Source organism: Cryptomeria japonica, chromosome 5 (genome assembly GCF_030272615.1).
Source record: "Cryptomeria japonica chromosome 5, Sugi_1.0, whole genome shotgun sequence".
Taxonomy (NCBI): Eukaryota; Viridiplantae; Streptophyta; class Pinopsida; order Cupressales; family Cupressaceae; genus Cryptomeria; species Cryptomeria japonica.
This window is the reverse complement of record NC_081409.1, coordinates 300,077,814-300,149,902: the sequence shown is the minus strand read 5'-3', so window position 1 is coordinate 300,149,902 and position 72,089 is coordinate 300,077,814. Positions and strand designations below refer to the sequence as shown.

Sequence of the window (72,089 nt, the reverse complement as noted above, 5' to 3'; positions counted from 1 at the left end):
AGAGAGAGAGAGGAGAGAGAGAGAGAGAGAGAGAGAGGGTAAGAGACTTGGCAGAGAGAGAAGTGTGAGGGGGAGAGAGATGAGATAGAACTCAAGAAGGATAATTAAGGCTCAGAATAGACAGAGACGGTGACGGGGGAAGGAAGACGAGAGAGGGGAAAAGAAGAGAGACATGCATGTATACAAACATATATACATATATCTATATAAATATATGTATATATATAACTATAGATATGCATATATACATACATAAACACATATTATATATCTATTTTGTGAAAATCAAAATAATGGTTTTTCATAACCCATACGGGTTTTTTGAAACTCAAAATGATATTTTTCATAACCAATACGGGTTATGAAAAACCATATTTTTGGTTTTTCATAACTCGTATGGGTTTTGGGAAATTCAAAATGATGGTTTTAGTTCTACATAACCCGTACGGGTTATGTAGAACTATGAATGGTACTTTTTGTTTTTCAAAACCCAAGCGGGTTATATTGCACATCAAAACCCGTGCAGTTTTTGGCTTGGTAAGAGGGTTGGAAAATGACCCTAAGACTTGGAAGCCCATTTTCCCTCAATTTTTGTCCCTTTACACGTTTTTTCATCTTCCAACATGATTTCTCGACTTCATCATCATCAGGTTTACAAATGATCAAGTGGGTATCTCTAAAATTACCACCATAATCTCACACGTCTTCTCATCTTTCTGACCATATAAAATTTTTTATTTTTAGACAACATTAGCATAGTAAACTTTAATTTTCTTTACCAGTGCCTTGACAGTCCTCAGAGACATACATCTACCATTTTTTTAATAACTTTTGATATACTTGACCAAATTCAAAATAAATTACATATTATTGTTCTACACTAGATTCTATACAATTTAAAAAAATAAAATTCATTTTCGATTATTTTGATACAAGTTATGCTCAGCACACGAACAGGTACCAAATTTTCAGGATGCGGTCACTTCAAAAAATCATTAAAAAAAAATACTCATTGAAAAATTACAAAAAAATACACAACTTCTAGATCTCAATCTTACCTATCATCCTACCAAAGGTTTTTTTCAAAATACTAAATCTAATTATATATTTTGTGCAGCGCACGAAAACAGCTATGTTATGTTTTTAAAAAAAAATCAGGAACAATTTTTTGTGCGAGAAAGGTTTGACCCTCTTAATCTTATCCAATTTTAAAAATTTTTAGTAGTTTAGAAACTAGATTCAGAGTACTACAATTCTTATTCTTTTTTCAACTCTTAGTTTTGAGTGCGTGACCTTCGAATATCTCTTTGAAGTTCAGGTTTACCTATTTTCAGAGAAAAAAAAAAAAAAAGTGGCCACTTATACCCCCCTTTTTGTTCACCATCTTGGTGCACTTACCCAAATTAACTATAACAACCACTAGTACCCTTCCCCTAATAATCAATTATATTATAATATGATTCCATATTTTTTATCTTAACAATCTATAATCACATATTAATGATTTTATTGTATTCCTCAAATTACACTATACACACTAAAATATATTAACTCTAAAATAAATAAGATAACTATATACAATATCTCATCTCTTATTAACAAAACATAGTCCATAGTGGACAAGTTCATATTCATGATATTAGGTAGTTGAGTGCATTCCAATTCTTGCGATAGAAGTTGTTGATTTAATACCCTCATACTTGTTGATTTAATATCCAATTTTTGTACAACATTGCACCAATAGTTGTGACTTTAAAGTTGTTATTGCTATGACGAGTACCAATAATTGAATGAAATATACCATTTGTTGGTTGTTTTGGACACCTTGACAAAAAGCATGTTGTTGTGGCATCATATTTGATGATGTGGCCCTGAAGCCTTAGTTATACGCAGGGGACTTGCCAAGTAAGCTGTTGTAAACAAATTGGGTGTGATTTGAAATTTCCACGTAAGATTTTGAGAAGCGGGAAGTTAGGGTGCACAACTACTTGATCCTCTCCTTGCATCCATATCCAAAACTTGGAATAATTATGACATAATAGATCATGACGAATTAGACTTAATTCTCTAGAGGTTAGATGCTTTCCACAAACAAAAGATAAATGAGCCCTTCACAACCCTAACCACACATTTACCACAATTTCTACTTTTTACAAAAAAATGTCACATCTCATTAACATTATGTGAATCCTTTCCATTTCATTCACTTATCTTCACAAATAGCAACAGAAGTTAAAAGTACACATACTCATCGTCATGGAAAACGTGATTTTCACTGGCCAACGTGGAAAACGTGATTTTCACTGGCCAACGTGACAAATCTCAAAATATCTCTTTGAAGGAAACGCGAATCCTTTGAAGAGTAGATGGGCCTAATCAATTATAGCAGTAAGATTGGCCTCTGTTTAATGGGCTCTGCCTTCCAGTTTACGCAAGGAGGATATGGATGCAATGCTTTCCACTGCTTTGTTTCTGCTAACACTTGTCAACTTATTTGCAGGTAAGTGATACATCTACCCTTTTCAAATCCTTCTCATTATTCTCTGCTATTATAAGATTACTGATTTTTCGATTTGCAGGTAAAGGAAGCGCAGAGAAGGCAGAAGCCTTATTTGTTTTTGGAGATTCGTATGCAGACACTGGAAACCATGATCCTTACGATCAAGCAGTAAATCAAGCGTGGAGAAGACCAAATGGTCTAATTTGGCCTGGTTACCCAGCAGGCAGAATTTCTTCAGGGAAAATCCAGACTGACTTTTGGGGTACAATTTGCTTGCAAAACCAATTCTTGTAATATCGGATTTTAAAGCTAACCTGTGTCTTATTAGGACATTTATTGTTGTGTTACAGCGGATATATTGGGTATTTCCAGTCCCATCGCTTATGAGCTGCTCAGAAGTCATGACTGTAATGTAAATGCAAGCAAGATTAAACAAGGAGTGAATTTTGCAGTGGGCGGCAGCGGGATATTTCGGGCTTTTGGCTTCAAAACAGTTCCAGAACAAGTCCAACAGTTCAAAAAACTGATTGCCGCAGGTTCAGGGTTCGATTCCCCAAAGCTGTCGAGGTCTGTAGTGCTTGTCTCTGTAGCTGGAAATGACTACGCCGCGCTCAGTAGCAGCCAAAGTGGATCTATTGAGGTAAATCCAAATCTTTCTCAGCTGTTAGCATGAAAAATTCGCTTATATTTACAAATGATTATGTTCAGGGTTTGGTAGATCTGGTGAAACCTGTAGTGAGCGGCATACTGGAGGTTGTGAAAGATCTGTATGAGACTGGGCTCAGGAATTTTGTGGTCAGTAATATTGCCGCCCTTGGCTGCGGAGCTGAAATCGGCAAGACGTCCTGCGATCCCAAATATGATGGCGTTATAAATCTCCATACCAAATTACTAATTGACGGCGTGCATCATCTCAGGTCGAATCTGAAGGGGTCGTCCATTATAATTACAGACCTGGACTCGGCATTTAACTATATTTTTCGCAATTCTGAACAACATGGTACTGCTACATACATTTTTCTTTGATGCCCAAATTCATAGTTTTAGGGTTTACAATTGCCCATAAAATACACATCAATTAACACAAATACAGTGATTCAATAATCATGTACAGGGTTGTGATGAGCAATACCGAATTTGGGCAATTTTTAGTCTAAAATCTCATGACATTTATTTTATGTATTGGATTTGCAGGGTTTGTGGATATGTTCTTCCCATGCTGTGCTGCGCCAGATGATGCAAAATCTTGTGCAGAAGTAGATGAAAAAGGAAGGGCTTTATATGAGGTTTGTGATAACGTGGATGCAAAATTCTTTTGGGATTTTGGGCATCCAACAGAGAGAGGATGGTTGGAGTTAATGGCACTTTACAGTTATGGTGCAGATGTTGCAGAAGAGGATAGGAAATTGAGTTTTGTTCAAGGGGCGGAGAATATCATTGAGTGGATACAATCCCTTGGCTTCCTTGCTCACAATATTTCACCACAATCTGCATTCGCTATCCTCTGATTTGACTGACAGGATCATTTGTCTCACAACTTGTCACTTACAAAATACGTGGTTATAGTTTCAATATATTAAATGCCTTCTGTGTAACTGATAGGATTGGGTTCTTCAACGCTATCATATTTAATGGCTTGATTATTCCAATTGAGTAGTTTTACACGTTTATGATTCATTAAATCAAATCCTTGACACACCTAATTTTCATGAACTGAACTTTTAAGTGTAAGAAGGGACAAAACAAAAGTGGAGGAAAACATCCTAACTGATTTACAAATCTACTGAAAAATAAGTAATCCATAATAACTATTTCAAATTAATTAAAGTTGAGATTGAAATATGTAATTTCAAATGAAAGCAAGTTCATTTATCGATTTAGAGGGTTCATTTATTTTAATGTGATTTATTATTATTTTCTGAAATAATTTATATCTTGTGATTATATCATATAAAAGTCTACATTTAATATTGAAATGATGTTTATACACAATTTAATATTATTTGATATCGATATTTATGATGTCTTGGATGAAGTTATGTCAACCATTTAATCCACTTGGTATGGTTGTATCTATGTGGTTTTAACCATCATTATAATTGATCACTTACATTTAGCTTGGGTGTACTTGTATCTAAGACAAATGAGTATCAAAAAGCAACTTGTGGGGATTTGTTGTGAGTAGATTGAAATATGGAACTTTTGTGGGGGTTTCTCAATGTGTAAAAGATTGGAGATGTAGAAGACAATGACAAAGAACACCTACGATGATGCTAGTATTTTTTGATGCAAATACAAGCCTAATGAATCTACTTGATAATATATTTGAGGGAGCCTTTGCTGTGATTATTCATGATCACTAATCTCTTGGGGCTTGTCTTTAAAAACAAAATCCTAGGTGCTCAAGTTGTGATTTTTTAACAAATAAGATGATACGCAACAATCAATTTTGGGAATTTTTAGTATTGGTAGTAGTAAACTTTAAAAGGTGGGGTAAGAATTTGGATTTGATTTTCTTTAGGTGAAAAAATTATGCTTGATTTTCTTTTTCACTTTAACACTCCCTCTAGTAGGGGAAAACCCTAAAAAATGCATACTAATAGGATTTTATGCCTAGGATATTGACATTAAGAGTGGTGGATGCATGCATGCTATCTTATATGTCTAGAACATGTAAACTTTAGCAGTAGGACAATGAATTAGTAATAGGACAAGAAAGTATTATTTGTCAGCTACCATGTATTACCTATTTTTTTGTCAATGCTTAATAATAACATATTTAAAAATTAATAACAATTTTAGAATGGTGGTCGTCAATGTTCAAATTTTTGGGTAACGTTTTCACATTCTAATTTTTTTTCTTTTCCAAGGTTTTTAACTAAACCTTTTTCTTAATAACAATAACATTGATAGGAAAAGGCTTAGTATTTAATATTAATAATATTATATTTAAAAAAAAATTAGATGTAATATAAAATATATATTATATTATATATATTTTTTTGATCGGTAATTGGCCGAAGCCTGAATAGCTTTTGACTGGAGCTATGAACTAGTGGGGACACATTAGGGCCCCCCCCCATTACATATTTTTGAATTATTATTATTATTATTATTATTATTATGTTTGATTAGATTGACCCCAAGACCTTCCCCATCCTATGGAAGACCAAGAGTCACAGCTTAGAATTCCACTTCAGATGTCCCTATTGGGAATTGAACCTGGGTCTCCACAGTGAGAACCCAGTGTTTTAACCAGTTAAGCTCAACCACTTGGAATTTTTTATTATATTTTTTATTAATTTATTTATATTTAAAATTATTTTTTAATCAATTTTATATCATAATAAAATTTGTATGATTTGAAATTATATTATATTTTATTTATATTAAAAAATACTTTTTCAATTTCAAGATAAGTATAATTAATGTTGAGTTTAATAGTAAATAAATTAAGCATGTTTAAATTATTTTCTTAATGAATTTTTAATTATTTTAAGTTGGAAATGAATGTTCTTATCATCTTTTTGGAAAGAAGTAATGTAGCTTTATAACATGAAACCTATGTTATTTAGAGAGCAATTAAATGATTTTCTTTGTCAACTTGAATCTAATGGGTGTCACTTAGAATGAGATCTATCACTCATTATCTATATATTTCTCTCTCTTATTCACTACATATGTCCCTTCATCTTTCGTGTTCTCTCTATACATCACTTTTTGTATCTTTATATTTTTATCTCTCCATCTATATCTTTCTACCTCCATTTCTCACTATCCCTCTACATATTGATCTCTCTCACTCCCTCTATCTTTACCAAGTTAAGTCCATTGCTCATTTCTATCCCTATCTCTCCATCTATCTATCCCTCTCTCTCCCTTTCTCCCTATCACTCCACCTTTCTATATCTCTATACTCTCTCTCCTCTCTCTATTATTATCCCCCCCCTCCCTCTCCATATCTTTCCCTCTCACTCATATACATACACTCACTATTTCTCCCTCCATATCTCTATCTATATCTCTATCTCTATGTCTCTCTCCATCTCTCTATACTTCCTTATTCCTTTTCTTTGTCACCCTCTTTCTCTCTTGCTCTTTCCCCCTTTATCTCTATCTCCCCCTCTCTCTCTATATCTTGTTATCTCTACTTCTCTCTCTATTATTCACTCCATCACTCTCTCTATCTCCCTCTCGCTCCTCTATATATCTCTTTCTATCTATATCTCTCTACCTTTGTCTCATTATCTCTCTTTGTATCCCTCTATATCTCTCTATATCTCCCTTTTCCCCCTCTTCTCTTTTTCACTTTAACACTCCCTCCATATCTTCGAATCTATCTCTATATCTCTTTATCTCCCATTCACTCTTCTTTGTCTCTTTCTATCCATATCTTTCTCTATACCTACCTCCCTATCTATCTCTCTCCCTATCTCTTTATCTCCTTCCATATCAATCTCTTATCTCTGTATATCGCCCTCTATCTATATCTTTCCTTGTCTTCCTCTCCTCTCTATTAATTAAGTTATATCTCCCTCTCTACATATTAAGCTATCTCTCCATCTATCTACATATTTCTCTCTCTTCTCTCTCTCTCTCTCTCTAAAAAAACAACATGATCCTAATGATCTTCTTGATTGAGAGGTTTTATTTTAGCCATGTTTGGATCAATGTAAGTGGATGCATAACTAATTTGAAGCAATCACTTCTCCAATTAGACCTTTGTTGCACAAAAAATATCATTTGATAAATGGCCCACCAATTGACCTCATGTACTAAACAAATATATGCATAAAATAGACCAATTTTTTTTAATTATCCTTCCACACCTCCTTGGCATACCCATTGAACACCAGGATGGGATTATTAGTTATTTATAAATGTCAAACTCTTAGACATGATTTATACATATAAAAATGATTACACATAATATACAAATATTATTTGTATCTTATTTATTAATTCCAGTTTGACCTACTCAAGACTAAAATATCAACGGCATATCTTGAGGACAAAAAACAAATGCTTGATGCCAAAGGAGTTCTTCACCATTGAAAGCAACCCATACTACTTTTGCAGCATCACATTTCCGAGGGTTGCACTATTGCATTAAACAAATTATAGATTTCATTCGCATGAAAAATAAAATTCGGCCTCTTCTATTCTATTGCAGAGAATCTTTAAAGAAGTGTTCTGAAATCACATAGGCACATGATATATATATTAAACGATACACAAATTTCCTATGAAAAGCTTATTTAGATGAAAACATTGTGGAGATATTGTAAGCCACAAATCCAAGGGAATCTATCCACTCAATAACATTTGGCGCCCCCTCAATAAAACTGATACTGATATTCTCTTCTTTTGCCCATTACTTTATAACGACATTAGCGCATTCCATCCTCGCTGTGTTGGATGGACTGAATCCCAGAAAAACTTTTCTTTAACGTTAGAACACACTTCAAATAAAGGCTTTCCTATTTCGTCTACCTCTCCACACATTTCAACACCACCTTTTATAGCACAGCAAGGGACGAACAAATCCATAAAACCTGTCACACAATTTCAAGAACACAAGTATTATTCAGAAGGCAGAGGTTTTGAAGATTTACATGACACATTTAAAAGGCATAGATTTTGAACTACCGAATTGTTCAGGACTGGAGAATATATGATTAACCGCAGACACCAAATCTGAAATTATGATGGACAATTCCTTGAGATCCGATATGAGGGTTTCTACGCCCTCTCTTAATTATTTTGTATGAAGGGCTACAAAGTCATCGTAGTTTGAATCACAGGATGCTTTGCCGATCTGAGGCCCGCACCCAAACGGACCAATATTACTCACCGCAAAATTCCTAAGTCCGCTTTCATACAGCTCTTTCACAGCGTCGATTGTCCCACTTACCACAGGTTTCACCAGATCGATCACTCCCTGTATTAAGCTCACAAAGTTGCAAAATATAAATGTTCTGAAGTTTTTGCAGGCGAAGAGAGGCCTTAGATTTTGAATTACCTGAATGGAGCCGTTTCTACTAGAAAGGAATGTACCGTAGTCGTTGCCAGCCACAGAGATAAGAACTACAGACCGCGAGAGCTTGCGAGAATCGAACCCGTGACTTCCTGCTATCAGTTTCTTAAACTGCTTCACCTGTTGTGCTACTGTTATGAAACCGTAGGCTTGAAATATTCCACTGCCTCCAACTGCAAAATTCACTCCTTTTCTAATCTTCTTTGCAGTTGCTTTACAGTCGTGACTTCTCAGCAGCTCATAAGCTATGGGAACGGGAAGCCCTAAAATATCTCCTGCACACACCACAACCACACATAGATAAGCCCTTAACACCTGATATTTGACCGTTTGTGAGTGGAAGATTGGTTTATCCCAAAAGTCTCTCTAGATTTTGCCAGAAGAAAATCTGCCTGCGGGATAGCCAAGCCAGGTCAAACCGTATGGTCTTCTCCATGGCTGGTTTATACTTTGATTGTATGGATCTTTATTTCCTGTGTCGGCGTAAGAGTCTCCGAATACAAAGAGCGCCCTAGCCTTTTCTGCAATGCTTCTCCCTGAAAATCAATCATTTAAATGAAAACCGTACGACTACATAATGAGGGAAGTTTGAACTGATAATTTGTAAAAGTGACCTGCAAATAAAGAGAGAATGATTATCAGAAAGGGAAGGCGAGAAAACATGGCGTCCATATCTGTACAGCCTGCACTAAGGTCGTCCTCCTTTGGGAAGGGTAGAGTGTAGAGTGTAGAGCATCTTTTTAAGTTGTCGTTTGGGAATGAAATGAAGGGCTAGTCAGCGAAAAATCCAAAATTTGGTGGTCGACACTGTCTGTCAAATCGTGACAGCTATCTATTTAGAGTTGATTTCAAAATGAGGAAATATATTATTTTTAAAAATATATTATAGATTATACATATATTATATTATAATTTTATATTTATTTTAGAATTTTTTTTGTTTTTAATATGATAATTATTTTTAATTTCTAATTGTAGTTTAAGATGATATAATTATCAAATTTTAAGATTTGGATAAAATCAGTTGTCATATTTATAAGAGTTTCAAGGATTATGTCAATAGAAAATAAGAAAATGGAGTCAAGGTCTAGTCATGAATGCTAATTAGATAGATTCACAATTCCACTCATATTTTTGTATTTGAAAGCAACGTAGGTATATGCAATCATCAAATTCAAGTTCTAGATTAAATTGATGCTCCTATCTATAAAAGGTTCAAGAGATATATTAATAGGAAATATAAGAATAATATATATGCAGAATAAATGAAATACTACACTACAATCTCAATTCTCTAAGCCAAGTGGTATTTTTAAGATCCAAATTGAACATATTAACACATGAAAGCTACTATACATTAAATTTACAATCTGAAAGTAATGAGCAAATTACTTGAAGCTATTGCAATCTCTATTTTATAGTGCCATTTTGGTTCTTTGACTTATAAAATGACATAAAGAACAACAAAAATTGTAAATATAAGTATTGTCAATGTAATAAAATTTACTAAAATGGCTTCAAAATTATACTAGTACAACCTCAAACAAGGTAAGATTCTCCAAAACCCCAAGCTCTACTATTGCTATTGCAAAAAAAAAATATCAAAAACCCAAACAACACATGCCAAGGAAGTATACTACCCCTCATATAATTCAGTGTACTAGACTATGAAAAAAAGAAGAATCCAACAAATCACTCAAACAATATTCAAAGCAAATGAAAAATCAATATCAGACTTGAATAATCAACTGAAGATTCTATTTATTTGTGATATAGAGGAAATATGTTATTTCTATATTAAACTTAGTTGTCATGGGCACATCAAAAGAAATTGAGTTAACTATATAGAAAATTATGATAAAAAATTATGTTACTACTTTAGCTCTATACTAATTTGCCTCTTATGGTCAAAATTTATGTCACTAGTTTGGTTACTACTCGACATTTAAAAACTAATCTTTTCCAAATTCACAAAGACCTAGAAATGCGAAAATATTACATTATTGGTATTAATGGTACTTGGTTATCAGTTAGTTGTGTAATTCCTAAATGGTATCGTTTCCTCTGCTTTGAATATATCATAAAGTTTTCACTCTTACTCTTCATATGGTAATAGAGTGCAATGTACATTCCTGTGCCTGTGCGCATCTTTAGATTTTTATCAAAAAGGAATTTACATTCAAATGAAGCCATTGTTTCTTGTTCGAGAATGTAGTGTTTTTAAAGCAGGTGAATGTAGTGTTTTTAAAGGAGGCATCTGAAGATGTTGGCAAAGGTTCATCTTTGCCTGAGGTTTTAGCAGTTTCCTACCAGAACCTGCTTTCATAGAACAACTCCGTGCAGTGTTGGCACCAACTCACTTGTCCCACAGACTCAAAGCGTAGAGGAGAGATCAAAGCTCCACAATATGAAGCCGTCGAGTTCAACAGACAAATCAAAATTCATTATATTTTCACTTCATTTGTTTCCTTTTCGCAAGGAGATTTTCAGCAAATTCTGTCAGATTTTCCATTTGAAAGAATTCGTAGGGATGATTCCTTAGCTTTCTACTCAAACATCATCTCTAAAAATTATCAAACAATTTGAGATACTACGGATGGAGATCAAAGACCGTTTGAGATGCCACTAGTAATCTCATCTCTTCTCCTTAAAACACAATTTTTCTCATTGTCTTTACAGCTAAAGACAGAGTACAAGTAACAGAGCACACCGAGCGCAAGGCAAAATCAAGAGAAACCCTCCAATTAAAGTATACAAATATGAAGCATCAAACAACTGGTATGTATTGTATATGTATTCGATATGTGAATAAGGCTAGAAGTGAAAAAATGATGGCACCTGTATAGTTAACAGAAGCAGTTGGAAGCATTAATAACTGACATACTAAAGATAACTTTCTCTTAGAACCTTTGTTAAGGATGGATAGGACACGCGAACTGTTTGACAGAATGCCTCAAAGAAATCTCGTCTCATGGAATGCCATGGTTGCATATTTGCACAAAATAGATATACGAAGTGGTCACGTGCACAAACAGTAAAAGAACATAAACAAAGCAAGATCCTTATATTAGAACATCATTAGTGGATATTAAATGCATTGAACAAGTGGCTTATATTTGTATTCGTTATATTCATATATTTTACAGCTTTCTTTGTTGGGTTGCATTTGGAACCTGTGATAAATAACAATATATGAGAAAGTAATTTTGGCAAATAGTAGGGAAAAAAATTGTTGAAAGCAACAAAATAGTTGAACAGGAAGTGGGTGTTAGATATGTACCTTTTGTTGCAGAGTTGGGACATGTAAAAGGGCTCTTCAATTTCATAGACGTTAGTTGTGTTGTTGAACCTGAAAAGTACAAATATTATTTTGGGTTGATACATTGAATAGAAGATATACAATATGTGAAAACATAATGAAGATGTGATTTGCATACTTGATTGTGTTTGTTCTGTAGGTATGTTTCTTTTATTCTGCGTGATAGCTCAAGCAAGCGGGCTTCCTTGGTCTTTCATAGAATTGTTGATGTTGCACCTTTCAATCGTGAGTACCTTTGGTAGGTGAAGCTTGGTTGTATACGTAGGCATTCAATTGCTTTTACTCTTGAAAGTGTTGTGAATATTAGGCATTGTTTCTCTGTTTTGCCGATGTCTACTATGACAAAGTGTAATGTTAGCCCCTGTGATTTGTGAATAGTAATGCCCCATGCCATTGCTAGTGGAATTTGTGTGTGGTTTCCTCTAGTAATTGGTCAAATAGGCACATGTTTTGCATTTTGTGGATCCCATGAAGGCCCAGTATAGTGTTTGAAAAGAACGACCACATATTTCAGCAAATCAGGTGGTTTGGAAGCTGCATCATAGACAATTTCTTTGATTTGACCCAAAACACCATTTACAAGGCCAACTTTTATCCATAAATTTGCAATAAGCATAATTTCCTGGTCTATAGAAAGAAGAATTTCAAATGCTAGTTGTTTTTATTGGTGTGCCTACCTATCTCTTTGATGGGTAATGATTGTTGTTGCACATGCAATGGGTGAGTGCAATTGTGTTAACATTTTTATGTTGTGTGTACTTGAAGCTGCATTTGTTGCAAACAAATGCTTGTGTTGGCTGAAGTGGTTATTTTGATCAAGTGTCAAAGCATGGGTGGACCGCAATTGGAGGGATTCTCGGTCTATTTGCAATGGTGTTGTGTTGCGGATATTAAGCAACATTTCACAGAAACTTATCTGTGAAGAAATTGTGCCTTTTTGACGAAATGGAATATCCAAGGTCACAATAGTATTGACTATGTGCCATAGAGCCAGTGTCGTTGAGTGAGATGCGTATAATGGCCTATCCATAACTGGGGGAAGCTGTGCAAGATCACCAACCAAAATGACTGAGATTGCTGCAAATGATTCATGTTGTCTACTGGGAAAAGCTTCTTGCAATATTTTATCAATCTTAATGAGTAATTGAGGGCCAACAAAGCTCATTTCATCTATTAAAATGTAACGTAAATGTTTGCATTGGTCTTGAAACATTAATAGCGAGTGGATTGTTAAGGGTTTGTATTCTTGAATGGGTATGTGGAGGGCAGCATGGATTGTGGTTGCTTGGATATTATATGCGGAAACATTGGTGCTAGTACAAGCAAAGGGTATCGTGCATGTTCTAAATTTGAATTTAGCTGTCTCCATATGCAGTCAATAAGAAATGATTTTCTAGTGCCTGCTATGCCTTGAATGATTAACCGTAATGGTGAAGAATGCAAGTTTTGTTCAGCATGAGTTTTAATGATATCAAGTGCAATAATTTGGTTTCTTGCAAGCTCATAGTTAGTAGGTGCATTTAAATGCGGGTTGGCAAGGATGTGGGGTGCTTGAATTTTCTCTGTTAAAATAAATTGAGATGCTTTTGAATGCAATGGTTCATCAGGTATAGAAGCAGTCCAATCAAAGTGTAGATCAAAATCACGTTTGCCAAGCATTTGAAGAGCAACAACATCAAAGTTGTTTGATGCTCCTATTTGTCATAAGAACTCCCATTCATATAGATCTTCATGAGTAGATTGTTGAGTGTCTTCTAGTTGTAGCTCTTCTTCATTTTCTGTTGTAATGTGTTTTTCAAAACCATTTACATGCCAGCGGATGTAATCTGTACTTTGAAGATGTTTCCAATTTATTATAGTTTCTTTAGTTGAGTTCCCTATATGTAGAGGAATGATTCAAAATGGTTTGTAAAGAAGCAATTCACTCCAACGGAAACTTTCAAAACTATTGTCCTCCTCTAAAGGTAAAGATTTGTGTTGTGGGTAGACATTTACAATTGCTGGTAGCTTTCTTTTCATCCATTTACATGATTTACGCTGGTCAGAGTATGTATATAGCTGGGCTGAACGAAGTAGAGTTAGGTTTGCTAATTCTGATGGTCATTTCATGTAGTTTGAGATGTAAGATATTGAGGTTTGAGATCCTTCATCACAATTAGCTATGTGTTGGAAGATTCTTTTACCAACATTGAGCGTTACAAATTGGCCTGTGAAAGATATCAATGGGGGTTTAAGCAGCATGTGACAATTTTCTTGTGCGCTAATGTCCCTATGAGTAACAATTCCCATCAGCAGTCTTTGGTATGCCAAGAGAATTGTATTATCTGAATTTGTTGATTCAACTATGCGTTTCAAGATATCAGTATAACTTTTTGACTTCTGTTCAGTTTTGGATGTGCACTTTGAGATATATTGTAGAACTTCTTTTTTGGAGCAGACAAGTTGACAATCAACACTAGCCCTCCATATGGTGAGCATTGTTGGGTTGTGTACATTTAGATGATTGTCATTCCTTGCTGGTTTGTATGATGGGTTATTGTTGTGGTCTAATATCAATGAGGATTCATGTTGTTCAGGCCAAGGAGCTTTGTACCGACATTAAAGGGTTGAATTTTTATTTCCTCAAGCAGGTATACTTTGAACACTTTGTATGTTGTTGAACAACATTGAGAAACTCAGTATAATCAGTGCAAGGATCAGACCTGGATATGATCTTTGTATTTGCAAGACATGGATCTGAAATTGTGGGCATATATTGCCTGTTCAAGTGAGCTTCTTCAGGGCATGGATTCCATGTTGTGATGTACTGGTCAAAGAAGTGTTTCACTGATTGGATACTTGCATGATTTGACCAATCAATTTTATCAACATTTGGTGCTTCTAGTAACCAAAGAAAGCCATGTATATGTGCAGATCCTCGGTGTTGCCATTCATATCTGTACCAGTGGTCAATGATTTTCAGTTCTTTGACAATTACTTCATCACGAAAGATTTGAAATCTTAAGTGCAAGTATAAAGCTGTAATGTGTGGATTATTGACTAAATTTTCAATAAATTGTCTTCCGTTGTTGGGTTCAGGAGTTGACTTTGTTTTTGGCAATTACTTATGCAAGTTTGGCCATTTTGTATCAGCTGAGCTTAAGGTAAAGAACAGTGTAGGTGCACCTAACTATTCTATCATGGATGTAAGGTCATGCCCGGATTTGCCCCAAAATGCTCGTGTACCACACAACGAGGTTGCATATCGCATGATATGATTTGGCAATTCACTTGAGGGTATATTTTATAAGTATATTTTTAGGCCATGAAGGTTGTGTGGAAGACTATCTTCTAGATTAGTCTTAATGAACACTATTGTGATCGATGTCTCATCATAAGATTGTAGATATAATATCTAAAGAGAACATGTTTCCCAAATCTTTGATCATAATATTTGATCAGGTGCAAAGCATATTCATGTAAATGTACATGCCTTGTTCTTTGCTGTAGTGGTAAAGCCATTCTAGAAGGGAAAAGTGTTGGGAATGCCATGGAAAGGAGGCCCTCAGTATTGTACTCATTGATAGGCGATGTACTGATTTGTGGCCAAGGAATAACATTGTTGTTGCTCTTATCTAGATGGAGGATGTTTTTATGGCATCAAGTTTTGGTATTGATGATGGTAGTTGTGGGATAAATGAGGAAGTATTCTCCCCTATTTGTTCTTCAATGTTAATATTCGGCAGAGTGGAAGTATCTTGAACAACATCTTCTTGCAGTGGATGCACTGAATGCAGTAGCTTTGTAATGTCAGTGGACTGGTCTGGCAATAGATGCATTGCATCTAGATCAATGACTACATCCTTGTAGTATTGATCATGTTTCATTTTGTAAGTCAATGCATTCATGACGTGAAATCTATTCACGTAATAGTCATGAGTTAATCCTTGCAAATTGGTTCTATAGACAATAAGAATTTCTAATTGCTTAATATGATGAGGTAATGTTATTGCAATTTTAGAAATATCTTGTGGGAAGTTTATTGTATGGCCAGAATATTTGTATTGGCCTCCCCTTGCATGTGTTACTTGTAAAACAGGGGCAATTCTTGATATGAGCACTTCTTCTACTTGAGAGAGAGACTTTAAAACAAAAGGTTGCTCACCGGGATCCATATTGTTTGATAATGAGAAACGGTGGAGGCCTTTTTCACCATAACATCTCATGCACATAAGTATGTGATTGACTTTTTTAATAGTCATGCCCACATACATTTCTTTACAAACAGATCATGGCTCTGTGACCTCCAACATATCAATCCTTTTGCGGAAATTAGACAATGTATTTTGAAATGAAGGAGTCTTCAAAGCAAGTTCAGGAGCAGTAGAATATGTTTCAGTGACATTAATTTGCTCAAGATCATTGTTTTATGTTTATAATAACTTTCCTTAGTTATTGGCAGGTCTGTGTAGTCCATGACGTCTCAATTGTCATTTCCTGGAGATATTGGCTCTGTTCTTTGCATAGTAAGTTCTATTGGTCTGGCTTCTCTTCAATTTAATAGCATCAATTTGTTGAGGGCAAGGTTGGATAGATATCTAATGTTTCAAAGAGAGTAGAGGTATGTCAGAATTTTCATAATTGAAGATAGTTAACTTTGAAGTATGTATTAAGAATGTATGAGAATTAAAAATTGCTTCATCTATGGTTATGTGATTTTAGAGGATTTGTTCTATATGTAAAGTGGTTTCGTGATGTTTATTTGTATGTGTAGTGATCTGTTTTGTTATTTTGTTGCTCTCGTTGACTCAACTTATGTGTACACATATTTATATGCATGTAAATGGCTTTACTTGAAATGGATGGGTTTTGCAAAGTCATAAATTGACTTTGTAGTGTTCTCTTGCGTACACTTGTTGTTGTTAGTAACTTGGTTTTTCGAAAGCATCATTGTAATATAAATATGCATAGATATACTAATTTCTGATACATACGAATGTATGTATACATATACACATGTATATATACATATGAATTAAATATTCGAAGTGTTGTATACAAACATATGCACATATATAACTACACATGTATATATCAAAAAAACTAAGACTATATATATATATATGTGTGTGTGTGTGTGTGTGTGTGTGTGTATGTATAATTCTTTGTTGTTGTTACTTGCTTGTTGTTTTTAAAAGCATGATTGTAATATAGGTATGCATAGATATAGTAATTTCTGATACATACAGATGTATGTATACATATACACATGTATATATACGTGTCATTTAAAAATTCAAAGTTCTCTATATGAACATATGCACATATATAACTACACATGTATATATCAAAAATACTCTAACTATGAATACTTATATATAGATATGTACATATATAAGTATACTTCTATATCTATAGAATTCTATAACTATGAATAATTTTGGTGTTGTATAGTTATACAAATAGATATTATATTAAAAAAAAAGATATATGTGCATATATGTATAAATTTTCTGCAAATAAGATAGAGTTCAGTACATTTAAAAGTAATGAGTATGAGTGAAAATAACTAATGTCAAGAGGAAAAACTTTCAAAGAGATAAGAGATAGATGTAAGAAATGTACATATAGATATTTATAGAAGTAGCAATGTGTTTGTAAAAGGTAATTGTTTGTATATGTAAAACTATTAAACATGTAAATTATTTAATGTAATAATTGTATTGTAAACTGTAAGTTTAATAATCGGGAAAGATGTGTTATAACTCTAAGCTTGTGTACTTAGGCGGCCAATTTCTGCAAGTAGTGCATGACACTCAACTTTGAAGTCAATAGGAGAGATTTTATTGACTGTGACTTTCATCTTTGATTCTGAATTATATGTGTCAGTGGAAACCAACAGTGTGAATGAATAATGATGTGACCGTAGTTTCTTAATCACTGAGCAAGGTGTTTCTGTTGTTGTTGCATCATTTTGTAGTGCACAAAGCTCTTTTGTAGATTTGTGTAGCAAGTGAATGCCACCCTCATCAAATGTTGTGGCCCATAGAGTACCTATAGCATCTTGTAACTTTACTGGCAAGAGGTAACTATAATTACAGTCTTACATAATCATTTCACATCTAGGGAAGAGCCAAGAATCATCAACTTGCTATGTACATTTTTTTTGCAAGGCCTTCCATTGACTATTAGTGGACAAGTTGCGTAATAGAAATTTTGGTTAGTTACGTTCACAAAACACAGAACAACTAGCAAAGTAGTCTGAATTGTTTTTGGTTTGATACTCATCTTCTCATGGATTGAAGAAATAGTCATTCTAGTATATTTCCCATCTATGTGGATAGTTTCTGCAACAAAGGGTACAACAAGCAAAGGCTCCTTTCCTCTTAATGTTAGAGGTTCTGCTTCTGGAAAAGTTGGGTTGATATGTAATGTGGTCGCAGTTGTTATGTTTATAAGCTTCCCATTGAAATAGCCAACACGAGCATTACGCAAAGAAAGGATAACCACACTATCATTGGTTAACATATTTTTCAATTCTAGGCCTTTTTGGTCTGCCATTGGACCCCATAGGTTGATGTCAATTGTTGAACCAAATAGATCATTAATTTTAACAACACGTTTCTATGTTTGACTGCCATCTTTCCTACGTATTGGAATGATATCTCCAACGTATAAAACAAGGCCAATTATGTCAACCAACGTGTTATTTGTTAGATGGAACAATTCACTAATGGGCGTGAAAAGAGGATGTTGCTGATCTGCTTGTTCTTCGTTGCTACAGCATTTCAATATGGATGCATCAGACAAGATGATTTCTAAATGACTGTTTGGTTTGTTGTACCTCACATTTTCCTCCTTAATGGATCCCTTTGAAATAATATAATGTGAACCTACGTCCACACGGTTAGAGTGTAACTGAGCTATTTCATCAAAACATGTGACTCTAATTTCAGAGCCCTCACAGTCAACAATGTCAAAGCTAAACACATGGCCATTTTTGGTGGTTGTGTTATATGCCTTAATAGGGCATTTATGAGTAACTCTCCCTTTGATTGTCCATTTATTCTGGTATGGATTCAAAGTTTTGACAGGGCTTATATTTTCAGAAGTTGTTGTTTGTGGGGATGGCAATTCAGTGGCAAACTGAAGAGATCGTTTATATGTCGATGGTCTATCCTTAGACATTATTTCTGGTTGTTGTTCTTTGAATAGGTATACTGGTTTACCAAAGAATGAGCAATCACTTTGTTTCACTTCCAGACTAAGTATTACAATAGTCCTGTGCAAACAAAAGACTTATTTTTAAATTACTGTTAATTATACTTAAACAAAATTAAAAAGAGATGAAACATATTGTATTTAATAACCATAGTTTGTTTCCTACTATGTGTTCCATATGTATCGACATGTATAACTCAATAACTGGATTATTGTGCCTATTTTTAGAATATTTGAATCTATCAGAGTAGCATATTTAGAAGGCAAGATTGCCAACTGCATGTATGTGCCATCAGATAACACTAATTTATGTCTGTCAGTATCATCTGTGTTGTTCTGCATTTTCTGAAATGACAAAACTTGTAGCAATGCTGAAGGAAGGTCATCCCCAGCATTGATAGATTGAATTGCAAAAAGGGTAGGGGCATATTCTTGGGTTTTTGCATACAAAAAATAATATGAATATAGAGGATTTAATTTAAACGTTAAGCAGGTCATATATTTGCTTTCTTGTTAATGTAAATCTTGTGTTAGTAAAGTATGTAATCAAGCTCTGTTATCTATAGAATATTCATCTACATTTGCACTATGATATGAAAAAAGGATGCATGTGGTAATGAAAAGGATGGTATGGAAAAGAGAGATGTATTGTCAAAAAAAAGAGCATAAAAGCTTTCTATTTTGAAAAGCTTTGATAATTTAGCTTACCAAATTATCAATTGTGGAGTACTCTATCGGTTCAGAGGTGGCTGCTGAAGATGCCATTGTGCATATATACCTTTTGACAATTAAATGTAAATTATAAGCATGATGAATTGTAGTTCTTATATCAGAATACAATCACAACACAATTTGAGTTGATCAAAGGTATATATGCACAAGCACAACAAAATTAATTGAGCATAGAGTAACGATGTTAAAGTTTAAATTTTGTTTCAAATGGTACTGAATTGATCATAATGTGATTGAAACATGTATTCAAAATGATAAATTGGTCATATGCTAATAAGCTTAAAAAACATAAAGTATCACTTTATGATTTACATATTTGAGAGCATGTTAACAAAATATGAGTTCATCTCATCAAAGATCATTCAAAATATGAGATGCATCTATTTGTTTCAAATGATAATCAAAATATGAATGTAACTTTTCAAAGATTCAATAATTACAAAAACACAGGATCAACCCAAGCAACCCATCCAAGCTCGTTATCAGTCCATTTAAATACTCTATCTCCCAATGTGAAAATAATCATTGGATCAGTTAATTGTTCAGTACTTGGTACTGGTAAAGGCGCTAATTCAATACTATTTATAGTTGTTAAAACACTACAAGATGTAGAGAGGTTCAGTGTTGTTTGGTTTGGTGATTTATGTTCGTAGTGCTAAATTATCTTTCTGAGGTTGGTCGTTAACTTGTTGATTTCTTGCAACATGCTTTCAATGACATTGTTGATGTCCTTTATTTCTTTCAATCTTCTATCCATTGTTAAAATTTGATTGTGTTAGTGTGGTTGTTTTCTGTTGGAATGACAGAATGGAAATGCATTACTAAAAAAAGTGAACATAGAAGAATAATACAACATATCTTTAAGTAGATCATTTTTTTTTGTAAATCGTAACTAATTTAGTATTGACTGATTATAAAAACTTGTAATAATTAGATGAATACTTTAAGCTTTCTAAATTGACCAATGAGCCAACTTTGAGTTGTGATTACTTTTTTTTTTGATATATAAATTTAAGAACGAATTTACATGTAGGCAATGCTTTCACTCTGCAAGACAAGTGCTTAGTTTGATTTATTTTAGAGTATGTGTATATATATATATCCATGTGTATATATATAGGTATACATGCCTATATAGATGTACATACACATATACATATACATCTGATATATATACATCTATATCTATATATATACATGGATATATATTTAAGTATGGGCGTGAATGCTTTCACTCTGGAAGGTAACTATTCAAGTTTACAGTTTGAAGCATTTGTGAAATGAATACAACAACAAAATCAAATAGACTTGTGCATTTGGCTGGGGAGGAAAACATTAAAGACAACAACACTTCAAAAATGAGAATTTATAATTAGTAAAGGAAAGAACGTATCTATCTTATATAATAAGCTGCTCAGAAAATTAGAATTATACACATCGATTGCAATATAATAATGTTGTAAATGTGGAACATTTGCTAGTGGTTATTTATCTCGGAGATTAAAGGCCTTCATGTGCACAAAGTCAGTTATCTGATTTGTGAGAGTCTGAGCAAACATTTTGTGAAGCAACATTGTGTTTAATGTTTTCCTGTGCGAGATGCAGAATGTTGCTATCAATCCTTGTCATTGTCAAGATTGTGAAAATATACTGAGAAGTGTCCTTTTCATGTATAGATCCTCAAGATATATATGTGAATGTTGAGCAAGACTCACCATGATAATTTAATAGGGAGAAATCACAGGGATAATCATGGTAGGATAAAAAAAAATGCAAGGAGTCATGGCCTAATAATGGGATTTTCATATAATGTATCCTTAGACTTGATAAACGTGTAGGTACTTATATGTGATGAGGTTTACATGATAATAGAAAGTGAACAATGATAGTCTCGAAGGAAGACACTTTTTGAAAAAATGTAGATGTTAGATAATATGGAGCAAAAATAAAGAAGATAGTGAATTATTGGAGAAATCACAAGGATTTTCATAATAAGATTATATAAGTTACCTTAAGGGGTTTCGTACACAAAATGAAAAAGAACTTTACAAAACAGGGGAACATTTAGAATCTTATAACAAGCAATTAATGACATCCTTTAAATATCAGGCAATAAACTATACTATTCATCAATAGTATCAACTAATGTTAAACATGTTAAAGTGAAATTTATCGAGTTGTGTTTTTTTGAGTTTATAGATTAATATTGAATTGGGTTTTAAGCAATTCTTTATGAAACACTTTTAGTTTGTGTGCATTCTGTTGTAGGTTAAAAGGGCTTTAGTTGGGTGTTGCAGTTTGGAGATATCCATTGATTTAAGCTTTAACCAATATCAATAGTTCAAGGTTCTATTTTGACTACGATATTTGTTAATTTTCTTTAATGTTTTCGTCCCTCATGGTGTGCACGAATGTCGACGTTCTTTATGGCCGCTTCAAACCGTAAAATGTAATTTGTTTTGTTGCTCTTGAAAATATTTTGCTCTGCAAATTTTCACATAACGTTGGATGTAGTTGTCGAGTTAGGTTTTATTCTTCCTATGAGTGTTTTGTTGGGATTGTTTGTGAGCTTCTAGCTGTGAATGGTTTTACTCTGCAAGGTAAGTGTTTATTTTAAAGTTTTTTTAATTTGCAATGCATTGTTTTATAGTGTGTATTTTTTTCTGCGTGTTGTACTTGCAGGGTTGTTATTTTATTTATGTTGTTTAATTTTTTGTGAATGTGACTACTTTTAGTTAGCAAGACAAATGTTTATTTTAAAGTTTGTTTCATTTGTAATGCAATTTTTTAAAGTGTGCTTATGTTTTTCTGCGCTGTGCTTGCAGGGTGCTTACTTTGTTATGGGCAGTTGAAACTATAAAATGTCATTTGTTATGTTGTTGTTGTAAGTATTTTTCTTTGTAAATTTTCTTGTAACATTGGATTTAGTTGTTGAGTTAGGTTTTCTTCTGCCTATGAGTGTTTTCTTGATGGGGTTCCTGAGCTTGTCACTGCAAGGTAACTGTTTTGTTGTTGTCGTAAGTATTTTGCTCTGCAAGGTAACTATTTACTAACATTTGCATTGCATTGCTGTTAATTTACAACGGTATTTATGTGATTACTATTGTGTGCACATGAAGGCTTTTATTCTGTAAGATATATATATATATATATATATCATGTGTATATATATGCACATGTATATATATGTACATGTATATATATGTACATGTGTATATACATACATACATACATATACATACATATATATACATATATATACATACATATATATTTATATAGATGTGTTGGCACTCTAAAAATTTCTTTATCCTTGCAGGCTTGTTACTTTGTTTATGTTATTTAACTATTTGTGGACGTGACTACTTTCAGACCACAACGCAAACTTGTAGTAGTAAATCCTACACACTTTAAATTGGAGTTATTAAAACAGAGATTTGATGAAACCCTATATATATATATATATATACGCACATGTGTATATATACATATATGCATATATATATGCGTACATATGTGTATTTATATACATGTATACATGCCTATACATATATACATACATGTATATATATATGTACATATACATATATCAGCACTACAAAGCATTCTAAGAAAAAAAATTATATATATACTATACTTTATTTATGTTATTTAACTATTTGTGGACGTGACTACTTTCAGACTATAATGCAGACTTGTATCAATAAATCCTACACACTTTAGAATGGAGTTATTAGAACAGAGATTTGATAAAACCATATATATATATATATATATATATACATACGCACATGTGTATATATACATACATGCATATATATATATATGCGTACATGTGTGTATTTATATACATGTATACATGCCTATACATATATATGTGTGTGTGTGTGTGTGTGTGTGTGTGTGTGTGTGTGTGTGTGTGTACATATACATATATCAACACTACAAAGCATTCTAAGGAAAACAATTATATATATATGTACATCATGTGTATATATATATATGTGTGTGTGTGTGTGTATATATATATATATATATATATTGGCACTCTAAAAATTTGTTTATCCTTACAGGGGGCTTACATTGTTTATGTTGTTTAACTATTTGTGGACATGACTACTTTCAGACTGCAACCCACACTTCTATATATAAATATTACAGACTTTAGAATGGACTTATTAAAACACTTATATACATATAGGTGTATGCATAAAGAACATCGACATTCATGCACACTCTCGGGGATGAAAACATTAAAGACAACATCAGTTCGAAAACAAAGTGCACGCATGGACGAGACTGGAAGCAGACAGCTGAGGAAAACATAGGGACATGTCACCATGTGGGCTAAAATGCTAGGCAGTGGACACATCACCACGGGGGAGAAAACGTCGGCTGCAAGACATTCCGACGATCGGTGGAATGTCTTGCGCTTTGCAGGCGGGTTTCTCCCACTAAAAACCTGTCGGCTTGATAAATGCTACAGACTTCAAAATGGAGTTATTAAAACACACGTTTGATAAAAGCATATATATGTGTACATGTGTGTATATATATAGATGTATACATGCCTATACAATATATATATATATATATATATATATATATATATATATATATATATATATATGTACATATACATATATCAACACTATATATATATTTAGGCCGAGGGGAAATTATACCCAAAGTTCTCTACGATAAATGATAGACAGTGAGAAATTAAAAGCCAAACAAAGATCATTTACCTTGCAGAGTGAAAGTATTGACGTTCTAAATGTTTAAAAACTAAAAAAATATATAAAAATAAACATTTACCTTATAGACTAAAAGCATTGACAAACAAACTTTCAAAAGCAAGTCATTGCAGAGATTGTTACAACGTAATCACATAAAGAACATTCTAATATTTCCATTGAACCACAATTGTGATTAACAATTCAAAACATCTAAAACAAAACAACATTGTGCAAAGGAAAACTAAATGTTACTTATTAAATATGGTTCCAAACAAGCGAGAATTAGACCTTTCCAATAATACTTTCACAATAAAATTAAGTTTCCAAAGTCATACTCTATCAACAGACAATCTATAATCATAAAAGTAAATATTTTCAATTGTACCTAGATATGATTGGTTATAGAATTTGTTTGATTGTTTGGAGAGAGATGAGAATAGAATGTGGAACCAAAGAAAGAAGACGTGAAAATAAAAATGGGACACAACACAATTGTTTAGATAAATAAAAACTGTAGGCAATAAGAGGAGTAGAAGAACATGAAATATCACCATGTTGAGTGCTCAAGAGATAGGTTTCTAAGGTAAACAGTATTTACAGTTATGGGTAACCAGTGATGGGATCATTTGACATGGCAAGCTATCAATATCAAAGGAAGAATGTGTTGGGAAATGTGGAATGTATTTGAATAAACTTATCTGCTCCATTTTGTTCATATCAGTTCCATTTTGTTCATTCTTGTTGCTCTGCCATGAATATCAGAGTTCGGGGATGCAATGGCTCATTGGCTTTAGGTCTTTTTGCACTATAAATGTACATTGGTTTGGCTTCTTATATGCGATCTGCAAAACTCCTAGGTATTGACCTTTCTGAACATGAATCCAGAAGCTGGAATTGATTGGCTTAATGAAAATAAGGTAAGTTAGATTTTTCCTTCTCATTTTCATGCCCATTTAATCAAGTTCATTTTTCTTCTTTTGGCAAGAATCTTTTATATATAGTGAAGCTTCTATATTAATCACCATTACCATTGTAGTACACTAGAAAAATGTGAAAACACGGTAGGGTTCGACTAAGGGAACTAAAATTCATTATGATTCGCTAAATCACACTAATGTTATTATTATTATTATTTTGAAATTAATTAGATTTGAAATTCAAGACAAACAGTAGCTATTCAATGAGTTGTGTATGCCCTTGGGCATTGGTTTGCATGGGATAAGAAATTTGTTTATTACCAAATTTTATTTTCCTTCTTTTAAGCTGTTTACAATTTGCTTAAAACAACTGTGTGTAGCATGGAAATAGAAGTAACAGGGCAGATTTGTGTTGGTTGTTAAGGTAGAGAAAAATGTTTCTCTTCCAATGGGATAAAATTTAGCTGGCCAAATTTCTATCTCACAAAGACTCCATGAAGTTTTGATTTCACCTAGAAATTGCCTCACAAGTACATTCTGTACTATGAATCTCCAACTAAGATCCCTTTACCTTGAAGGCACAGAAAATATTAGGGAATCCTTTATGTTTCATTAGATGCTAAGCCCTACATACATTAGGGCCTACATTGCTATGAACTTGCCTATTGCTCTTTGAGGAGTAAGGCTCTTAGTATCTTCCTTCTCTTTAAGATATTTCTCATATTAAGATTATGGAAGATTTATTCTATGCAGTTTACCGTATACAACACTTCTCCATCCCACAACAGAGAAGTGTTAGAAAGGAAAATTAGATCTCCTCAAGGATATTATACATATGTATCATATTAAGATTATGGAAGATTTTTTCTGTGCACTTTACCATATACAACACTTATCCATCCCACAATATGGAAGTGTTAGAAAGGAAAATTATATCTCCTCAACAATATTATACATACGTACATCTATATATATACATGAATATATATATGCGTACATGTGTCTATTTATATAAATGTATACATGCCTATACATACATATATATACATATATGTACATATAGTACTTGTCAAAGTGAACAGGTGTCATGTGTATATATATATATATATATATATATATATATCTGTGTGTGTGTGTGTGTGTGTGTGTGTGTGTGTGTGTGTGTTTCTATACATGAATACATGCCCATGCATACATGTACGTAGTCAAGTCCACAAACAGTTAAATAACATAAACAAAGTAACAACCCTGCAAGTACACCACGTGAAAAAAATAAGCCCACTATAAAATAATGCACTACAAATTTTAAAAACTTCAAAATCAATAGTTAACCTTCTGGTGAAAATTTTCGCAGCAAAATATTCTTGAGAACAGCAAAATAAATTACATTTTAGGGTTCAAAGCGGCCATAAAGAACATCGGCATTAGTGCAGACAGTTGGAAACAAAAACATTAAACTAAATTAAGAAATATCATGTTTGAAATAGAGCCTTAAACTATTGATGGTGATTAAAGCTTGAATCAATAAAAATATCTACAAAATACAAAACCAAACTAAAATTCTTTTAACCTACACCAAAATTTAATTGGCAACAAAATGCTCAAGATCTAAATACCTGTCAAAGTGAACAGATTAATGCGGACTGAAAGTAATCACGTCCACAAACAGTTAAACAACATAACCAAAGTAACAACCCTGCAAACACACCACAACCCAAAATAAGGATGCTATCAAATAATGCATTACGAATTTTGAAAATTAAAAAAAAAGCTAAACAGGTACCTGGCAAAGCAAAACCATTCATGGCGAGAACCTCAGAAACAAGCCCAACAAAATAGTCCACATTCAAGCACATCACCAGGAATGAAAACATTAAAACAAAGTAAGAAATATCGTATTCGACTATTGATGGTGATTAAAACTTAAATCAATAAATATTTGCAAACTGCAAAACCTAACTAAAACCCTTTTAACCTACAACAAAAGGCACATAAACCGAAAGTGTTTCGTAAACCATTGGTCAAACCCAACTCAATATTAACCTACTAAAAAAGTGTTTTACCCTACAACACAATGGCACATACCTTGAAAGTAGTCACATGCACAAACAGTTAAATAAGATAAACAAAGTAGCAACCCTCCAAGCACAACATGACAAAAAATAAGCACACCATAAAACAATGAATTGCAAATTGTAAAAACTTTAAAATAAAATAAGCACTTACCTTGCAAGGTAAAACCATGCACGACGTGAAGTTCAGAAACAAGCCCAACAAAACACACAGAGCCAGAAGAAAAGGAAACTCGACCACTATATCCAACGTTATGCAAAAAAGCCTTGTAGACTAAAAGTAGTTATGCCCACAAACAGTTAAATAACATAAACAAAGTAACAACCCTACTAGAACACGCAATTTTTTTTTAAAAATAAAAGCAAATGTTACCTTGGAAATTCAAACCATTCACGGCGTGAAGCTCACAAGGAAGCCCAATAAAATAGTCACAACCAGAAGAAAACCTAACTCGACAACTAAATGCACTACAAATTTGAAAAACTTCAAAATCAATAGTGAACGTTCCGTGAAAATTTTTACAACAAAATATTCTCGACAATAGCAAAACAAATTACATTTTAGGGTTCCAAGCGGCCACAAAGAACATTGTCATTAGTGCAGATGGTTGGAAACAAAAACATTAAACTAAATTAATAAATATCATGTTCGAAATAAAGCCTTAACTTGTTAAAAAAGTGTTTTCCCTACAACACAATGCCACATACCTTCAAAGTAGTCACATCTAGAAATAGTTAAATAACATAAACAAAGTACCAATCCTGCAAGTACAACACGACAAAAAATAAGCACACCATAAAACAATGAATTGCAAATTGTAAAAACTTTAAAATTAAATAAGCACTTACCTTGCAAAGTAAAACCACGCACGACGTGAAGCTCAGAAACAAGCCCAACAAAACACACAGAGCCAGAAGAAAACCTTACTTGACGACTATATCCAACGTTATAGGAAAATGGCTTGCAGACTGAAAGTAGTGACTCCCACAAATAGTTAAATAACATAAACAAAGTAACAACCCTGCAAGCACGCGAAGGGGGAAAGTAAGCAGAGTATAAAAAATGCATTACAAAACAAACAAAAAATTAAATAAAAGCAAATGTTACCTTGCAAGTTCAAACCATTCACGGAGTGAAGCTCACAAAGAAACCCAATAAAACAGTCACAACCAGAACAAAACCTAACTCGATGACTATATCCAATGTTATGCAAAAATTTGCAGAGCCAAATATTGCCAACAACAACAAAACAAAATTAGATTTTAGGGTTGCAAGCGGCCATAAAGAACATCGACATTCATGCACACCCTCGAGGACGAAATCATTAAAGATAGCATCGCTTCGAAAACAGAGCGCACACACGGACATGACCGGAAGCGGACAGCTGACGGAAATGCAGGCACACATCACCATGCTGGTCGGGTAGTGAACACGTCAGCACGGGAGGGAGAACGTCGACGACACTTTTCCGATGGCTTTCTCCCACTAAAAGCCTATCGGCTTAAAAATACACAACTCAATTAACTTAAATAATAATTTAACAAATGTAATATTTATTTATTTATATTATTTTAATTATTAAACTTATAGTTTACAAAATTCAATTATATTCATTTATTACAATATTATCATTAAACAAATAAATGTTCTATATTAAAACATAATTATAAAAGAAAAATATAATGTTGAAAGGGAATCTAATATGTATGGTCATATTTAAAATAAAAAATTAATACTTTCAAAATGGATATCTAATTAAAATATACTCATCATGATGAAATTATTTATTAATGTCAAACTCTTACGTATGATGTCCTCAATATTAAAATATCAACGACATATCTCTAAGAGCAAAAATCTTACAAGTGACCATTAATACAAATGCTTGATGTCAAGGTGTCCCATTGAAAGCAACCCATAATGCAGGAAGGCATTTAATATACGTTTCTTGCACAGAATCTAAAAATCTTTTAAAGAAAAGTTCTGAAATCACTTGGTACATAGCATTCATTTAATAGATCCCCAAATTGCCTATAAAAAGCTTATTTAGGTGAAAACATTGTGGAGATACTGTAAGCCACAAATCCAAATGACTCTACCCACTCAATAACGTTTGGCGCCCCCTCAATAAAACTGATTGTTTTATTCTCTTCTTCTGCTCCATTACCGTACAGCCACATTATCGCATCCCATCCTCTCTGTGTTGGATGGCCTCCATCCCAGTAGAACTTTTCATCTACGTTTGAACACACTTCATATAAAGCCCTCCCTACTTGATCCACTTCTCCACACATATCAACCCTACCTTTTGCGGCACAGCAAGGAATGAACAAATCCACAAAACCTGTCACACAATTTCAAGAACAGATGTATTATTCAGAAGGCAGAGATTTTGAAGATTTATTGGACACATAGAAAAAGGCATAGATTCTGAAGTACCAAATTGTGCAGGACCGGAGAAGATATATTTAATTGCAGACACCAAATCTGAAATTATGATGGACAATTCCTTGAGATCCGATTTGAGGCTTTCTACGCCCTCTCTCAATAATCTTGTATGAAGAGCTAAAAAGTAATCGTAGTTTGAATCACAGGATGTTTTGCCGATCTCAGGCATGCACCCAAACGGACCAATATTACTCACCGCAAAATTCCTAAGCCCGCTTTCATACAACTCTTTCACGGCCTCGATTATCCCGCTTACCACAGGTTTCACCAGATCCATCACTCCCTGTAATAAATTCACAAAGTTGGAAAAAATAGATGGTCTGGAGTTTTTGCGAGCGAAGAAAGGCCTCAGATTTTGAATTACCTGAATGGAGCCGTTTCTGCTATCAAGGAATGCAAGGTAGTCGTTACCAACCACAGAGATAAGAACTACACACTGCGAGAGCTTCTGAGAGTCGAACTCATGACTTTGTCCTATCACCTTCTTAAACTGCTTCACCTGTTGTGCTACTTTTATAAAACCGTAGGCTTGAAATATTCCACTGCCTCCCACTGCAAAGTTCACTCCTTGTCTAATCTTCTTTGCAGTTGATTTGCAGTCATGACTTCTCAGCAGCTCATATGCTATGGGAACGGGAAGCCCTAAAATATCCCCTGCACACACCACAACGGCACAACCACATGTATATAAGCCGCAGGCTGCTTATAACCTTAAATTTCTTCATTTGTGAGTTGAAAGAAGGTTTACCCCAAAAATCTGTCTGGACTTTTCCAGAAGAAAATCTGCCTGCAGGATAGCCAGGCCAGGTCAAACCGTATGGTCGTCTCCATGGCTAGTTTACGCTTTGATTGTACGGATTTCGATTTCCAGTGTCGGCATAAGAGTCTCCAAAAACAAACAACGCCTGAGCCTTCTTTGCGATTCCTCTCCCTGCAAATCAATCAATTTAAATGAAAACCATACGAGAATATAGAATGAGGGAAGTTTGAAGTGATAATTTGTACAATTGACTTGCAAATAAAGAGAGACTGGTCATGTGAAAGAGAAGGCGAGAAAACATGGCGTCCATAAGTGTAGTTTGTTGGAGTTGGGATAAAGGTTATAAGGTAAAGAGGGTGCAGTAAAGTCGTCATCGTTTGAGTGTAGAGCAACTTTTCAAGTTTGTCGTTTCCGGAATGAAATGAAGGGCTGGTTAAAAGACTTCTTTGGGAGGGCGAAAATCTGTGTTGCGATTAATTTTAAAAAAAAAATGAATTTCTTTATCGGTGTTGCGCAGTACCAATCAGAGAATTAAACAAGTATTTAATTAATTAATTTATTCTTTGTTGACTTTGAAAATTTGTTAAAGCTATGAGATTTCCACAATCCATTTTGCATTTCTAGTGTATTTTTTTTTCTGGATTCGATTGTGTGTATATTTTTCCATCAACGTTTCGAATCACACCCCGTGATTCATCATCAGGATGATAAGAATTCCCAAGACATGAAAGATGTTGAGTTGCAGATTTGAGGCAAAATATAAAGAGGAGAGGGGTGGGGGAAGGCAGATTTGAAAATTTGTGTTGAGAAAAACAAAAAAGAAGATAAGATAAGATAAGCCTTATCCACGGGGTGGAGTGGGATGGCATGACCGTGTTAAAAAAAATTTGTTAACTTTTATAAATTGAAAGCCGACAAGTAATATTTAATAAATATTATATCTTTTTGAACCGACAACTAAATAATCATAACGTTTCAAACTAATATAAATATGAATGTGTAGAATTAAAAACATATTACTGTGAATAAATACAAAAAAAAATTATCACCAGCGAGTGCTAATAGTGTGAATACTTCAAATAAATTTACCAGCAACTGCGAATAGTGCAAATAGTGCGAATAAATTTACCCAGAATATAGTGCAAGGTGGTGCAAATAAATACTCTAAAAAAAAGTAAGTCATTTTCACTTTATTTTACCTATAATGTAAAATGGGTATTATATATACAATGGATAATGATATCTTTTATTATCTTTTTAGTAAAAGTAAATATTTTTAATTCTATATTATTTATAGTAGTTTATATATTAAGTTGATATTAAATTAATTTATATAATTAAATAATATGATTAAGTTAATATTTCTCATATATTTTGTATATAATTAAGTTGATATGAACCTAAATTATATAATTAAGTTAATATTGTTTTTAGTTTTTAAATATATTTTATTTATATTATATTCCTTTTTATTTTTATATTTAATTATATTATTTTTATTTATTTTTTATTATAATTAAATTGATATTAACTTGATATGAACATATTTAAAATAGGTAGTATAAATTATTAATAAGGATATTTTTAAATATGTAATAATTTATAATTAAATTTGTAGGATGCCTCGTCGTCCAAGGACAAGTTTTGAAAATGAAGAGCAACGAAAAGAGCATCGAAGAGAATATGCTCGAAATTATATGAGACAATGACGTGAACAAATGGCTAATGCAGAAAGAGAGGAAGTAAGAATTCATTCAACTGAAGAGTAACAAAGAGAAAAAAAGAGAGAATATGCTCGAAATTATATGAGTCAACGACGTGAACAAATGACTGATCTACAAAGACAAGAAGAAAGGAATCATCAAAACCAAAATGATAGACAAAGAAGTGCTAAACGTAGGGCAGAAATGACAGTGACAGAGATTGAAGAGGAAATGAGACAACATGCAGATAAAATGATGAAACATCATGCACAAACATCTCAAGATGATGGATATATATTAAGATGAAGAATACAAAGAGCTATGCATTCTGATCAATTGAATGAGATGGAAAGACAACAAATACAAGTGCGTAATCGTGAAGCAGTTGAGGTTAGTTCCGAAGGGATGAATTCTTTGACAATTGATCGTGTGCTACAAACACCAAATGATAGAGTTCAAAATGTAATGAATGTTGATTTTCAAAATCATATGGAAAATAATAGTTCACAACAAGAATTAACAACTCCTCTAAGAAGACAAAGACAATTGCAAAGAACACAAAATAGAAGAGATCAAGGAGTAGTTAATAATGATGGAAATATTGAGATTGATTTGAAGACTTTACAAATGATATTTTGACATGGACTCGATCAACTTTCTACACCAAGTATGTGCTACATTTGTCAAGAGAGTTATCCTACAATGAAGGTTGTGCGGGTACTTGAGGGCCCTATTTGCAATCGATGTCGACAAGAGAAAAATGAACATCGATTTTCAGCATCAAACAATATGGATCCTGGTCCACAACCATTAGAACTTGCAAATTTAACACAAATAGAAGAAATGTTGATAGCACGTGTCAACCCAATTCTTCAAGTAACACATGCAATTGGGGGTCAATACAAATATAAAGGACATACCATATGTTTTCCACAAGAAGTGAGAGAAATAGCTAGAATTTTACCACATCAGATAAAAGATTTGCCAATCATCATTGTTCGAAAAAAAGATCAGCGTGGAACAAATTATAATTTTACAGTTAATAAAGAGAGGGTATATAGAGCACTTAAATATAAAATAAAACATGATAAGTTCTATAGAGATGTTCAAATTGATGAAAATGCACTTAATGACCTTATATGTAATTTAGATGAGAACATTTTTGATCAATTGAATTCTGTTCATATGGAGTTTGATTCAGACACAAATGAATATGTATTTGTGGGTCCAATATTAGAGATGGATGAAGAAAACATTATTAATCACACTACATCAATGGCCTCTAAACCTCCAAATGCTCAAAGAGAAATGGAACTAATTCATGTATGGGTAAATAATCCTAATGTAGATCCTAGATCACTAATTGATTGGCCAGGAATTGGAGCATCTCCAATAAATGAGTATGTCACTGAAGGATTACTTGATATGGCTTTTCCAACACTATTCCCAGATGGACAGTGTGATTGGATAGAACCACAAATAAGGAGAGTCCATCTACATGAGTTTGTTAAGCATTTACTTCGATATAGAGATCATCGTTTTGGCCGACACCCAAGATTTAGATATTATATGATGAATATGATCATGCGACATCATGCACAAAACTCATCTGCAGTGTTTGTCAAAAAGAGCTTGCAAGAGATGCCAATCACAATCAATGAGTTACGAGAACATATGGAAAATATCCCACACTCACATCTAGTTGATCGTTTGATGCGTTTTGGCACAACACTAAGGGGTACAAGGTCTTATTGGGCAAAATGTCGAGCTGAATTATTTGACCTCTTGCATCAAATTGGTACACCAACAATTTTCTTTACTTTGAGTGCAGCAGATATGTACTAGCCAGATTTGCATGCATTAATGCCAAGGACACAGCCAACTAATCCACAAGAAGCACAAAAATGGAGGCGTCAAAATATTATTGACTACCCACATATTGTGGCATATTACATGCACCTACGCTATACAATGTTTAGAAAGGAAATACTGCAAAAGGGAATGAAGGCAAAAGATTATTGGTCAAGATATGAATGGCAACATAGAGGATCACCACATGTGCATGGATTCATATGGTTAGAGGGAGCACCTAACATAGACAATCTTGATTGGAAAAATCATGATGAAGTAAAACATGCTAAAAAATACTTTGATTCTATTATCCATGCATGGAATCCACGAGGGGATCCACATCAACGAAACATACAGATATGATGTTAATTCTCAATTGTATATATTCATTTCGAAATATATTATACTTAAAGATTTATATTTTCTTTAATAAAATATGTTATATCATCAATGATATAAAATATTTATGTAAACTAACAATTCACTCTTTGTTTGTAGGTACAATGGGGCCGTACACATCAATTGCCACTACGATTGGCTTGGGCACTAACAATCCATAAATCACAAGGATTGACTCTTTCAAAGGCAACAATTGACATAGGACCAAGAGAAAGGGTAGGATTAACATTTGTTGCTATATCACGTGTTAAGGCCTTGGATGGAATTAGAATCTCACCACCATTTTCATATGATCGTTATGAAAAACTGAAGACAGGAAAGCAACTTGCCAAAAGGAAAGCAAAGGAAAAAAGACTCAAATCTTTGGAAACATAATATTTTTATGTAATGTATACATTGTTGAATTGAACTCTTCTATTAAAATTGGGATTAAATTTGTGTTTTTAAAGATGAAATGTTGCATTCAATATGAATTCCTATTGTACACTCCATTGAATATGATAGGCATCATGATTTGTAAATGATAAATATGCTTTATTTAAAACAAAAGGTGATAAATTAATACTTTACATGTCGCGTTGCAGATGCTACTAGCCTAGATATCTTAATACATCTATCTAAAATATGCCAAGAGATATCAGTCTCGAGGTGCCTAACCATTCTCAACAACAATTTAAAATAGGCGCCTCGAGACTGATATCTCTCGACATATTTTAGATAGATGTATTAAGATATCTAGGCTAGTTTATATATAAAATTCGATGGGGTTGGAATTCCCTCGGTTGAGCTGTCGCAAGGGTTGAAAAGAGTGTGTGTTCAACAATAATAGAGTCTATTTTGTAGTTTATTTATTTATTGCTCCTTTTCCATTATTGCGAAATATTTTTTTGATTAAAAGATAGGGACTTTTGTATTAAGCCTGTTTCACATTCATTGCTTTTTCTGTGGATTTGTTTGGAATTATGTTATGATGTTTTGTTTAGTATTTTAACTGTAGATTGTCCACATGTAAAGTAGTGAAAATTAGATTCATCGGTTTTTTGTGAAAGTAGGGTTCGAATCCAATTATTATGATTTTAATTTATAGTTTTAGCCTTTCGGTTGCTTAAATTGAGAAGAAAAACAAGTGTTTATTGATGCATGCTATATGGTCGAGACACGTTTTTATTCAGAAATGAATAATGTTTTCTGATTTGAAGAGCTTCTCAATCTTTTAAAAAAAAAAACCCAGTATACAATGATTGTGGTCTGTTCGTAAAATTCTAATTAAGAGAATGATAAATTGAAATCTTTCCCTATTTTAGTGGAGCAACATCTACTTAAAAATTGAAAATAAGCTTTGGAAAAAAGAGGTGGGGTAGAAATAAGAGTGGCTACTTATTGAAAAAAATGACACATGATTTCACCATGTTTTTTTATCTCCTTTTTATTTGCCTACAATTTTGCTTGTAAATTTTATTTGTAAGAAATATTACCAATAATTTCATTTACAAAAATGATTTTAAGAAATTGTATTTTACTATTCATGGGGTCACTTGCTCCACAAATTGCTCCTTAAATGTAATTTGTATATGAAATGTAAACTTAATAATGTTGTGGATTTTGTTGTGAGCTTCTATAAAGAAAGTTAAATTAAATATGAACATTACTTAATATGATTCAGTAATATTGGATTATATTATTTTTATTCTTTTATTCTATTATAAAATGTTAAATTGGAATATTAGTAAATGTAAACATCTAAATTTTGAAAACAAACTTATATTAAATATTAGATTGCAAAGTTTTAATTGTTTAGTATTGTTTAGGTTTGATCAAATTTTAAAAGGGATATAATTGTAAATATGCAATAGTGAACTTTCCATATTATTAGTTCTTGCAAGCAGGACTATTGCATTCATGTAGTTCAGTTTTTCAATTAGTTGAAAACATCTATAATCCACATTTATTTTATATTTTACACATCTATAAAAAAATATTATTTCTCTTTATTTCTATTGTTTCATATTGAAAATAGTGAATAGAAAATTCAATTCGTTTTATGCTTTCTTCCCTTTAAATGTTTTTTAATATGGGAAAACATGTTTTGATGGGCCTCTGAAACCCATTATGACCCTAAGATCAAAATATTTACATTAAAGCACAACAAAACACAAAAGACAACACCAAAGAAAAAGACAGCTGACGAGTAGAACGCCAACAAACTAGAGACAGCTAGTCAAAAAACCAAAAGGACCGACAGAAAGAGCCCAAATTTAGGGTAAGTTCTGAGGCACTTCAACAGCTTCCAGCTCCAGCGATTCCATATTATCAGCTGCCTGCTTGATTTCCTCAATTTTCTTGCTATGGCTTTGCATCTTTCTGGTGCTCGCTCGCATTCTTCTCCCAAGCCCTGACTCCTTATCTTATGGGGTATCATCCTTCACTTCAATAATTCCCGCCGAAGCCTTATCCCCATAGTCATTCTCTAGCTTACTGATAAGAGCCTTCATACTAGCCAAGGCAGCCTTAAGAATCTTATGACTTTGCTCACCAATTGTTTTGAGCGTGTTCTCAACTCCATCAAGTCTTTATTCAGTGACCCCTTCTTTGTTCTCCAAGCTAAGAAAGATATTGTGATTAGCATTGATGATCTCCTCTGCATTACCAATAGCTTTGGTAAGCTTGCTGAGACAATTGAGGAGGGAATTGAATTTACTCGAGCCTAAAGCTTGTAAAGTCTCAAATTTTCTTTCTTCTTAGGCTTGCTTGGTTTTAATGCCAGTGATTTCCTTTTGCATCTAGAGGAATACTTGTTTGAAGCTATCCATGCCATTATTGATATAGAGGTCAATATCCAGGTGATGCTCTTCCTGTGTCTTGTCACCAGCCATCTCAAGATTCACTTCTAGTCCCACCTCCCTAACATCAGAGTTCTAAGATTCTTTCATGGTTGTATCCTCCCCCATCAGGCCCTTATCCTTAGAATTAGTCATGAGAGGCGACCGATTCTTGGTTCCCACATCCTTAGTTTTAGGAGTCTTCCTTTTTTGCTTCTGGGTCACGAGGGTTTGGACCTCCTCGCTTTCAGTATCCATGTCGATATTAGTTTCATTATCCTCCTCATACTAGCTATCTTCATCCTCCCCTCTCTACTTCTTTTTGGCTGACCCTTTGTTCTGCTTCCCATGCTCTATTTTTCTATTTTTTCTGGTCGACCCAAAAATTTGGGGGTCATCTTTTGTCTCTACCTCCATGTCATAGCCTTCGCCTTCTTCATCGTCAGAGTCATCGAGATCCTCTTCCGACTCGGAGATCTCAACTATATTCAGATGAACGGTAGTGTTCTTGATGTGATTATATAGAATCACCATCAAACCTTCATGCATTACTGGGTTGATATTGGGATTGGATATTGCATCCTTGATCCTAGCATTAAGGGCGCAGAAAAGATAATATGGAATAGAAATTTTATCTTTATACCTAAAGTGATTAAGTAAGACAAAATGGTAGATGTAAACCCTAGTGTATCTACCATCGAGAGTAATAAACTCCATTATAGAAAGAAAAACCCTTCGCCAAATTAATTTAATTACCTTTGGCGAGAAGTAGGTATGGCTTCCCTTCACCAGTCTAGCTTTCTCCTCCTCATCCTTTGGAAATTTCTTCACGGCAGCGTCTGAAATCTTTCTATCCTTGTAGAACTTGATGTTGTCCATCGGAAGACCCATTGCCTCTACGATCATAGTTTCAGTCACCTTGACCTTTCTATTGTCTGTGGTTAAAGTGCCTTTATTTCAGCCCTTCTTGAAGATTCTCATAATTTCGGGTCATTTCTCCTGCATGTGCTCCATGAAATCGGTCATCTTGGCAGCTTGAAGTACCGCCTAGACCTGCGGATGATTCCTCCATTTATCAATGTTGGTAGCCTCCGTTCTCTTGTGTTTTCCTCCCATTATGTTATTGATATCTATCATCTGTAATTTCCAACAGATACCTTTCTTTGCAATAAACTTTTTGTGATAAACCACCAAAATTCTGTGGGAGTTTCTAATGCTTTTGCTCGAGAGGGAGAAAAAAACCCATAAAGCATGCGAAGTGATCCTGCATTGATAAGTGTACCTCCTTCTTGACTGCATACAAAACCATCTCTTGCTGCCACGACCTCTCCTTACACCTCAGGAAATGATTTCAAATCTGACCCTGCTTACCATGCAATCTTTCATAAGTTAAGATATCACGTATCGCACACGGTAGCTCCCCTTTGCCATTCTAGGTAATAATTTGCTTGCTCCGTACTGCCTAATTGGCAGCCCAGTCAACACACCTATTGGCCTCTCTATAAACATGGGAGATGTAGCATTTTTTAAACCCCTAAAGCAACTCCCTTTAAATGTTGGCTCATATGACTAAATTGAATAATTTTCAATTTTAATCAAGAAAATTATTTTTTTCAAAAGAATACTTAAATAATGAGTTTTAATTATTTGGAAACTATTAATGAGTTCTTCCACTTATATTTAATATTTAAATACTTATATTTTTTTTTTAATATTTCAAAGTAAATTAATTTTTAATGGTTTTTTGTATTTTTCATTGTTTATAATTGTTTGGTGTATATATAGTCATTAAATTCATGCTTTATGTTGGGTTTTGAATTTAAACTTATTAATATTCATAAAATAAAGTATATTAAATATTAAATTTTAACTAATTAATATTTTTAATCAAATATATTAAATTTTCAATTTTAATTAATTCATATTTATGGTCAAATGTATTGGATTTTATTTTTTAATTACTAAATATTATTAGGTAACACATTTTAAAGTTAAAACTAGCATATATATCTTTAGTTTTAAGATATATAAATTACATCAGTATATATTAAGGTGTTGAATTTTTTTAATTTAATATTTTTTTATATTAAAGTTGAAAGAAAAAATCAAACACCTCAGTATATATAGGTGTAATCTATATATCTTAAAATTAAAGATATATATGCTAGTAGAAAAATGAGAGCTACAATATGAAGGAGAATACATTTTAATCTTAAGTTAATATGCATGTTAATTGGGATATTCTTATTAATATTATTAGTATAACTATAGTATTATAAGATTAACTTATTAATATAAACATTTTAATTAGGGTGTTTTATTATTATTATTATTATTATTATAAGATTTTTTTTCTTTTAATAATAGGCCTAAGCCAGAATATATTTAATAAGTGGTGAAAATATACTTTAAAGTCTCAGAAGAAGGTAAATCATAACCAACTAGAACCAATATCAATAAAGCAAAAAACATCCCAACAATAGGGGATGAAAAAGTCTATCGAATGTAAGGAAAAAATATATATTGATCAACAAAATATCATCTAGGGACCATTAAGTGTGAGTAGGTGTTTGTAAATGAGAGCCCAAACTAAAAAGAAAAACAACCTGAGAAGTAGGCCATAAGAGGTATTCTATAAAACCAGTGAAAAAAGGCCATCAACTAGGACCAAAATAGAATAGAACATAGCCAAAACAGAGATGGGCACCTTGAACAAAATTATTCCAACACCTGGCTAGAGGAGGAAATTGGGGAGAACACCACTGAGGCAGAAGAGGGGGAAGCCACCATTGCAAGCTCCACTTCACAAACCTTGTCACCATCATCATCACTTGAGCTTGAGGATGTTTCCACCTCATTATTGGCATTCAGAATACCCATAAACTTGTAATCCACCACCCAATCCTCATTTTCATCCATATTATTATAGTGTGAAAGACAACTATCCCATCTACAGTAAATCCCATTAACCATTTGAGGAATTGAATGCTTCTCTAAACAATGGTCAATTTGAAGCCTCAAAAGGTTTTATTCCAAATAGAGAGAATAGGGAATTTGAGTGTAGGGATATTAGCCTCCATTCTGATGGCATAGTGCAGCCTGTAGGGAATGGTCAAATCCTTGTCAATGCTAATCAAAACCTTGTACAATTCACCCAAAAAAACTTCTTTGAAGACTCCTTTATACAGTGTATCCACAACAGCCTTAGCTTCCCCAACCATGAGAGTGATGGCAAGAAAGTAGGAGGGAATATCTGTGTTGAATCTGTAGTGATGGGTAGTTCTAATGAATTCTCCCCCAAGAACACAGTAGACTGCATGAAAGAAGACTTTTTTGGAGTAATTGGTTACTGTACAGAGTTGTTTGTTGGTGATTTGGCCTAGAAAAGACATCTATCACTTTAAAGCGATGAGGGTGATCAATGTATCTACTCTGAGAGGAACAAAGAAATATAGGACAAACAGTCTAAATGTGATAGAAGAACCTAAATAATTCCAACAACTCTACCATGGAATGACAAAGAAAAGAAAACCAATCTTTTTTGATACGCTAGACCCAAAAAATGGAGCTCATAAAGGCATGAAGGATGAAGGAATCTTATCAATCATTAGGCCAAATCTTATGACAATTATTTCTCAAAAAGGAAGACATTAAATGCAAAAAAAGGTGGTCGATAGAAAATAGGAGGAGATCCATATAAGGTCTTGCCAAAAATATTGAGGGCGGCAAAGAGAACTAACTCAACAAGGTAATTTCATAATACAGGATTACACTTTTTGGCCACACTGAAATCAACATTTTGTATTAAATCTTTACTTTCTAAAACCTATTGCCACTAAACCATTAATAATTTGAAGTTGAAGTAAACTAATAATTTGTGAGATTTTTCATATAGACTCTAAACATATTTTTTTAAAAATAATTAAAAATTTATTGTCCAAATTGTTATGTAACTTTTAATAACTCAATATTTATGTAGTAATGCATAACATTTTTCATAAGTGACATTTATTTGGTAATGCATCACATTTTTTATAGAAAGAAGGAAATAATAATTTTAGAAATATAAAATTTTCACACCAATATCTAGTGAATGAATATTTTTTCATAATTTTTTGTTACATATATATTTTTTAGTTAATTTTTCAAGACAAAGTAATTGTAATTTGGACAAAGGTCTATTCCGTAATGCATAACTTTTTTTTTGTATGTATTTGATTTAACTTATTCTTTTATGTTGAAATGAGGATATAAATACCTAGGGAAAAGATATATTTTACAAACTTTTTTCTCTATTTTTCAATTTTTCCACGTGTGTGAAACACAATCCTTAATGTTCGATGAAAAACCTACATTCATAAGAAATAAAACATAAATATATTAATGAAATTAAATATATTAAAAATTATACTATTTGGAAAACTTATAATAAGGAATAAATACTAAAAAAATAAAACTTCTAATAGATTTCATTTAGCCCCCCTAAATTTAATGTAAAAGTGGTTTTTTATCAGCATTTTGATAGGTGGGAAGGAGACTCCATTGCAGGTATGATTTATAAGTAGAGAGGTTCTATCCAAGATATTTTTATATAAGAGACTTTGATCTAACTCTCATCAATTAATTACTTCAAATGGGACCTCTTTAAGCTTAAATCATTATATTTTCTAAAAAATGTACGATTTCAACAAAAATCAGGATGTACCAAAAATTGTAACCCACTATTGTGGGATCACCCAACACAAAGGATAATTTTCCAAGCCACAAGCCATCCTAAAAGGAGACACATTAATGAGGCCATGGGCAATTGAAGCCAACTCGATAAACTCGATGCAAAAGGAGCAATCCTTGCCACCTTCCTCACTAGCCATAAAGATTTAATACATCACCAATCTTTGAATAGTCTCTATCCAATGGAAATGATATTGACAAGATCTGAATATGAGATTAAAAAATCTTACCAATTGGGAAGAATAGAGCAATTGTATTTGGGTTCCCATTTTAAATAAAAAAAGTATCAAAAACCCATCATAAAGCCAAATGATAAAATAATAATAAATAAGATTTAAATCATTCTATCTTCAGACAACATTCGAACCTAGAGCACTAAATTCTAATCCATTTGCCCCTAAATTTTCCAAATTATTTGCAATGACATTGCCTTCTCTAAAGATGTGATTAAAGTTTACTATATCAAAGAAATTAATCTCCTCCAAAACTTTCCCAAATAGAAAATTAAGCCTCCAATTTGAGGTATGTCTTGCCCTAAAGGCATTGATAATAATTACAGAATCGCCTTCAATTTCCAAATGTTTTATGTTTAATTCTTTGCAAAGAAGGACCCCTTCCAATAAATATTTAAGTTCCTTAATGTTATTAGTATCTTCCTCAAGTTTTTTTACCATCTTAGCTACAATTGATCTATCACTAGCATGAACTATACAACCAACTCCAGAGATACTAGGGTTGCCTCTAGAGGCACCATCAAAATTCAATTTAGTCCATCCAGGTTTTGGGGGTTGCCAAACACAATTTGTTCTTTTTGAAAGGCTCGTTTGATCTCCATTTCCAACAAAAGGGGAGATCTTCAATCTAAACCATTTCATTCTAATAGATCCATGATCCCATTTTGAAAATTAAGAATATTAGTAGTATTACTCTGGTATCATATTATTAAGTTAACATTATACTATTATATAGAAATTCTCATTATTATATGTCTTAAAATAATTATTATATAATTTGTATTATTTATATTAATATTAGCATTCTTGTATTATTGAGTTTATACAATGATCATTATTTATGATATTATTAATTAATTTCATCTCGTTAGTAATTTATTAAGTATTAGGGTTCAATTAGTTTGAGGATTAGGGTTAGAGTTCAGTTTGATTTAATGTTAGGATTTGATTTAATTTTGTTTAATTTTTTATATACATCAAGATAGATGATAATGACAGTCTCTAAAAATTCGTCAAACATGGTAGTATTTTTTTGATTTTTTTTACTGAAGTAGTGTTAAGGTTTATAGTATAATATGATTAATTTATTATATTATTATTATTATCATTATTATACATTTGAAATTTAGTGTTCAAGTAGTGTTAAAGTTTATAATATTATAAGATTAATTTATTATTATATTATTCAATATACGTCAAGACATATGATATGATAGTGACTCTAAAAATTCATTGAAAATGGTAGTAGATTTTTTTAAAATATTGTTTTTGAATAAGATAAATGGGTTTTACAGGGACCTAAAACCCAAATTCATCCAAAGAATATACAAATTTAACCAGAAACTAACCAACTACTAAACAACAATAAAAATAGGGGACTCACCCCAACAAGTGAAACCATAAAAAACACAATAGAATCAAGAAACACCTGCCAATAAAAACTAAGTAAGAGCTTTCAAAAGCTCAACATTCTTCTGGATTGCTTTGTTATTGATCTCTTGGAGTTATTCCATGATGAAGCTCGAACTGCTTCTTTCTTGTTTTTTGCTCCTGGTCCTGGTAGAGGGCCCCGTGGATGCCTGCATATCCTGGATTTTCTTCTCCATGTTAATGTCTAAGGATAGTTCGGATCTAGTCGTATGATATTTCTGCAAGGCGATTTCCTCGTCGACTCATTTGAGGGATTCAACATTGTTATACATTTCCTCCTTACTAACCTTCACCAAGCCCTTAAGTTTACCCTTTAAATCATGGATCTCATTCTCCAACCTGTCAGTCCTAGCCTCATGTTCCATCTTCATGATCTTAATATCTTCCATGATTTTTTGGGACAACTTCAAGAGTTTATCAGTTTTATCAGGTGCCAGATTTTCAATGAAAGAGTCCACAATATCTTTGATTCCCTATTTCAGGAAATTAATTTAACCAAAAACCCGTCAAAAACATTTCTCCTAATTAGCAAATGAATTGCCCAGGAGATTGTTAACATCCATTTCATTACATTTAATCTCATTGGGGTGCACACTAAGGGAAATATTAAGTTTAATTTCATTTTCCCCCTTTCCTTGAATCTCCACCTTTTTCCAGTCTTTTGCTTTTTAGGATTTTGTGGGCCCAAATTTTGGGGATGAGACAGAGGGGATTTCAAATTTCTCGCTGCCCATCTAGGTGGATTTTTCTTGCTACTATTTGTGCCAGGTATGGGATTCTGCGGGGGACCCTCATCCTCTGAGGGCTTTTATTCTAAATCATCTGAAACATGGATGTCATCCTAGTCCATAGCAATTCCTCCCTCTTCCTCGCCAAACTCCATATCTGAAACATCTTGCACCTCCTGCCTAGCTAAGGAATTAGGGTTTCTCAAAGCATGGGATGATTTAAACTTATGAGCCTTATCAAACTCCATAACCAGGAGGATTAACCCCTCATGCAAGAACCGGGTTTTCCTCATTCTCAAAATGCTTATGAATGGAATGCTCAAGAGACGACATCAAATAAAATGGGATATAAATTCTTTTATCATGCCTAAAGTGGTTCAGAATAGTAAAATGATAGGTAAATATACAAGCATAGTGGCCATCAAGGGAAATGTACCTATTAATAAAATTCGTCATGTCTCCCTAGAGCTTCAGAAGGTCCTTTCGATTGTAGCCTCCATTCGGGTTCTTCTTGACTCTACTTCTTTCACTATTTATGTCGTAGAAAATTGAGAGGGCTTCTTTCGAATTTCTCCTCTGCTTTTATAATTTTTACCCTCCATGCTAAGCCCAGTAATCTCAGTGATGAAGGGTGCATCAATCCTGAACTCTGCCCCATACACGCTTAGAACCCCATGATTCAAATTTCTAAAAAACAAATTTGTGAGCTAGTGGTTCTGACCATGGAGTTTTCTGACAAATGGTTCCATACCTTCATCCATGACTTCCCTCCAGACCTTTTTATTTTTCTCCCAAAGCTCGCACGGAGATGACTCAATTATGTTCTTGTCCCCCCCCCCCATAACATTGATGCCTCTGTAAATTGTACCAGTAACACTAAAACTAGGTTTCAGACAGATGAAAATAAACTAGACCCACAAGAAAAATCTGGAAGGTCGCCGCTACAGTTTTCTATGAATAACTTTACACATGTGAAAAGCTGTCATAATTAATGCTCAAATAGAGAGAGATTTTCAGCATCCTCCCTTGCCAATTCACACAAATGAAATGGAAAGGATTCCCCTTCCCACCACCACTTTTTATCATCTCTAGCTACGTTGAGATTTTCCACGTGGTCTGCAAGCCTGTTACCCTCTCTCAAAACATGCAAAATTTGAATTCCCTCAAATTTGGCAATCATATCGAAACAGATAGTCATTTTAAGCCCAATGTAGGCCTCATTTACCTCAGCATAATGGTTTGTCAATTTTTTAAAATTATTGTTGAAGTATTAGGCTTAGGTTCAATTTGATATAGCATTAGGTATCACTTTGGTGCAACACTAAGGTTTAATCTAGCTTAGGGGTTAATGAGGTTTACAAATAGCATTTGAGTTGGTTTAATATTTGCGTTCAATTTGGTTTAAAGTTAATGTTTATAAGTTAAGGGTTAGGGTTAGGGATCAATTTCAATCAAGGCTAGGGTTTTACTTACTAATTGGGTTTAGTTTTATGGTTAATGTTTAATTTGGTTAAAGGTTTAATAACAACTTCAATGTTGTGTTCTCTACTATGTTTATAGTTAGTGTTCAGTTTGGTCTAGTGCTAGGGTTCAATTCTATCTAAGGTTTTAGGGTTACTTTTCAATTTTGTTAGGGTTAAGCCTCAATTTGGTTAAAGTTTGAGTTAGTATAGGGTTGAGGTTCAAATTATTTTAGAGTTAGGCCTCAAATTGGTTAGGATTTAAGTTAGTATAGGGTTAAGGTTCTAATTGATTTAGGGTTAGGGTTTAACTTAATTTAGAGTTTGGCCTTAATTTGGTGTAAGATTAAGTCTAAATTTGGTTTAGGGTTAAGGTTAAATGTAGTTTAGTGTTAAAGTAAGTGTTAGGATTAAATTGTATTTAGGATTAGGGTTCAATTTGTCTTAGTAATTAGTTTTAGCTTTAGGTTTTAATTTGGTTTAGTGTTAGGGTTAGGGTACAATATTTTTTAGTGTTAGGCTAATGGTTACATTTTCAATTATGGTTAGTGTTCAATTTGGTTTAGTGTTATGGTTAGTATTAGGGTTCAATTTGGTTAAGTACCAGGGTTAGGGTTTCATTTGGTTTATGATTTAGATTTAGTTTGGTTTAGGGTTAGGGTTCAATTGTGTTTAGGGTTAGTTTGATTTAGGGTTAGATTTCAATTGTATTTAGGGTTATTTTTGTTTAGGTTTAGGGTTATGGTCTCCTTTGGTTGATTATTTAAATTTAGTTTGGTTTAGGGTAATCGTTCAATTATATTTAGGGTTAGTTTTGTTTAAGGTTAGCTTTAGGATCTTGTTTGTTTTTTTATTTAGATTTAATTTGGTATAGGATTAGGGTTCAATTATATTTAGGATTAGTGTTAGGCTTAGGGTTCCATTTCATTTATGGTTAGGGTTTAATTTGGTTTAGTGTTAGGATTTAATTGTATTTAGGTTTAAAGTCCAATTTTGTTTATTGTTAGCATTATGGTTTCATTTGGTTTATGATTTAGATTTAGCTTGGTTTAGGGTTAGGGTTCACTTTCATTTAGTGTTAGGGTTTAATTTGGTTCAGTATTAGGGTTCAATTTGTTTCAGTGTTAGGGTTATAATTCAATTTGGTTTATGATTTAATTAGGTTTATAGTTAATGTTTATTTACTCTAGTGTTAGGGTTCAATATGGTTTAAAGTTAGCATTTTTTTTAGTTCAGTGTTATGCTTAGAGTTCAATTTTGTTTAGGGTTAGTGTTCAATTTGTTTTAGATTTCAAGTCATCATTTCATTTAGTTTACGGTTAGGGTTTAATCTGGTTTAGTATTAAGTTTACAATATATTCTAGTTTAGGTTTATGTTTGGGGTTTAATTTGGTTTAGTGTTAAGTTTACAACAGATTCTAGTTTAGGTTTATGTTTGGGGTTTAATTTGGTTTATAATTCAATTATGATTAGGGTTGGGGTCCAATTGTATTAAAGGTTAAGGTTACAAATCAATGTGGTTTATGGTTAGAGTTTGATTTTTTAAAAATTTGTGTTCATTTTATTTAAGGTAAGGCTTAAACTTGGTTTGCTATTACGACTTAATTTGGTGTAGGGTTACAATTGAATTTTTTTTTATATTTTAATTAGATTTATAATTAATTTTCATGTTTTTTTAGTGTTAGGGTTTATTTTGGTTTAGTGTTATACTTAGATTTTAATTTGGTTTAGGGTTAGTTTTAAACTTGGTTCAAACTTTAATTGCTGTGTTAGGGGTCCATTTGATTTGATTTGATTAACATTAAGGTTAGGGTTTGTTGGACATTGCTACTACTAGGATGTGTTGTTGTCATTGATGTCAACATATTCTTGCTCCGGTGATTGCAGATTGGTTTATTGGGATCATGGTTCAATATATGGTATATTCCTAGTATCATTATATTCTTTTGTATCAGTTTTGGTGATCCATAAAGTATATTTGATCATATTGGATGATCCAATTTTAGAGTTTATTTATCTGATCGGTGCTTTGCAAAGTGCAGTATTTCCTCTGGTATATTCTGGTGTGATTAGATCTTGAGCTGAGATTTTGGGAGATTGTCTAGGATGGTCTTGTGTATCTTCATTTCAGATGGTTCATGATTTGGTCCTTCACAAGTTATCTTTTCTTCATCAAAGTTGTTGTTGTTTGAGTGTTCTTGAGTTTCAAATGTTGATCAATGAAGATTTGATGTGGTTTTAGTATAGATGTTACTGATGATTCTAATGTTCTTATTGGTGTTTCCTAATTGTGTCCTATTTTTTTTGATGATGCGCATTGATCGTTGTGCAAGCTTTTGGTGATTTTGCTGAACCGGTGATGTTCTTTGTGTTATGTGTAGCTCAAAGACTTCAACATATGCTTCACCTTAAATGCACAAACATAGAGGGTAAAAGAAGCACAAAGACTGCAAGTTATCTCTTTGCTTGAGCATGAAACATTAGCTTCAAACATGATAAGTAGCTCAAAGACTACAAGATCAATTTTGACAATATATCATTAGTTATAAATATAATAAGCAGCTCAAAGACTACAAATTGGGTTTAAATCTCTTTAAAATAACACCACAATACTCACAATCAACTCTAAATAATGTCTTCACATTACAAGTTATTCCAACACAAAGATTGAAAGCAACTTGTCTCTTTTATTGATTGCAATTTGATTTACATCTAAAAACAAAGTTTTATAGTGCTTCTGAAACCAATAAAATTTTGTTGCATTGCCCAAAACATGGATAAAAAGATACTAAAATATCCTTATTACAATGAGCTTCCTCATATATAGAGAGGAGAGGAGCAACATGAAACTAGGAAAGTTACAACTACTTTGTGACCAAGTCAAAGGTAGAGTCCTATTTGAATTAGAAAACATGCAGTCCTACATGTGTACTAGAGAATACATAGAATGACACTTGAGGTGTCGATTGATATTACAAAATGACACTTGAAGTGTCGATTGAAATTACAAAATACCACTGCACTAGAGATGCATTAAAAAATGACTAAGTGTCTAGAGACACATATTGATTATGATCATCCTTCTTCAGGAAATCTTCATATCATTGCCAAGTAGCTTGCATTTCACAATCATCTGGTTTTCGCAATGTTTGATGCCACTGAGGATGATAGGAAGACCGGATAGGAGTCTTGCTTCTTTAACTTCATTGTATTTTCCCTAGAGATGGTTCTGACTTTTAAATAGCATTGTAGCATAGGGAAATCATCCATACTTGTAAGGAGATCACTACCATCATGATTATTTGTACTAAGTTGGATCATGCATTGCATATGCCAAATTTGGTATCATTAGGGTCTCCAAAACCCCTATTGTATTATGGGAGAACAAGTGTAAATCGGGTCTACGAAACCAAATTACACAGTTAATCCTCTTTAATTAATTTTTTCTATAACTTGTCTAATTTGTTTAGCTTTTTTGGTTGCCATGTAGGGCGAAAACAATAATCCTAGTTTTTTTTAATTGTTTTGAATTGAAAATAGATATGTAGTTTCTTCACTTATTTTCTTGAATTTTATGGCTTTTTGTTTTCCTTGCAAATGCTTTTTTGGGTGTCACTATAGTGTTACGCCTCTCAGCTTAAAAAAATAGATTGAATTTATTTATTTTTAATTCAGTTCAAATGATTTATTTTTTATTTATTTTTAATATATAGACTTTATATTATTATTATTATATATAATTTTTACATATAATATTGATTAAAATATTAAATATATTATATGTTTCCTATATATTTATATTTGGTTTTTAAATATATATACAATTTACCAAAAATGTGTAATTAAGTTATTTGTATTATTATACATTATATGGAATAGCCTTAGACGTCTAACTAATTTATCATTTTACTTTCCCAAAAGAGGAGAATGAGTGTTATTTATTATTCCAAATGGTTAACCTAATACCTGCTTGACAAGGCGATTATTTAAAGCTCACCATAATAAACAAATAATTTATTTTGCAAATAGAAACCAATAATTAATAATTACCATATGAAATTTTTCCATAAAGTACAATGAGTGTAGTGTGTTATATTTAGTGTGAGGATAGTAACAATAAAAAAAAAAGAATCTTCCCATATATCTCTCTCCCTCCTCTCTCTTTGTCCATCTCCCACTATTTCTCTATCCCTCTCTCCATATATTATTGTATATATTTTCTCTTACTCTATCTCACCATCTATATCTCTTTATCTCTCGCCCTCTCCCTTTTTATCTATGTCTCTCTCTCTTCCTCTCTATTTAGCTATCTCCCTATATCTTCCTCTCTCCCCTCTTTCTCTTAACATGCCTGCCCCTTCTCTCTCTCTTGGTCTTCCTTCCTAGACCTTTATATCTATATCTATTTGCCTCTCTATCTCTATACCTCCATATTTCTTCATCCTCCTTTTTAACTTTCTCCTCTAAACTAGCCACACTAGTGGCAACTATCTCTATATCTCCATATTTCTTCTTCCTCCTTTTTTACTTTCTACTCTACAATAACCACACTATTGGTAGGAACTTGACGCATTGTGTCTCTTGATAGAGTTTATTATTTTTCTTCTTTTGAATTTGTTTCATGTTTTTATAATTCATTTTTCACCCCTCTTAGACTTGTTCCATGACTATTTTTTAACAGAAGTCTATCATAAAGACTTTAAAATAGATTTCTACTTTTAAAAAATAGAATTATGAAATATGTTTTTCTTTTTTAAAGTGTTTTCTTTCTTTTTTCTTCATATTGTTTAGTTTCATAGATCAATTTTAAATTGTATTAAATACCCATAAAAAATTTAAAATAAATATCAAGAAGGAATAAATCAAATGTACCATATAAATTGAAAAAAGTTACATTTTTATGATGTTTCTATATTTTAATTATAGAATATATACAATCTCCTAGAATTAAATAAAATAACTATTAAATAATTAAATTTATTTATTCATTATTTATAAAAAGTAATATAATTTTAAAATATAATAATATAATAATAATATAATATAATATAATTATAATAATATAATAATATAATATTTATATTGTAATAATATAATAAAATTATAATATTATAAGAATTATAACAAGAAAGAATATTTTTACAATGGAAACTAGAGATCTAATAGAATTTGATACATGTAATATAAATTAATTGGTAAATTTAAATTATTAATTTATTAAATATTAAATATAATTTTTAACTAATATTGATAAATTTATGCTAAAATGTCCACACAAATAAATAAATTAGCATATTTATATTTTGATTTTTTTTTAAAGTACATCATATTTTTCACTATATCACGTTAAAAATTATTAATTATTATATTGTAATTAGTGTCAAATTACTATTATATTGTGATCTTGTAATTAATATTAAGTTTTTTATTTTGTTTTCTTTTTATAGGTAATGGGCCAAAGCCGATAAGGTGTACATACCCTACCCCGCTGTGGGATTTGAACTTGTGACCTCTCTTTCAAGAGCACAAGTTCTCCACCACTAGGCCAACTCAGGCTGTACAATTAATACTAAGTTATTATTATATATGATTATATGATTATTTTTTAATATATTCTTATTATTATATTTTTATATTTTGTCAAACTCTTTACAAAATCAAAAAAGAATTTTCAATACTATACTATTAATGCCTATCAACATAATAAATGGATATGTCTTGTCCCAAAAATTGAATTTATACCTTATTTGAATACTATTGCTTATCCTAATCCCAATAATAAAATTATTAAATATACTAGCACTTGCACCTGTAGGAGGTGCAAGGGATATGTCGATAGGTAAATAAAGGGCAGACATAAATGAATTTTAAATATTATCAATTACAAAATGTTTCTATTCATGACAACTAATTGAACTAAGAATAATTCCTATGTTGGAATCTAAATTTATAATCATATTTCTATTTTTTAATCAATTTCCTTATTTATAATGATTATGGATTGTTTAATGTAAGCATAGTCATTTAGCCATAGACGATTTTTCTTATAGGGTGGTAATTAAGGACATTGTGGAAGGCATAGTTGCCAAATTATAAGGTTTGGCCAAACCAAACATAGGTACGTTGAACCTCAGACTTGTCAAGTGGATAGATCCTTACAAAAACTTTTAAATTAAATATTCAAAGCATAAATAAAAAATATTAATAGATTTTTGTAATTAATACTCGAGTTTTTTCAAATCCATGTTTTTTATTTTATATGGTTTAATAAGGCACAAATTCCATTTTCCTCAAATAGGTTTTACATCTCATATTATTTGAGTTTTGATTTATTTTTTCTATCCATGTGATTTTGAGTTCTCATATTTTTTTTGTTATTTGAGTTTAGATATTTACTATATATAAAAATTGAATGTTACCCGATTGCACTTGGAAGGGGGATTAACTAGGGGAAAGGACCCAGTAGTCATGCACCCTAACTTCGCGCTTCTCAAAATCCTACTTGGAAATTTCAATTCACTCCGATTTTTTTACAGCAGCTTACTTGGCAAGTCCCCTGCTAATAACTAAGGTTTCAGGGCCATGTCATCAAATATGATGCCACATCAGCATGCTTTTTGCCAAGGTGTCCAAAACAGCCCCAAAAAAAAGTGAGACCAATAGGCATGCAAAAGAGACCCCAATAGTTGTGCAGCTGACATGGCATCACCTAATTGGTTACTTTCAACAATATTAGTACATTTCTTAACAACTATTGGTACATTTCCTAACAACTGTTGGTACATTTCCTAACAAAAATTGATATTTTTTGTTTCAAACAATAGGTTTTATTTGTTCAATTTTTGGAACAAAAGGTATCAACAACCCTCACAACAATTGGTACATGCTCAACTACTGGGTCCTTTCCCCTATTGGTGATATATACTCTAGTGAAAGGGGAAGTGATTGCTTAGAGTTTGAATAAATTTATTAAATTAATTTTATCAACCCTTTCCACATTCAAAGATTTCAAAATGTATCATGTGAAATAGAGTGGGAATCAAGTGGAAGACACATTGTCTAAGACTGTTGTGTCATCTTTATCATTAAATGGCCTAGAGCTGTTTGAGGATTTTAAGGAGATATGTAATCAACAATTGGTAAGCTTGGAGGCGATGACCTGTACCATTATTTAATGGTATGAAAAAGGTGGTGATCGACTCCCTTTATATCCCTTAGGACAATGTCATTTTCTATGTGACTTTTGATGCCTTAGAGAAAGAACGGGTGACAAGTGCCATGGAGCCGAACTTTACACTAATCACTACGCGTTTAGTTTCAGTTTGTTTGTATGGAGGGGGGGGAGTTTAGTATGAATTGTAGGTTGGAGTATGTCTTCAATTTTGATAATTGGGGGTCTGTGCTCACTCTCTTGGTAATGGTGGGTGACAATGTAAGGGTTTGATGGGGAAGCAGTAGTAATTTCTATTGTCAATGAACTAAAATGTAAATTTTAATGACATTTTATTACAAATACATAGCTATTATCGATATAAAATAATAATAAATAATAATATACTTACTATGAATAATAATAAATATTATTAATAACTCAGATTAGAATAATTTATTATTATATGTCTATTATTATTATATAATATATTAATTATTACATGTATAACAACAACAATAAATGTAGAGCTATTATAATTATATTATTAATTTTAACCTAATGATTAAGAATTATTGTACATGGAGCTTTAATTCTAATTTGGCATACACTTTCTTACAAAAATGTTATAATGTTATTTAATAAGTAGAATGTTATTATTTTACTAATTGGCATGAACTAGATGCAATGTGTCTGTAATATAATATAGATTTTATTGATTGACACGAACTAGATGCAATATGTCTTTTGTTTCCTCACTAAGGGAAACCATTTTATATTTTAACATTTAAATATAGATGTTTCAAGGTTAAACTTTCCTTGACACTATTTGTCAAAAGATTTACTATATTATTTAAAGAATTTCAAATTGTTATTTAATGATGCCAAGATTTTAATATTATTTCTACAACATCTTTTAAAATAAAAGTGACCAAAGTCACTAAAATTTTATTCATCAATAATAAAGTCTTGCAATAGCAAAATAACCCTACAAATTTTCTAGGAAGGAAGAAGTTAATTCTTCAAAAACCCTAACCGAAACTACGTAGATGACCTTAACTAGAGAAACCATCAAAATGGGTCATATGCAGAACCCAAATTGTTCGATGTATAATTGTATTTATAGTAGAAAAACCTATCCCAATTACATTTGTATATATAACCTAAATATAAATATTCTACACATAATAATCAGTCAAATTACTTGGACCAACCTCTAGAGGCACAATTCTAGTAGGTGAAGAAACGTCAGCATCACCCTGCTGATAAGAGACATCATCCTCCTCCATAGCAGACACTTGCTAAATAGGCTTGATGTTCACAAGCTCGTCATCATCATGTTCTGGATTACCAAATGGAGCATGCAATCCAACAAAGCCATCCAAAGCCTTCGCAAGAATGTCAGCATTGACATCATCCAGAAGTCTTTTAGTCTCTTGCAATGTTTGGTCATACTTTTCACAGATCATGCTTGACCTGATGATAGACAATAAATCACCACAATACCCATTAGTACATCAGTCAAAAAACATAAAAAGACTACCAATGGGAAAATCACTTTCATAAAATTGGCAATTTTCTAAAGCAATTTATTGCTATAATTATTGTTTAAACGATTCTAAATTATCATTTAATGATGTCAAGATTTTAATATTATTACTAAAGGTTAAAAAAGCTCCAACTTCAATACAAAAATATTACGACAAAAACCCAATGCAAATACGTCTCTTGTTTATAAATGTCAAACTCTTATGCATGGTGCATTCAAGATTAAAATATCAATGATATATTCCTTAGAACAAAATCGTTACAAATGATCATTAATAGGTGCCCCGTTGAAAACAACCCCTGATATTTTGCGTAAGGCTTTTAATCTAGATCTTATTCTCTAAAAATAATTGAAATAAAAAATTAAAATTTGGCCTCTTCCTTTCAATTGCAGAGAATCTTAAAAGTTTTAAAGAAAAAGTCCTAAAATCAGAAAGGTACATGGTATTTATTTCAAAAGATCCATATATTTCCTATAGAAAGCTTACTTAGGTGAAATCCTTGTGGGGATATTGTAAGCCACAAATCCAAGGGACTCTACCCAATCAATAACGTTTGGCGCCCCTCAATAAAACTGATCGTTTTATTTTCTTCTTTTGCTCCATTTCTGTACAGCCACATTATCGCATTCCATCCTTGCTGTGTTGGATGATACATATCCCACTGAAACTTTTCCTCTACATTTGAACACACTTCAAATAAAGCCCCGCCGACTTCGTCCACCTCTCCACACCTTTCAACCCCGCCTTTCTCAGCACAGCAAGGGACGAACAAATCCACAAAACCTGTCACACAATTTCAAGAACAAATGTATCATTGGCGGAAGGCATAGGTTTTGAAGATTTACTGGACACAGAGAAAAAGACATAGATTCTGCAGTACCAAATTGTGTAGGACTGGTGAAGATATTATTAACCGCAGACATCAAATCTGAAATTATGATGGACAATTCCCTGAGATCCGATTTGAGACTTTCTATATCCTCTCTCAATAATCTTGTATGAAGAGCTAAAAAGTCATCGTAGTTTGAATCACAGGATGTTTTGCCGAGCAATATTACTCACCGCAAAATTCGTAAGCCGGCTTTCATACAACTCTTTCACACCGTCGATTATCCCGCTTACCACAGGTTTCACAAGATCCGTCACTCCCTGTAATAAAAATTTACAAATTAGGAAAAATTAGATTTTGTAAGAATTTTAAGGCGAAGAAAAGGCCTCAGATTTTGAATTACCTCAATGGAGCCGTTTCTACTAGAAAGGAATGCACCGTAGTCGTTGCCAGCCACAGAGATAAGAACTACAGACCGCGAGAGCTTGCGAGAATCGAACCCGTGACTTCCTGCTATCAGTTTCTTAAACTGCTTCACCTGTTGTGCTACTGTTATGAAACCGTAGGCTTGAAATATTCCACTTCCTCCAACTGCAAAATTCACTCCTCGTCTAATCTTCTTTGCAGTTGCTTTACAATCATGACTTCTGAACAGCTCATAAGCTATGGGAACAGGAAGCCCTAAAATATCCCCTGCACACACCACAGCCACATATTGATAAGCCACAGGCTGCTTAAAACCTTATATTTCACCATTTGTGAGTAAAAGGAAGGTTTACCCCAAAAATCTGTCTGGATTTTTCCAGAAGAATATCTGCCTGCAGGATAGCCAGGCCAGGTCAAACCGTACGGTCGTCTCCATGGCTCGTTTACAGTTTGATTGTATGGATTACGATTTCCTGTGTCGGCAAAAGAGTCTCCGAAAACAAACAACGCCTGAGCCTTGTCTGCGATGCCTCTACCTGCAAATCAATCAATTGAAATGAAAACCATACGAGAATATAGAATGAGGGAAGTTTGAAGTGATAATTTGTACAATTGACCTGCAAATAAAGAGAGAATGGTCATGAGAAAGAGAAGGCGAGAAAACATGGCGTCCGTAAGTGTAGTTTGTTGGAGTTGGGATAAAGGTTATAAGGTAAAGAGGGTGCAGTAAAGTCGTCATCGTTTGAGTGTAGAGCAACTTTTCAAGTTTGTCGTTTCCGGAATGAAATGAAAGGCTGGTTAAAAGACTTCTTTGGGAGCGTAAAAAATCGTGACAACGATCTATTTAGACTTTTGACTACGCATGAGCATCCTTGACCGTGATTATTAATTAATTATTTATAGTTGATTTTTAAATTAAAAAAATAGATTTTTAAAAACATATTATAGATTGATTATATATTATACTATAATTTTATATATCTTAAAAAAATTTATTTTTTATTTTATTTTTATATGATATTATCTTTTTAAAAAAAATATTTTATTTAAGATGATCTAGCTATCAAATTTAATTTTTGGATAAGATTAGCAATTGTGTTTCTAAGAGTTTTATGGGATATGACAATAATAAATTAAAGGTAAAATTTTATTTTATTTAAATATTACATTACAAAATTACTATGTCCATTGAAAATATAAGAATAACATATATATAAATTAAATAACCTTCTATGCTACAACTTCAATTGTACAAGCAATCCAAATTGAACATAATGGAAGATGAATGCTACTCTAGATGAAATCTACACTATGAAAGTAATGAACACATTAATTTAACTTATTGGAATCTCTAGTACTAGCTAGCAAGAAGCAATAGTGCTCCTTTGTAGGTGGTATAGATATAGTACTGGTTTTTGTGATCCAGATGGCATTTTGTATACTCTAGCAAGGATATCTAAACAGAGAAAGTATTGAATCACAACATAGAGGAAATAGTGAGGCTAGGTATTAAGAATTTCTTTTGATATTCCTGGTTGTAACTTATCCAGGACTATATGTATCTTGTATGATGTAATTAGTAGACTATAACATCAGTTAATTTCTCTGATCCATTAATGGATCTCGGCTAGATCGGAAGTTTTCTTCCCTACATTCTTTCCTACTGGTGTCCACACTGAATGGAGATGTAAAATTCATTTTTACTAATAATAAAATAATTGGCTTATGCAAGTTGTATAGATTCACAATTCCACTTACATTTTGGTATTTGAAAGTAGTATGTATGCCAATAGGTCCTAATACCAAAGCAATTAGATGTCAAGATAGATGTGTGTTTTTGGTAGAAATTTGGTATTAGAATTACCTTGTAAACAAGAATTGCTAGTCCCAAATTAATATATGCGGCAACTCATTAGTTAAGATTCTAATTATCAACAAAAAAATTGTAAAGTAGAGCATAGAAGAAAAACATATTTAATAGTGAAAGGAAAATTTCCATTAATATGGATATAATTATTACCCTCACTTATGACAAAAATGTAACCTAGATGAACATGAGAAAAAAATGGATCTTTAAAATGTTCATATCATCTAGTTCAAGATAATTAGCCTTTTATCCATTCTAAATGCTAATCAACATAAGCCAATTTTTAAAGAATTTTGGCATAAACCAATGAAAAGTCATTCTATTATGCAAGCAAAAATGGTCTCCTTATGCCAAGCCTCAACCTCTCACCATAGATATCTCAGTTAGCTTGTGAAGCATCAACTTTCGCAACTTAACTTATATTTGATATATTTTTAGATATGATTATGTAAATTTAATGTCTTTAATTTATATTTTAGCCAAATCAAGTTTCTCTAGAATAAAATTCAAAATGATATTTGAACTTAGTTTTTAATTTATGTAATTAATTTTATTTTACAACTTGGACCAATAAGGCTTATATATCTCTATATATTATTAGTTTGCCTCTTATGGTAGCAAATTTTTCAACTAGTTTTTTACTACTCTACACTTAAAAGATATTCTTTTCAAATTCTAAAAGAAATAGAAAATGGATATTTATATCATGAAACCCTTAGTTATTGTTTTACATTAATCAACTTTAGGCATAAACAAAGAAGTTATGAATGATGGTATGAGAACAAAATAATGCATGAAATATTCTCAATCTTATAAAAAAAAATAGGACATGACATAACCTGTTGTAGGGGCCATCAAGATGAAAAAAAAATTCCTCTATAAGGAGAAACCTTCCAATCACACTAGACTGAAAATGCTAAAGGCCAAAAAAAATATATTACTACAATGTTCAAGCATTAAATAGTAGAAGTTCATTGTCACATCAATATGAATTTTATAAGAAGAAAACATTGAACTTTAATCACATGAAATTTCTATAGTCCATGAAAATATCTTGAAATGTTTCTAGATTTGATTGCATGAATTATTCTCCATCAAAATTTTGGATCTCACTCTATGGCCTGTTATCATGATGAAGAAAGTAAATAAAATGAGAAGGGAAATGAAATAGTAGTTCATAGACCAACTTAGCAATAATGACGAGCAAAGAGAGATGACATGGAAACCAAGAATCTAGAAGGAAAGAGGAGTAACTAACTTGTAGCAAGGTTCCCATGAAATCTCTTTCCTCTCTTCTTTACAACTAGTTTGGTCTATTACTACCATTTCATTTCTCTTATCACAATTTTCTACTTTCTTCATTTTGATGATATATTATCGAATATAACATAAAATGTTAATGTAAAAAAAAATCATACAATCAAATCTACAAAGAAGAAATCATTAATAAATGATTAAAAGAAAAACTCCTTTCTTAAGCTCCTACCTAACTACAAAAGGAAATCCAAATTGGCCTATCAAGCACCCCTTTTCAAAAAAAAAAAGAAGAAGAAGAAGAAGAAGAAAAGAATAGGTAAATTAGTCACTTAACCTATTGTATTATTCAAGTTTAATGTACACTTCCTCCTTTGTATTTATATATTGGAAATTGTGAGCGACGGAGACAAACTATATCTTTGTTTCATAGGAGATTGTTTTTGTTAGTTCTCGAATAAGGAATCATGTTCAAAGCATGCCTCCACATATGATATTGTTCCTCTAAATCAACCTTTACATGAATTTTTTTATTTCAATAGAGGCATTTCATATAGTGTTACTTATTCTATATTTATTTTTCATTTTCTTGTTTATAATGGAAACCGTAGTTTATATCTCCTAAATGTCATAAATAATTTGGCATTCTATTATGAATTAATATATATCCTTACAATGGTTTTGTTATTCACCTCATTGGGTGCATATCCCACAATCACATTATCATCCCTTGACTATGCCTCCATATCTTTTAAGTTATTTGTTCCTCTAATGTCGAATATTTGCACAATTCCATGGCTTGGGTCAATTGCCAATAACCCATACTATGCCATATCTAATTCTCTCAGTATTATATTCTCATTGAGATTTGAAACCTTCTAAAGAACTTCATACATCATTTGCTTGAATTTTTTTCTCTCAAGGTAATCATTCTTAGTAGGTTGGAAAGTAATGTCTTCCATAAAAATCTTCAATGCTTATACTCTACAAATTTTCCTTTTCAACAACGCTAGCAGATGAAAATTAGACTAAAAAATATTACCCATGTTTAGTTTATCTTTCACCGTGCGATGGCCATACTCACATTTGTATGCTCTAAATTTCATAAACACTTGAATTATTTTTACATGTGATAGGAGAAGAACATCAGTTATCGTTCATGTCTCAATAACCATCCATTCCTTGCACACTCAGCCTCACAATTACTAACTTTAAAAATTCAAAAAATAAATAACTAAAAGTCCATTAATAAATTTCACATGTACCAAAAGCAACTCATTTTTTAGCTTTTTTGGACCATAATTGGTCCATTTATGCATCTTTATTGGTACCCGTAGTGCACGACTATTGAGACATTTGTGCATAAGTATTGGTGACTTTAAGTGCATGGTTATTGGGACATGTTTCAACAAGTATTAGGCGACACTTTGAAATATGTACTTTTTGACCCTTGCATGCATAACAATAGCTATAGGTAGTTGAGTCTCATGCAGAGACAACAAAAAATAAATCATAAAATTCTGATGTACCATTTATAATCAATGGGTGTGAGAAGCTAGCTATAAAGGCTACTAGTATGCTTCCCCTATTCATTTCCTAAAGTTCAATGCATCTATGTCATATTTATGAGAATCCAAGCAGGTTTGTACTAAGCCATTTTTTATATATATTATATTAATTATTAAACTAGAATTGTCAACTTTATCTTCTTCAATTTTATATATATATATATATATATATATATATATATATATATATATATATATATATATATATATATATATATATATATATATATATATTTCTTTATTATTGTCTTATGTTTACAAAATCATGTTTTATTAAAACATAGTTATAAAAGAGAACTAATGTAATGGTCAAAGAGAATTTGGCATCTATGATCTTATTAAAAGAGATAAAAAATGTTAAGTATTATTGTCAAAATTAATAAAAACAGATACTTATCACAATAAAATATGTATTACATCAAAAGTATATTTTGTGACATTTAAATGTATGAAATGAAAAAAAAACATTTTATTATTATTTTTTTAATTTAATTTAATTTATTTTCTTTTCATGCACTCTATTAAATATTTCAAACCTAATATTAGTAATTATAAAGAATTGAAAGTGTCCTTATATAAAATTCACTTTTTTCTCAAGAATAAGAATAAAAATAAGGATAAGAAGAAATATAAAATAAAAATATACTCTAGAGGTATCCTTGCGACCTAGCCCAACGCCACCTGCCTTACACTGCGCTTACTTATTGCCACGTTGGGATCAGGAAGGGGTCAATTGAGGCGAGACTAGTCCTCTACGAATGTACGCAGCCGCCCTCAAGCCATGTGCATCGGGCGAACTTGAGCCTCGAAGTCAAATCCGAGACCAATAAAAAGCAAACCCACAGCCCAAACCAACTCAGCTACTCCTGCAGATTTTCACACATTATATATATATTTGTATCCTCATTTACTAATCCCCACATTATTAGTTCCTGCCCGCGGCAGGAATACTATTGCATTCATCATGTTCTTAAAATGCTTTAGTAGTTATTATTTATTGTCCTTGACAACCAATCAGTGTTTACAATTTTTTAAACTAAAATGATTTTTTGTTTTTCCAAAAGTTGACATGCACAATTTTTAAGAGAAATATTTTAAAACATGATTTATTTTTCATTTGATTGGTCTACATTAATTTCAGTAGGCCTCATATTTAATTTTTATCAAAAAAATAAAATAAAATTTTCCTATAATTATTATTATGACATCACTTTTTATACTCCATTAAATTAAATATCAAAATCACATTTAAAGAATGAAGTACATAACTAAATATTTTAATATAAATTTGACATGCCATTAATTACGAAACTTCCAATGTAACATATTTTAATATTTTAAATGTACATGATAAACCATGTGCATCGTTTAACGTGCATGTGGGCTCTAATTTTTTATGGATGTTATTGCGAATTTGGCTGCTGAGTAGTAGGTTCCACATGGAATTCTACAAAGTTCATTTCTTTCCTTACATTTATTTGGAGGGAACAATGTCACGTCATCCATGGAGCATATTATTAAATTTTATTAGAAGGTTTAGGGGAAAGGACCCAGTAGTCGTGCACCCTAACTTCGCGCTTTTCAAAAGTCGACATAACAATGTCGAAAACGTCTAAATTTTTTATAGCACCTTCTATGATGAGTTAACTACTTATAACTAAGGTTTCGGGTCGTCATCATCACTTTTGATATGTTTTTTAAACGCATTTATAAAAAGTGTTCAAAATGACCATTTTTGACCCCCTACCAATCATAGTGAATTAGCACACCCAGTCTTTAGTTACCTTTAGCCTAATAGTTGAATATAGTGTCACCTAAAAAATTCACCCCCTAACACATATGAAAACAATTAACATTATATAATTGTACATCATGTTATTAATAATTAAATAAAATTAAATCATATCCATTTTTTACTCATCGAATAGGCAAACATTTTCTATTAAATAAGTGAATGAATAAAAACTAAAACCTAAATAAAACTAACCTAATACCTACTCAACCCTAATCTTTTCTATCCTCCATAGCCTTCCCCAAACGCTGCATCTTCTGCCGCCACAGGAGCTACCATGAACAGAGACGTGGCAACCAGAATGACCACGCCAGGGCATCCATAGACGTGGCAACCAGAGCGACCAGGGCACGGCATTCAGAGACGTGGTATGTCATTTTACAACCGTATGTCATTTTGACTGTTTTTTACATGATATCCTTCTCTGCTTTTTAATTTTGACTGTATTTTATGTTTTGCAGCTTTCTCCTCGGCGTTCCACATACAATGTCGACGACATGGCTCGTATGGTGGTATGGCTCGTATGGTGGTATGGATCCCTACAGTTTGCAACTATGTCTGTTGACACAAGAAATGAAATGGTTTGCAACCCTTTCGAGTAGGTAAGGTCTTTATAGATCTTACGGGGCAACGACCCATGTTTGAATTCGAACATTTGTGCAATCTTTTTCATCTTTACCTGTCATTTTCCTCTGCATAAGGCTATTTACCTGGCAAAAAGCTTTGGCTAGGGTTACAAATTTCATGATGTTTATTTTTGTCTCGTTTTATGCATTCTTCTTGCTATTTACTTGCCAAAAATCTTTGGCTAGGGTTACAAATTTGCTATTTACCCTGGTCTTGGGTAAGAACTAAGAACAGCTCTGGTCATTAAAAATGAGAAAATTCCGGTCCCTGATTTCTGTTCCCCGTTTTGTATTTTGGGTAGAAACGTTCTGTTCATTAAGGATACCCAAATCCCGTTTCCTGATTTGTATCCTCCGTTGGGCATCATCAAATTCTTTTTAGTGCCCTATATATTAAATGTGTTTTAGTGGTTGCGTGACGTTATCAGGGCTTTCTGTCATGACTTGCTATTGAAGGGTTTTGAGGGCTTCTTCTACACGAGCCCAAAAGCGAGAGTCCTCATTTAAGGATGCAAACTTTGTGCGAGCCTTTTTCCCCCTTTTACCTCTTTCAATGCGAGTTTGGTTTTTATCATCCAGCCATTTTTCCAGAACCCTATGATGGAGCGGCCTGTTCTTAGTTGAGAGATAGCTTAGCCTGGAATTGAGGTTCTAAATATTGTATATATGACTTGAATACTAAGAATTATGTGAACAATTAAAAAAAATGAGATTACAAGAGTCTGAAAACCCATGGCTTCTAATTGCAGTGCTAATCCCATCTCAACGGAGGATTCTAATTGCAGTGCCATTCCCGTCCCAATGGAGGATTCTGAAAAGATGCTCAAGTTCTTGTTGAGTTCCTTAATCTGTTCTGAAAATTGCTTCATCTGAGGATTTTGACGAAGTAGCCAAATATTTGATCAATTACAGTATACTCAAGGGCTCTCATTCTTGAGTGAATTTCCCTTCAATTCCCATTCTGTTAAGGCCTAATTACAGCTTTATGGCCTCCCGACTCTCAATGCCTGCATTTTATGAAGGATTTGGAGCTTGGTTACAAGCAGTAAAATTATGAAGAATGGTATGCACCATGAAGGTCTGTGTGGCCTCAAAGGCCTTAATTTAGGCTTGGTGGCAGACACTTTCTGAATGGAAAAGCAGCATTTTGTTTATTTATTTTGCTTGAGTAACAAAAAAAACTGTTCATTTTCCTTTATTTCGCTTGAAATAATGGAAACAATCCTTTTCCCTACTGTTATGAATTTTTCAGTGTTTTTCAATTTTCTAATATTTTCCCAAGTTTTTCCTGAGCAGAGTCAATCCCAATCCCAACTAATACTACCATGGTACAACTCTTTAATTGCTTATACGGCAAATAAATTCAAGCAAAGGGGGCTGTCATAAAAACCAAGGGAGGTGCCCTTGTGTTAAATATTAATACTCCTATACAATAGTGCTAGAATTTATCAGCTTTACAGAAATAAATTGAAAGGTATGCAGATGAAGAAATAAGTCATGCAACGCTGTGCTAGTTATGCCCAGATGCAGTCAGTTACACATAAGTGATAACCACAAATATGTAGTTACAATAAACTGACCCTACAGGTGAAAACACAAATCTAGGTCAGCTACACTAAGGCCTTAATCCTGCAGAAGCTATAAAATATCTTTAATTCTGAAATGCAAATGTGTTATTTGTTGAGGAGTATTACTGTACAGGAGCTTGTGAAAGGGCCATTTTTGTTAAGTATAGCTCCCATACTACTCTTGGATTAAGCCTGAGTTGCTACCCATACCGTCTTAGGAAAGCATCTTATCAGTTCATGTACTACCTAGAAATGTTAATTTGAATCATATAAACTTGATTCTATTTGAGTATTTGATATTTGTTGTTTATATCTTGAAATTTCAAAGTTCAGATATTTGTGTAACAGACAAAAAAGAAGATTACAAATTTGTATTTCGGATATATCAATCTTTACCAATTCTTTTGTTTATTATCAGATTCCAAGATATAGGATCGTAACGATGGCTTAAGATCTTTGCAACCTTAGTAACTAATTCAATTCATTATTAGCTAAAGTGGACCACTCCATGAACAGGAGTATTAATAGAGTCTAGCAGGCCAGAGCTTGGTCATAAGGCAGAGCATTTGGGATAATTATCATGGTTCAAGCCCTACTGAGAATGCTTACCATATCAATGTGGCCCACACTAGATGAAAATGGATGCAAGTCCCAGAACAATTTTGACGGAATAAGCCCTTTAATGAATAGCTCCTAAGCCAAAAAGTACTCTTAGTTACATCGTGCATCCTGCATTCATTTGATGTGACAGCAGGTGTAAATGGTAAACCATCTTCGAAAACAAAAGAAAAAGGAAAGTCATACCCCTCTACTACAGGGGTTTGGAATGATCATAACTTTTCACTATTCGCTGCTCTAGCATAGATCAACTAACTTGTGCTTAACATAATCGTTGAAAAATTCATATGATACACCATACAAGGCAGTAACTATCATCACTGCCATCACTCTGGTAAGAACCAGTACCGTAGAAAATAAACTTTTTTAAGCAATAACAAAAGAAAATCCCTTTACCACAGGCAATTATCCACCCCCTATCTAGTAATTCGTTTACAAACTTCATCAAATTATATCCCCTTTTGGATTGGCTGAGAGCATTTTCTCTTGAATATTTTTTAGGATTTTTCTGATCTTTAACCCCAAAAAAATTGAACTTAAGTTTGCCAATTACCAAAATTGCCCGCAAACTTGTCTCTAATTTCATATAAAATGCCAATAAAGTTATTAGATTCACCAAAACATCTACGTATTAGAATTCCCTATAACTAATATATAACATGTATATTTCTTATTTAATTGGTAAAAAGAGTTACCCCTATAATGCTTCCCCTTGTCATCATTTTAATTCACATGAAACCCAACCGTCTACACCTCTCGCAACCTTCTAACGGGGAAGAATACACCCAAATGGATACGCCACTAAGCTAACAACAGTCCTCAATCAACCATGATCAGATAAACTTTATCCATCATGGGCTTCGAACATTGGTTTAAAGCCACATTCCTCACTTGGGTACCACAATTAGGGCCTGCATTTTCCTCTGGTAACTCAGTCTGAGCGAATAAAAAGTATTTCATCAAGGATCTGGATTGGATAATGGGCAAATGAATGAATAAAAATGAAGATATTTTTTTAAAATATAAATTAAAATGCAGTGAACATTAAAGGTAAACGAGCAAAATTCTGCATTAACCATACCTGTAGAATGCAAGTATAAATTCCAATCTGGCATGGCATTGTTTTGCTGTGTGTTATTGTAAACAAAGATGTCCATTAACATTATATAGTTGTACATCATGTTATTAATAATTAAATAAAACTAAATCATATCCATTTTTTACTCATCGAATAGGCAAACATTTTCTATTAAATAAGTGAATGAATAAAAACTAAAACCTAAATAAAACTAAATCATATCCATTTTTTACTCATCGAATAGGCAAACATTTTCTATTAAATAAGTGAATGAATAAAAACTAAAACCTAAATAAAACTAACCTAATACCTACTCAACCCTAATCTTTTCTATCCTCCACAGCCTTCCCCAAACGCTGCATCTTCTGATGCCACAGGAGCTACCATGAACAGAGACGTGGCAACCAGAACGACCACACCAGGGCATCCATAGATGTGGCAACCAGAGCGACCAGGGCACGACATTCAGAGATGTGGTATGTCATTTTACAACCGTATGTCATTTTGACTGTATTTTATGTTTTGTAGCTTTCTCCTCGGCGTTCCACGTACAATGTCGACGGCATGGCTCGTATGGTGGTATGGCTCGTATGGTGGTATGGATCCCTACAGTTTGCAACTCTATCTGTTGACACAAGAAATGAAATGGTTTGCAACCCTTTTGAGCAGGTAAGGTCTTTATAGATGTTACGGGGCAATGACCCATGTTTGAATTCAAACATTTGTGCAATCTTTTTCATCTTTACCTGTCATTTTCCTCTGCATAAGGCTATTTACCTGGCAACATATAGTAGTTCAGTGTACTTTTCTGTTGGAAAAGATCACTCATCCTTGAATTGAGGATGAATCAATTATAGAAGGGCTGTTAGTTTAGTAACAGAGCATTCAAAATAGTAAATGGGAGGTCCTATGTTCAATTCCTAATTGAAAATATACCCGAAGTTCAACATAATGTGCTCAATTGAAATATGAACCCTGCGAGAATATGGACATGAATAACATAAGTCCACAAAACCGTGTTATGTGCTTTAAATTGCTGCACTTGTAGCATGTAATGTTACAATCCATTAGATGGGCAAATGATTATAGTTTCTTTTGGATAGACTAGTATTATTGTTTGTTCAGATTCTGCAATCTACTACTTTTCGACCAAAATGATTGGCAGTGGGTTGTTCAGATTTGTAGCAACTTGCTGATATGATGTTAGATATATATATATATATATATATATATATATATATATATATATATATATATATATATATATATATATATATATATACGTAGATGTATATATATACGTACTTCTATATATATATGTACATGTATATATATATGTATATAGTTGTAAGTATATATATATATATATATACATGCATATATATATATGTATATGTATATGTATATATTTATGTACGCATTTGTATGTATATATCTATCTAAATGCCCTACCCTGGTTGCTCTCGTTGCCACGTCTCTGTTCATGGTGACAAAGGTGACAAAGTAGCTCCTGTGGCAGCAGAGGATGCATGCTCTTGAAATGCAAATAATGGCAACAGCGTTTGGGGAAGGCTGTGGAGGATAGAAAAGATAAGGGTTGAGTAGGTATTAGGTTAGTTTTATTTAGGTTTTAGTTTTTATTCATTCACTTATTTAATAGAAAATGTTTGCCTATTCGATGAGTAAAAAATGGATATGATTTAATTTAATTTAATTATTAATAACATGATGTACAACTATATAATGTTAATGGACATCTTTGTTTACAATAACACACAGCAAAACAATGCCATGCCAGATCGGAATTTATACTTGCATTCTATAGGTATGGGTTGTTCAGATTTGTAGCAACTTGCTGATGATGTTAGATATATATATATATATATATATACACACGTACATGTATATATATACGTACTTCTATATATATATGTACATGTATATATATATGTATATAGTTGTAAGTATATATATATATATACATGTATATATATATATGTATATGTATATGTATATATTTATGTACGCATTTGTATGTATATATCTATCTGAATGCCCTACCCTGGTTGCTCTGGTTGGCACGTCTCTGTTCATGGTGACAAAGGTGACAAAGTAGCTCCTGTGGCGGCAGAGGATGCATGCTCTTGACATGCAAACAATGGCAACAACGTTTGGGGAAGGCCGTGGAGGATAGAAAAGATAAGGGTTGAGTAGGTATTAGGTTAGTTTTATTTAGGTTTTAGTTTTTATTCATTCACTTATTTAATAGAAAATGTTTGCCTATTCAATGAGTAAAAAATGGATATGATTTAATTTTATTTAATTATTAATAACATGATGTACAACTATATAATGTTAATGGACATCTTTGTTTACAATAACACACAACAAAACAATGCCATGCCAGATCGAAATTTATACTTGCATTCTATAGGTATGGGTTGTTCAGATTTGTAGCAACTTGCTGATATGATGTTAGATATATATATATATATATATATATATATATATATATATATATATATATATATATATATATATATATATATATACGTACATGTATATATATACGTACTTCTATATATATATGTACATGTATATATATATGTATATAGTTGTAAGTATATATATATATATACATGTATATATATATGTATATGTATATGTATATATTTATGTACGCATTTGTATGTATATATCTATCTGAATGCCCTACCCTGGTTGCTCTGGTTGCCACGTCTCTGTTCATGGTGACAAAGGTGACAAAGTAGCTCCTGTGGCGGCAGAGGATGCATGCTCTTGAAATGCAAACAATGGCAACAGCGTTTGGGGAAGGCTGTGGAGGATAGAAAAGATAAGATTGAGTAGGTATTAGGTTAGTTTTATTTAGTTTTTAGTTTTTATTCATTCACTTATTTAATAGAAATTGTTTGACTATTCGATGATTTAAAAATGGATATGATTTAATTCTATTTAATTATTAATAACATAATGTACAATCATATAATGTTAATGGTTTTCATATGTTAGGGGGTGAATTTTTTAGGTGACAATATGTTCAACTAGGTCAAAGGTAACAAAAGATTGGGTGTGCTAATTCACTATGATTGGTAGGGGGTATGTGCATGTGCATGCGTATGTGTATGTATACACATCCATACATATGTACATACATACACTCATACATACGTAATGCAAATGCTTTCCATAATATTTGTTGCATTGTTAGTATCCATAAACATACACATACACATACATATATACATACATACACTCATACATACGTAATGCAAATATTTGACATAACATTAGTTGTAGTTTTAGTATCCATAATAGCAATGCACTCATTGCACTGATATGTAGATATTACAAGATGGTGTTGGACCAATTCATTGTATTGATATATAGGTAGATAGATATTACAAAATGGACCCATATCAATTGATATTACAGAATGGCACCAGATATTGCAAAATGTCCCCAGCTTATATGCACTGCAAAATGGCCAGCCTACACACTACACAACGTCTACTTTGACTCCTACACATATTCATTCTATTGATATTACAGAATGGCACCAGATATTGCAAAATGTCCCCAGCTTATATGCACTGCAAAATGGCCAGCCTACACACTACACAACATCTACTTTGACTCCTACACATATTCATTCTATTGATATATAGATAGAAATTACAAAATTACTCCACATCAATAGATATTATAAAGTAGCACCACATTCACTATATTGACATAAAGATATTGCAGAATCTCCCCAGCTTATATGCACCGTAAAATGGCCAACCTACAAAACAAGACTTGCAATGCAATCCAAAATTCTGAATTCAAGCATGCAGCATTGATTAGTTTCATCAGTTCACCATAAAGCCAGGGAAGGGTTCTGGCTCCTCGACAGGCCTTCTTGTTATCATTTTTTCTACAACAGCTGCATCTGGCTCCTCCATAGGACTCCTTGTCATTGTTTTTTCTGCAATAGCTGCATCAACCTGTGGTGTAATAGGAGTTATACTACCAAATATATTTTCATCTAGCACTCCACCAAATTGGAATTGTTTGATAGGAGAGTGAGGGGGGCTATGACTAGTTGGAACATGGATGTTGTTAAGGGCGTCATACGCTGGGGTTAGAATATTGTACATATCTCTCAAAATCTGATGATGGCCAGCTAGGGGAGTTGATGGAGTACTATTCTGCCCTGCCCTAATTGCAGTATGTTCTAAATTGTTATGGTAACCAACTTGGAGGTTACTAAGAGCAGCATATGCAGGTGTTAAGATATTGTACATGTCTTGTAAAATTTGATGATGCTGAGGCAATGGTGTTGATGGAGTACTCCTCTCCCCTACAATAATTGCAACATCCTCGTTCACTTGCTCTTTTGCTGGTTTCTTTTGCTTGCTCATCTGCTTTTGTTTCTTTTTCAACTCCCTCTCCTTTTGTTGTTGTGCCCTTTCTTCTTCCTTCCTCTGCTTTATTATTTGTCTTTCAAGCTTTTCCTCATCTTTCCTCTTTCTCCTTGCAATTTGTTCAAGTTTCCTTGCCTCTTTTTGTTTTTTCTTCCTTACTTTCAACTCTTCAATTTCAGCTTTTCTTGCTTCTTTTTTCTGTTCCCGAATTATGTATTCATCAGAATTAAGGATTTGAGATTTACTACCCAATTTAAGTGCATTATTGTTAGAAAGAAGACTAGACCTATTTCTCACCCTTTCAATGGGTAACTTCAGAAATTTTTTTAAAGAGCCTTGACTGCATAAGATTTCTTCAGCTTCGTCTTCTATCTCAAATGTTGCAGTTGTTTTCAAAGAACCTTGATTGTGTCCATCTTGCTCATCTGCTGCAACTTCATTAGTTTCTAAATTTGAATTCTCCCAATCCATTGTATCAGCATAATAGTGAATGACCTCAGAGCTAAGCATTGGAGGTGAAGGCATGGATAAAGAAACTTCTTCATTTTCCATGTCAATCTATATTCCTAAATGTTCTGCTCCTTCTTTAATCCAATTAGGTTGTTCAAACTGTGATGGTAAACTGAAGTCTTCATGTAGGCCATTTTCATATTGTGTTTGGCTGATATGACTTGGTGAGCATGTGCTTTCAGTTGGTTCTTCTATTTGTTGTGCTTCCAATTCTTTCATTTGTTTCACACATTGTTCCAAACACTCTTCCACTTGTGCCTCTCCAAAGCCAGCTAATCTTAAGATGCTAGCAATGCCTGCAGCATCACTTGGTCTCATGTCATTACAAAGAGCATCTTTATTTAAAGGCCATATTCTGGTCCTTCGGAAACCAACTATGATGTTTTCAGATGTCAGGGCAAGTTTGAATGCTTTACTTGCAAGTTCTGCCAATTCAGTTCTCCTTATTTCTATGTGTGGATGTTTGGCCATCCAGTTTGACCTTTCAGATTTGAAATGTGCCTTGAATGGAGAGAACACACTCACATCTAGAGGTTGCAATTTGTGGCTGGTGTGGGCAGGCAATGTTAGAAGATCAATACCAAGAGATCTTGCTTCATGGATTGTGGTCAAAGCAACATGGCTTCGATGACCGTCAAATATAAGGAGATGTCTGCTTGTGGGTGAAACTCCACCTGGAATAGATCTGGCAAAGTGATATAGCCAATTTAAAAGTAATTCTTTTGTCATCCAAGCATGTGGTTGTG

At 32.7% G+C, this 72,089-nt stretch overlaps 5 protein-coding genes across 5 annotated transcripts; 2 read left to right on the top strand and 3 right to left on the bottom strand.

The window, feature by feature from the left end:
* Positions 1 to 2,346: 2,346 nt before the first annotated feature.
* LOC131045833 (GDSL esterase/lipase At5g03610) lies at positions 2,347 to 4,095 on the top strand. The gene is made up of 5 exons (XM_057979490.2): positions 2,347 to 2,500; positions 2,580 to 2,762; positions 2,851 to 3,140; positions 3,209 to 3,500; positions 3,695 to 4,095. The coding sequence occupies exons 1-5, from the start codon at positions 2,443 to 2,445 to the stop codon at positions 4,006 to 4,008; spliced, it is 1,137 nt and encodes a 378-aa protein (XP_057835473.2). The 5' UTR covers positions 2,347 to 2,442; the 3' UTR covers positions 4,009 to 4,095.
* A 3,842-nt stretch (positions 4,096 to 7,937) lies between these two features.
* LOC131045816 (GDSL esterase/lipase At5g03610) lies at positions 7,938 to 9,262 on the bottom strand. The gene is given in 3 exon segments (XM_059221429.1): positions 7,938 to 8,055; positions 8,150 to 9,073; positions 9,152 to 9,262. Coding segments are annotated over 2 exon segments (873 nt in total). The 5' UTR covers positions 9,210 to 9,262; the 3' UTR covers positions 7,938 to 8,055; positions 8,150 to 8,258.
* A 20,178-nt stretch (positions 9,263 to 29,440) lies between these two features.
* LOC131045761 (GDSL esterase/lipase At5g03610) lies at positions 29,441 to 56,767 on the bottom strand. Its single transcript, XM_057979352.2, has 5 exons — positions 56,653 to 56,767; positions 30,714 to 30,896; positions 30,330 to 30,619; positions 29,957 to 30,248; positions 29,441 to 29,861 (listed from the first exon to the last, which is right to left on the bottom strand). The coding sequence occupies exons 4-5, from the start codon at positions 30,240 to 30,242 to the stop codon at positions 29,560 to 29,562; spliced, it is 588 nt and encodes a 195-aa protein (XP_057835335.2). The 5' UTR covers positions 30,243 to 30,248; positions 30,330 to 30,619; positions 30,714 to 30,896; positions 56,653 to 56,767; the 3' UTR covers positions 29,441 to 29,559.
* Positions 33,131 to 34,273, top strand: LOC131875899 (uncharacterized). Its single transcript, XM_059220610.1, has one exon. The coding sequence runs from the start codon at positions 33,131 to 33,133 to the stop codon at positions 34,271 to 34,273; it is 1,143 nt and encodes a 380-aa protein (XP_059076593.1).
* LOC131045770 (GDSL esterase/lipase At3g09930) lies at positions 54,532 to 56,701 on the bottom strand. Its single transcript, XM_059220609.1, has 6 exons — positions 56,653 to 56,701; positions 56,389 to 56,571; positions 56,013 to 56,302; positions 55,839 to 55,929; positions 55,320 to 55,563; positions 54,532 to 54,706 (listed from the first exon to the last, which is right to left on the bottom strand). The coding sequence occupies exons 1-6, from the start codon at positions 56,699 to 56,701 to the stop codon at positions 54,532 to 54,534; spliced, it is 1,032 nt and encodes a 343-aa protein (XP_059076592.1).
* Positions 56,768 to 72,089: the final 15,322 nt, after the last annotated feature.

Bases quoted from the DNA above. Each gene is read 5' to 3' on its own strand.
- LOC131045833 (XM_057979490.2), top strand. From the start codon at position 2,443: ATGGATGCAATGCTTTCCACTGCTTTGTTTCTGCTAACACTTGTCAAC. The intron at 3,141-3,208 runs GTAAATCCAAAT...GATTATGTTCAG, and splicing joins GCCAAAGTGGATCTATTGAG to GGTTTGGTAGATCTGGTGAA. The intron at 3,501-3,694 runs GTACTGCTACAT...TTGGATTTGCAG, and splicing joins TCGCAATTCTGAACAACATG to GGTTTGTGGATATGTTCTTC.
- LOC131045761 (XM_057979352.2), bottom strand. From the start codon at position 30,242: ATGGATCTGGTGAAACCTGTGGTAAGCGGGATAATCGAGGCCGTGAAA. The intron at 29,862-29,956 runs GTACTTCAGAAT...ATTGTGTGACAG, and splicing joins CTCCGGTCCTGCACAATTTG to GTTTTGTGGATTTGTTCATT.
- LOC131875899 (XM_059220610.1), top strand. From the start codon at position 33,131: ATGAAGGTTGTGCGGGTACTTGAGGGCCCTATTTGCAATCGATGTCGA.
- LOC131045770 (XM_059220609.1), bottom strand. From the start codon at position 56,701: ATGTTTTCTCGCCTTCTCTTTCTCATGACCATTCTCTCTTTATTTGCA. The intron at 55,930-56,012 runs GTAATTCAAAAT...TTTTTATTACAG, and splicing joins GTAGAAACGGCTCCATTGAG to GGAGTGACGGATCTTGTGAA. The intron at 55,564-55,838 runs GTAATATTGCTC...ATTGTGTGACAG, and splicing joins GCTTACGAATTTTGCGGTGA to GTTTTGTGGATTTGTTCGTC.